This window comes from Amphiura filiformis, chromosome 10 (genome assembly GCF_039555335.1).
Source record: "Amphiura filiformis chromosome 10, Afil_fr2py, whole genome shotgun sequence".
NCBI classification, from domain to species: Eukaryota; Metazoa; Echinodermata; class Ophiuroidea; order Amphilepidida; family Amphiuridae; genus Amphiura; species Amphiura filiformis.
Window position 1 is genome coordinate 30,078,598 of NC_092637.1, and position 72,089 is coordinate 30,150,686.

The 72,089-nt window shown below is 35.7% G+C and overlaps 2 protein-coding genes across 3 annotated transcripts in view; one reads left to right on the forward strand and one right to left on the reverse strand.

The window, feature by feature from the left end:
• Nucleotides 1–21,125, reverse strand: part of LOC140162728 (BBSome complex member BBS5-like) — a 23,909-nt gene extending 2,784 nt beyond the window's left edge. The window contains exons 1-9 of one of the 2 annotated variants that reach the window (XM_072186013.1): nt 20,988–21,125; nt 11,480–11,608; nt 10,733–10,815; nt 8,649–8,714; nt 6,946–6,995; nt 4,850–4,977; nt 3,534–3,669; nt 2,822–2,917; nt 1,174–1,236 (exon numbers count right to left, since the gene is read on the reverse strand). In XM_072186013.1, the coding sequence (XP_072042114.1) occupies nt 1,174–1,236; nt 2,822–2,917; nt 3,534–3,669; nt 4,850–4,977; nt 6,946–6,995; nt 8,649–8,714; nt 10,733–10,815; nt 11,480–11,559 (702 nt within the window). In that variant the 5' untranslated portion in view covers nt 11,560–11,608; nt 20,988–21,125. Of the gene's footprint in view, nt 1–1,173; nt 1,237–2,821; nt 2,918–3,533; nt 3,670–4,849; nt 4,978–6,945; nt 6,996–8,648; nt 8,715–10,732; nt 10,816–11,479; nt 11,609–20,885; nt 20,903–20,987 lie in introns of those variants that run through there. The other variant, XM_072186014.1, reaches the window with a different exon arrangement.
• A 2,935-nt stretch (nt 21,126–24,060) lies between these two features.
• Nucleotides 24,061–55,009, forward strand: LOC140162726 (PAT complex subunit CCDC47-like). Its single transcript, XM_072186012.1, has 14 exons — nt 24,061–24,176; nt 33,573–33,834; nt 35,871–35,993; nt 37,883–38,010; nt 39,179–39,225; nt 40,352–40,479; nt 42,374–42,439; nt 45,016–45,117; nt 46,595–46,702; nt 48,215–48,300; nt 49,305–49,363; nt 51,140–51,249; nt 54,032–54,199; nt 54,864–55,009. Exons 2-14 carry the CDS (start codon nt 33,586–33,588, stop codon nt 54,936–54,938), a joined length of 1,449 nt encoding a protein of 482 aa, XP_072042113.1. The 5' UTR covers nt 24,061–24,176; nt 33,573–33,585; the 3' UTR covers nt 54,939–55,009.
• The last annotated feature ends 17,080 nt before the right edge of the window (nt 55,010–72,089 follow it).

A 72,089-nucleotide genomic window follows, 5' to 3' on the forward strand; every position in this document is an offset into this window, starting at 1 on the left:
GCGGCTGTGTACTCTAGACATTGTTTCTTTCGCAAAATTGACTTTTTTTGATATGTTTGTACTTTGTTATGTTTTTTATAAATACAAGGAATGAAAATCCAGATTTGTAAACTCCAACTGCAATATTTTAAGGATTTTATTTCACTGTTCCACTCGTGTTTGAAATTGAAAAGGAAAGAAAATCTTTGTTGTACCAGCAGGATACACGCGCGCAACAACGCATCACGTTGCGTATCTCGCAATTTGTTAACGCACAAATACGCTACCCATACGCTAACGCTTATCTGCATGCGCTGGCGCATCTTATGGAAACACCACGGAAGCACTGATTTCACAAAACCTAGTGGTCAAATGGCTCCGTTTTAGCTGATAAAATGTGGGTTTTTTAAGTTCTTTCCCCGATTTAAATATCAAGTTATGAATGGATTTCGCTCAAACTTCTCAAGGGGCTGTGGATTTACCCGATGTTCACGTAATATAAGGTACAAAAACAAAAACTGTCGCATTCTCCTGTGAGATTCGATGAAAGTGCAAAATGTGACCACTTTAAACTTCAACGGCCATTATTTCAATGTTCATTTTCTCTGTAAAATGACGATTTAGGTACACGATAACTCAATAAATACAGCATCTATAGGTAAGCAAATATGATCATTGTAAAAAGCACGATCCACTCAAGAAACGGTTTTCTCATTTTTTGATATTTTGGTCTCTTTCCGACTTTAGGCATCATTTTGTGCAAATAGGCGTTTGTGAATTTTAAAAGTTCAATTTGATGCCTTATTTGGTCAATATCTCAAAAAAATAAGGCCAATATCAAAAAATAAAAAAAACGTTTTTGGAATGGAGCCTCAAGATTGAGCTAAAAACAAAATAAAATATTTGGAAAGAGCGTTTTTTTGTTATGATGTACCTAACAAATATTGCCAAAAACTCTCTTTTTTGTGATTTTCTTCAAAATTGTTGTTTTTACCCCAAATCTGTATTTATATTAAGATTTATTGATGTCTTGCCTTCATAAAAATGTATACTTTTATATGTCTTGTGCGAATAATTACAAAGTTATTGCACTTTTACTACATGCATGTCTGAGAGTACACAGCTGCCTTAAAGTGTATCAATTGAAATACTGTGCAAACGTTGCTATCTGATTCCTTAATGTACTGTATTTACCTGAGCTGATGTCTCCAGCACAAGAGCAAGTCCAAATTTAGAATCTCTAATTTTCACTGATTTCTGTAGGAAAAATAAACGTATCGTACAGAATAAATGTTAATTTCTACCCGACGTACAGCTACAGCACAAAAAAATTAACAAATAAGGCTAAAAAGAAGTTTATTTCCAGTAAGTGGCCAAAAAAACTTTTTTGAGCCAGGTTCTATGGTCATATATGTGACACGATCAAGGGAAATGAGTCGGATGTCGCTAATATTGATTTCAAGATATTGGCAAAGAAAGTGTTAATATTATTTTGTTTTATATTGCAAAGAAAAGTTGTATCAACATGGGGTTTTCAGTTTCTGAAAGCTCTAATGTCCTCTTTAGAAACCACTGTAAAACTCATTTTCGACTAGGGTCGACATGTGACTCATTCCCCTTGATCATGTCACATATTTATTATCAAATCAGTGCACATCAGGTTACATATAAAAATTTAAAGTTTGAGCAAAATTATACCTTGATTTTCATAGGATATTTAGTGATTTCATATTGTTTGTAAACAAATGAATGAGAAAAAAATCTTAGAGTAAAATTTCACGAAGTAAATCAAATTTGGAATAAAATGCACTTACAGATGTAATTTTACAGATCATACACCACTTGTTTGGTCACTGCCATTTTGGATTTGAACCCAGAAATGACTCGGAAGTGAGTCCTACTTCATGCTTTTAAAATGTTAGCTCAATCGATAAGGTGTTTGACTATGGTGCAAGAGGTTGCAGGTTCAAACCCTGGCATTGGTTTAGTACGCTCTCGTGACAAATTGATTTAGCTTGCAATTCCCCTGGACAAGGAACTTTGTGCTAATTGACTCATTGTAGTAACCCGTACAAAACTCAGGGAGCTGATCATGACTGCGAAGGTTAATTGTGGAATGTCTAGGGTGTGCGCTTCTTAGTTGTTGTTTAATGTTTATGGAATGATATGGGGCTGTAGTGGTCAGCAAAAACATTTTAAGTGTGCCACAGCTTGTGGATCAATGTCTAGTCTAGGCGTTGCACCTTTGCATAGCGCACTATAAATCACTGTGCTTCCTCGCTCCCCCGCTCCCCTTTTGTAAAATTCAACGCCCCAGTGTTAATTAGGAAAAATAAGGCATGCATATGCCACGAGGGTTTTTTTTTACGAATGGGGTTAAATACTAGATGTGATGTTGGGACGTTCAAATGCCAAACCTTCATTAGGTTTCACTGCCTGAACAGAATTGTTCACGTCCCATTTCCTTTGAACCAAATCGATAGTCATAACTCTTGTACATTTAACCACAAACTGCCTCAGGCAAAACTCACATCCTGGGAACTAAACACCACACAAGGTCATTTTATGTAACTCATTGACCCATCCATGTCACATACTACTACTAGCTATAATGACAGCCTGGTGATCTGGTCACCTTATTGACAGATACCAACCCCAGGAGGGAATTCAAATTGTGTTCAATTCTCTTCAGGCAGTGAAACCTAATTATATCAATGTGCTTGTGTTTTTCCCCATCTAAAACAAAATCATATCGAGTCATTAATTCCAACTCGTCTGATTGACTGATTAATTGCTTGATTGATTGTTTGATTAAATATTGATTTACTGCTTGACTACTCACCATTTGCAAGTAAGGAACGCTGACATTAAAAGTCTCATTGAGGTTGGCGTGCCATACTAGGCGAACATTTGTTATGAAAAAGGTACCCAGATTACCCTGAAAATAAACAAAATATACAATATACATTTAACAACCTTGTGTCCTTTGCAAATTACAAATAAGCTATGCGATGCAGGACATCAAACGTGGTGACATTGCAGGTGAAGTGAATTTTTAGTTCAGTATTTCTGCTTTGAAAGCATTTTGAAAACTTTTAAAATGACACCTCATTTGCTAAAATTGATGAAGGCATTCATATTTTGTAAGAGAAAAGCATTCCAAATTCTTATTATTTTCCTTATTTTTTCTGTTTAATTTAATCTATTATCATGAAAAGCATTTTGCCGCAAAGCCCCCCCCCCCCTTGTCTCATATCTCATATATTAGGCCACCTTACTTAAAACCTGCATCTCAAAGCTTGTGAGAAATTGAAAACCTGCATTTTGTGCAAAAAGTATCCAATGCAAATGTTTGAATATAGAGTAGACAAATATCATCACTGCTACAAAATAATTCTTCTTGGTGTTAAAAATCCCCAATTGCAGTCATTTGGGCCCGTAGAACAGGTTTTAAACTTGTCGCCCAACAGGATTGCTGCGCCTCACCCAAAATGGTCATATTTTCCCCCACCTCGTAAAGAATATGACACCAGCTTTATTTTACATTCACATACCTGGTCACTTGATAAATTCCACACTCCATTGACTTGGTCATACACCTGTTCCAATGGTAATAATTTCAATGCTTTGTTTTGTATAATGGCTCCCCTCAGCTTTAGATCACGATATAACTTGGTAGTTTCGTAAGCTCTGTAATACAAGAATCATAATTATTATGAAATCAATGATAACATACCCACGATTTGCGCACAGCGACACCCTCGAGCTCACTTTTTCTTGAATTTTTACTTTTTACACATTTGTAATACCCAATGATATATGTATACCATGTGAAAGACTAAGCCTGATGAAATGCTTTAATTACAGTAAAATTAAAGAGTGTTTATAATAAAACCGGGATCCCAGTTTTATTTACCAACACATTGATACGTCATCTGACGAAGAAGGCGCTGGAATGAAATAGCAATTTTCTGTTTTACCTCATTTATTCACCCCAAAATTAAAAGAGGATATATCTGATAGTGAAAACCAACAATATTTGAGAAAAATTTTTAAATCAATTAATGCAAATCGCACATTATTGCTTTAACACTGAAGTTTTAATGCTCTGCATGCTAGCCATAGGCTTCAACATAAAAAGTCCCAAGTTTTGAGATATTTTCTCAAAATATCAAGGGCTATCTTTAAAACCGCTGAACCAATACTAGGCTTATTTGTACTCATTTTAATGCATTTTCCATGCCGAGTCCAAATATGGACATGAATATTTACCAATTCCGAAATTATTTTAAAACTTATCGTCTGCAGTTGACACATGGAGAGGGCTAAAAGTGCCCGGCAGAGCTAAAAGTAGAAACATGCTAATTGGCAATCTGGACATTTCTCGCCTTGACCGGACTTTTCTCATCTAAAATAGGTCTTCAGTGAATGGCTCTTGTCAGAGTCAGCAAAACGTTTTACATTTTACATTTAACAGATAGGTGAGGTCTGCTTGTTCTTTGTTGACATGGGGCAATCTTCAGTGAACAGCTCTTTTCAGAGCCACTACTATTCACTTCTCTCTGTTGACATGGGCCGATCTTTAGTTAACAGCTCTTTTGAAAGCCAACAAAAACTTTTGCATTAACAGATAAGTGAGGTCTGCTTGTTCACTGTTCACAATAGGGGCAGCCTTCAGTGAACAGCTCTTTTCAGAGCCATCAGCAGGCAAGGTGCAGCCTACATGTCTCAAACTTAAGTACATGGCCTGAAGAAGTCAGAGCTACTCCTGACGAAAGCTTGGCAGTTCTAAACTACAGTATCCCACAATCTATAAAATAGGAACTTTCTGGATATAGTGGATTTCTAGTTATAGTAGTATGAAGCTTACCTATGCACAGATATAACTGTAGTAAACAGCCTTGGTGAACCCGGTACCAGACATGTGAAGATGAATTCAAACCTGGTGTTATTGCACTTAGTCAGGATATATAATGCATCGGTCTGGCCGCGCAGTTTCTGAAGGAACAAAAGTACATTTTAAGTGATATATTGACCTCATGATCATCAGAATAAGCTTCTTCAGGGACTGCCTTTTGAGGAGAGCGAGAGCAATTATTGCTCTCTACTGCTCTCCTAATGCATCAGTCTGGCCGTGCAGTTTCTGAGGGAACAAAAGTATATTCTAAGTGATATATTGACCTCATGATCATCAGAATAAGCTTCTTCAGGGACTGCCTTTTGAGGAGAGCGAGAGCAATTGCTCTCTACTGTTCTCCTTAAATCCAATATAGCAGAGTGATTTTTAGCTCTCCTTAGTTGACCATTCTCTTTTTGTACATGCTCTGAACAGATCTCCTTGAAGGCTCCAGACAGAAGCTATCTAATACTCCCCTGTAAATTCCAAAAGACAGTTCCTGCTTCTTTCTTATTTTGAGCATGCATGTGACAGAGTGCATTATGTGCATAGTGTGCAGTGTGATTTTAACCCACCCTTTTTATTTTTAACCCACGCTTTTTATGAAAGCACCCTTTATACTGAAAAGCCACAACCCACCCTTTTCATTTTCAGCTTATAATTTAAGTACATGCTACCATGCTACGGTCAACCCATGACGGTACTTTTACCCCATCGCCCGGCCAATCGCCCACGTGTGATCATGATACTTTGGTAAGCTTACATTATTTGCGCCTGCCGCCAGCGATGTGTATGTCCATCATAGATTCATAATTTTATACTGAATACGGCACGCTCCAAATTGTCTCCATATTCTGTCCAATTCAGCTCGTTCTGAAATCTTTAGAATCAGCGCGGATCGGCCATGATTGTTTTGTTTTCCCAGGTGCTTTGCGGCGATGTGCCGCACCGCTGATGTAGAATCACCACGAATTCCCTATTAAATCGAATATTCGGGAACAGGTCTCATAGTCGAAGACATGATAATTAATTTAAATCTAGAAACACTGACACACTGTTCCGGCGATAAAAGCAAAAAATCCATTGATGGTGTGACAACATGTGACGTTTTATGCTATTTATAGAGGGCGGTAATTTATTTTATAACTATTTTATTTTTTTATCCAGCTAGCGATCGACACGCTTTTTATTTTTCAAGCACGCATTTTACAATAACACGCATAAAAGTGATACAATACTCGACCCCACGCATTTTCTAAGATTCGGGAAATTCATAACCCACGCTTTCTAAAGCGTGGGTTGCACACTATGATGTGTATATTTTATATGAGAGATAAACCCACAATCTCTTCCACTGAAGTTTGTTATGCTGCAAGGATCCAGTCAGGGGGGTAGCCAGCTTTCAGGAGGGTGGGCTGTACATGTAAAGGCATTCCAAAAAGGCTAAATAATGGGACAATGTGTATTGTATTTCACACAATTTTGGCCTATGATCTGGGTGAAAAGGGCTTTATTGGGACAATGTGCACATGTAGCATACAAAATTTGTGCATTTTACATTTTTGTATTTTATTTTTTGGCCCATGAAAGGGGTGAATTTTGGTGGAAAACGGGCTCCTTGCCAGGGGTAGCGCTAGGTTTTCAAATAAGGGGTCAAATATTTGAAATTTTATGGAACTATGGATCCAAAACAATAGAAATAAAGGGTTAAAATGACCCTTTAGCAATTTCTAACTTCTGGTAATTTTGTGCCAAAATCTAAAAGAATGTGCCTATGACCCCATGGCGCAGGTTAGTGATACCCCTGCTCCTTGCCCCTTTTCTTTTACTTTGCCTTCCTGATTTTCTCTTTCATTCTTTTGTCAGTGGGCACTTTTCTCTTTTCATTTTTTGTCAGGGTGGGAGCGGGGGGCTCTCTGTTCCCCCTGCTGGCTACGCTACTGGATCCAGTTACATGTAGATTATCACTAAAGAATTTCTCCACTATTATATCATGTAGCACACAAATTCTTTACAAGAATTGTAAAGAATTTAGACTTGAATAATCCACAAAATTGTTGATAACTTACCGATTGTGCTGAACGCACCACAATATTGACTACGCAGTTGTACCCCACAGCTGAAAAAAAAGAGTAAAACACACATTATTAGGCTAAAAAAATACAAAGTTTGTGTCTCTAGTCTGTAGGGTGAGTGCATTTAGTTTTTGGAGCACTTTTACCGCATTTTGATTTTTTTTTTCTGTGAGAAATCCACAAAATGCAATCTTTTTTGAAAACAAAAAATACATGTAAAACTTTTTCACAAGATTTTTTCTCTTACATTTTCTTTTTCAAGCAATATAAAATGAATCCTATGAAAATCAATCCATTATTTTCCTAAAAATTATAAATTTCATAATCTAACCTACACTAATTATTGTGATTTGAGGCATATGGTTTGCAGTAGGCTGGCATTTTCGGTAATTTTGTGCCCGGGTACCCGGCGCATTTTTCGGACGGGTAACCGAGTACCTGAAATTGCAACAACAACAAAAAAAGTTATTTATTTTTTCGGTTTTGTGTCCCTGAACCTAGAGCTAAATGCTAGGATCATTTATTGTTTACCTAAAAAAAAAAAAAAAAAAAAATTTGCACGATGTTTTGTGTTTCTAATATGAAAATTGATACTTTGTTTGTTTTCATGTCATACTCTATTAATGATATCAAAATGCATTGAATTGGAATGCATTTTGATATCATTAATATTAATAATATTTCCTGCCCTGGTAATGTAATCTCGGGCGGGTACCCGCGAGCCCGCCCGAAAATGCCAGCCTTAGTTTGCAGCATATCAAGGATGGACTTTGCAGCAAAGTGTTTTTCAAGACAGATTAAACTAGAAAAAATAAGGAAAATAATAAGAAAATTGGGATGCTTCTTCACTTGTCAAAAATAAATGCCTTGATCAATTTTAGCAAATGTGGTGTCATTTAAAGCTAACAAAATGCTTTCAAAGCAGAAATAATGAACTCACAATTGACTTCACCTGTAAATTCTCCCTTGATGTGCTGTATTACATATCGTCACTGGGAGGGAAAAACCTCAATATATGCTTTTTGCCCCTGAACATGGATGAAGCAAACCATTCAATATAAAGTCTACGCCTACAAGGCTTTATCCATGTTCAAGGGCTAAAAGTAAGTATGAGGTGTTTTCTGCATGTACTTTTGGCCCTTGAACATGGATGAAGCAAGCTCTTCAATACAGGGGTAGCGCTAGGTTGCTTTTTGGGGTCCCGGACCCACCAAAATAGAGTTCGGACCCCCTGATTTTAAATTTTCTGCAAGTTCAGGGGTCCCTGCAGACCCCCAGTTTTTCAATCTAGCGCTATTGCAGACATACTATTTCTGCATTTGTGCAACTCGGACTCGCCAAACTCTACTCCAGACCCCCTACTTTTTAATTTTCTGCAAGTTCTGGGGTCCCTTCGGACACTGGAGTGTTTAGTTCTAGCGCTACCCCTGCTTCAATATAAAGTCTACACCTACAAGGCTTTATCCATGTTCCAAAAGTACATACAAGTTTTTTTCCCGCCCAGTGACGATATCGTCATCTGACATACTGTCAAATCTCAAAAGGCTGCCTTGTGTGATTTTATATCCTTGTTGTATTCCATATTGTTATTTTATATTTTACAGCATGCTTCTTCCTCATGAATGGACATGAGGTTTTAATAATAATATCATGATAATACCTCAAAATTAATATAAAATTTTGCATTGTTTACTTACACAAGTTAACTCTTGGCATAGCGTGGGAATGCCAAATTATTCTGAGATTGGTCACAATTAAACGTCCTGAAAAGACAACCAAATGAAGTAAAATGTCATTTTAACCACAAAAGTGATCTTTGTTTTAAAAGCAAAACCAAACACATTACAATGTACATAAGGCCTCGAAATAAGCCAGAATTTCTGAGGGCCATTTGGGTCCTTGATCTTAAATGTTTGAGGGCCCTCACAAATTTTTGTGGGCCCGAATTTGGGCCATTGGTTTTAACCTATGAACCCCACAAAAAGTGAGAAAAAATTGCCACAAAGTTTTATGGGCCATTTGGGCCCACCAGATGTGTCTTTTGCGGGTCCTCACTGATTTTCGGGGGCCTAGGGCCCTTGGGCCCTCCTTATTTCGAGCACTGAATTATTTAATTTTTTTGTCTGTACATTGGAGCATTGGTAAAAGGTTAAAGGTGCAGTGGACCTCAACCAAGGTCTGAAATTGGAAACAGAATTAAGCTTTATTCATACACTGCTAGATAGTGAGAACCAATCAGAGCAAACATTAGTAAAATATGAGGTGTGCATACGAGCAGTGATTTCGGATGCGTTCACTTTTCTTGCAGGTTGATGCATTTATATTTGCTTGCATTTTCCAACATTTTAGTGACAATTTTGTTATAAAAATAGTAAAAATCACAGGATATGAAATAGGTTAATAAATGTGTACATATCACTTGTTGCTCAAGAAATTGTTAAAAAAACACACTTGTACGGAGATGCTGATGCGTCTAATCAGAGAAGATGTAATAAAGAGGAGGTTGATCAAGCTATCCTCAAACAAAATATGTGTGAGACCGTTACACTCAAAGTTAATGATGAATCACCCTATTTAGCTGCTTAACAATAGAATACCACAATAGGGTTTGAACCCATGATGGGTGTGATACACAAGTTGCAGCTAACTGCTTTTAGGGATAGGTCAGTGTGTGCATGTCATCATGCTATACACAGCATGCATGCAGACCCTGTCATCTAGTCAGATTTCAGATAAAATATGACTGAAGTTCTATGGCAAATTATAATTTTTGCTACTTGTTGCCACTTTCAGACTCTATTATTTAAGATAAAGAATGTTATCAATTATCAGAATATCTTTATTAGGTTGGCAGGAAATGACAGGAAAATATATAAAATAATAAAATAGAAATGATCAACAATCATCACCTCTCTAAAAAATCCTAAAAATTCTTCTTTAGAAATTTATATATTTACAAAAACGGTGGATTTGGGGGAAATTTTACAGCACTCGATTTCTTTCTTGTATTACCCACATGTGGTATCCCATCCAAGCAGCAGGTCCTTAACACACACGTTTCATACTTTTTAACAAATTCTTTATAGAAACATGGGAAATATTTTCAATTCTGAAGTGAAAATTGGTCAACCATGGGCGGTCACACACATAACATCATAGGATATTTCAAGTGGATGTCTAACTACTTGAGAATAAAGGACTATGAATAGATGCGACAGGATTACCTACGGGATTATCTCAAGGATATAATTCCGTTGACCCTCCTCTTTATTACATCTTCTCTGGTCTAATGCATTCGCCCCTGCTGGGCTCATGCATTAGACACATCAACATCTCAGTATGTGTGCATTATTTTGTACAATTTCTCTCCCAGTCCCAACCAGTGATATGCATAATTTAACCTACAATTGGTCTCTTCCTAACTGCATAATACCGAGTCGGTGACCCCATAAAATAATAACTGTACAAAAATAAAGGTTACTCCAGACAAATGTGAGGAAGATCCAGAACAATTGAATTGTGTATATACATTCATTACCCCCAAATAAAGTGTTTGATTGCCGTAACCCGACCGACCCTAGACTTAGGTCCGACTGTAGTAGACTTTTTTTTTATAATAAAAAGAATTAAAAAAAAAAGAAAAAAAAAAAAAAAAAGTTGAAAGGCATTTATCAAATGCAACTAACAGCTTAAAATAAAAGTAAAAAATCGAAAATCCCTACCTACCTAGACCCTGATTTTTTCTTCATGTTACACCAATAAAAATTTTTTTAGGCCTTACCTCTGTCCCCATTGTTTCCTTTAGTGTCTTCAACTGAATCTAACAAATCAATCACAGTTTCACCTGGACGCATGTTCATTTGTCTGTATGTAAGAAAAGAGCGCAGTGATTTATTATTGCCAATGCAATGATACACCACAGTCTACACTTGTTTTGAGAGAATAACAGCACTATACGGCAATCCCTTGCCAAGATTGACACGAGCACCCTGTTAATGAACTACATATATATACGAGGAACTTTGTGTCCCCTTCAAGCGCACCAATCAGCAAATCAGATTATCCATCTGTTGCTATAGAACAAAGCGCTCCAGAGTCCGCAGGGACCCCCGATGACTTGCAGAAAACCTGAAAGTAGGGGTTCAAAGTAGATGCAGCATAAATAGTATTTCTGCTGTAGCGCTAGATTGAAAAGCTGGGGATCTGCAGGAACCCCTGAACTCGCAGAAAATTTCAAAATAGGGGGTCCGAACTGTATTTTGGCCGGGACCCCAAATTGGCCCAAAATGCAGCCTAGCGCGACCCCTGTATAATGTGATGCAATCAAGTAAAATGAGTCGGATGTCGGGAATATTGATGTTGAGATATAAAATTAAAAGTAAAAATATGATAGGGTTTTCAGCATTGAAATACATTTTGTAAAGCTGGGAGAATTACAGCTCATGTAGAGAGATTAAAAAACTGAATTTTGATTTTGATCGACATCATACTCATTTTGCTTGATCGCATCACATATACGAGTACTTACGTGGGACTGACATCAAAACGGACATCTCTGTCCTCCCATAATGCATCATACACCACAGCTGACATACCGATGGCCTGCATACGTCTGCTATCCCACTTCTGACTGTATTAGCAACTTCTTTATGTCAATCTAGAAAGAGTACAATAGTATGTCGTACGGCACATGAAAATCTGTATACCGGGGGGTACCAAATAATGTTATTTGATCATTTCAATCTTGATTTAAAATCATTAAGGGGTATTACACCCTCGATAAATTTGTGTCTATTTTTGCATTTTTCTCAAAAACTAATAACACAGTGGTAACAAAAGTTATGTATATTATAGGGCAAGGAATCAATTACTACACTGGAATTTCAGTGACCCAAGACAAGCGGTTTGCTATTTATGATCAGAAATAAGGTACCGCTAGGATGTACCTCGTTTTCTATCATATATACCGAACCGCTTGTCTTGAGTCACTGAAATTTCAGTGTAGTAATTTGATTCCTTGCCCCAATAATATACACAACTTTTGTTACTAGTGTGTAATCATTTTTGAGAAAAATGCAAAAATAGTCACAATTTACCACATGGGTGTAGTGCCCCCTTAAAATAACATGTGTACATAATTGCGCCGTAGTATGAATGGACCTTTACTGCATGCTGCATCTACTGGAAAGTTAAAATTTACAATATGATTTAGACTTTAGATACCGGTACTAAGATGCAATATGAAGAATTAGCATGATTAGAAATAGAATGTAATGATAGGCAAACCTTAGTTAATAACACATTTGCTAGTCAGCCAAATTGACCTACATGTAGACCGGGACCCAATTTCCTCCCAAACACATTGCACAATACACATTTACATTTAAAAGAAAAGATTGGATCAAGTGAAGTATAGACAACATATGTAGCAGGGGTGTCTATTCTTCCAGAAAATTGAAATTATTCCCTCACCCTACCGCGCTTTGTAACATCCGTCCCCAGATTCTTCCCCAACTGAGATCCCAAAAAATGGACCCAAAAGGGAAAATTTTAGGCTGGTTGCTATCTACATACTGTACTTTTCCTTATTTCTTGTTCCCTCCCTTCCCTGACTAAATATAGGTGTGTTGTCAGACCCAAAAACTTCTTTATACAACTGTTAGGCTAAGTTGTGAGTTGTTCTATTCTGTCTTCCCTAAAAACATCAAATTCTTTCCTAGATGGTACAGTCTGGACACTGAACCATTGCATCTAAGAATGGTTCAAAGGGAAGACAGGCTGGCAAACACCTCTAGGCTCTTCATAATTTTCAGAGCTAGCTGTGATTTATTATTTACAGGGATGTGAGAGTTCAGCTTTTTTGTTTTGATTTTCAGCTTTTTTTGTACCAAGTGTACACTTGCTCTGTACAAAAGTCTAGGATCTTCCCAAATTGCAGCTCTTTGCTAGGTGTTTTTAGCTTTTTGCTAACTGTTTTCAGCATTTAGCATTTTCAGATCTTTTATATTATGTGGTGACTCACATGCCCCTGATTTATAAAGCATTAGAATTAAAATTCTTCTGTAGCAGAGTTCGGAGATTGCCACTGAACTATTGCATCTAGGCATAGGGAAGGATAATCAAGGTTTTGGATCTGAAGCTGAGGTTTAAAAGGGAAATTTAAGTTAACTTGGACAATAGAGCTGTTAACAAATTGATGGTTCTGTCTTCCCTTAGAATCCCAAATGCTTCCCTAGATAGGGAGATGTCCAAACTAAAAAGAAAATGGATTTTGTATGAAATATGCAAAGCAGAGCTCCCTTAATCTTTGTGTGCATTATAGTAGGGTTGGGCGAATCTGAACTTTTTTTACAAAACTAATTTAAAACAAGTTGTTTCTATGGCCAAATTTAGCGTAGAATACAAATCCGTCAAAATTTTTGACCTCTGATAACGTTTGACCCCTGTACTATTCAAAAATTCAAAATGGCTGCCAAAATAGCATCTTTTTGCGTGTTTGTGGCATATTTTAATAGATACATAGCTTCAATATGTCTTTTTAAATGTTTTTTGGGTTGAGGAACACATATTTGACACTTTTGAGATGATTATCTGTACCCTGTACAAATTTGGTTGCCAAAAACATTCAAAATGGCCGCCAAAATGACGTCATTTTGCTTGTAATAGCATTTTTTCATTGACACATGGCTTCAAATAAGTCTTTTTGATGTTTTTGGATTGGGAGCCCAACTCTGACACTTATAAGATGATTTGGAGTACCCTGTATGAGTTATCAGTTGCCAGAAATTAAAAATGGCCGCCAAAATGACGTCATTTTGCTTGTAATAGAACATTTTGACAGATACATGGTTACAAGTATGTCTTTATTTATGTTTTGATGTAGAGGAATACAAAATAGACACTTTTAACATAATTAGCAGTACAATATACAAATAATGTGTCGTCAGCATTGAATATCATCCAGTTTTGTTGAGCAAAACTGCTGAAATCTAAGGTGTTATTGCATTTGTAATTTCTAGTAACTGTGAGCAACCTGCATTTTGTATTACACTAGGATATTTTTCAACAAAGCATCAATATCTGCTGACAAGGTTGATTCTAGTTTCACAGCATTTTGAATGGACTGTCTCAGTTCTTCGCACGAAAAATTCACCACTTGCTACAATGCGAACGTCCAATTTAGCAAATGCTACTGCATATTCTAGATTTTTCAAAGGAACGAATTCCATCTTAGCTTCATCAATTTCTACAGCTTTGAAAGAATGCTATTTCAGATAACTGTCTCTCCAACATATCAATCACCTCATTATAAAGTACTGCTCCATAAAGTCTGCTTGACTGGCCATCATCTGCAACCACGGAATCATCTCTGATTTGTTTCAGTTCAGGTAACTTTTGTTCAAAAATGAATGTACCCCTATTCTGTCCACTTTTGCCAACATGGCATCTATTTCCAGGAGATCCATCAGTGGGAAAATGAAAGCACCATCCAGTTGAGAATAGATCTCGGAACAACGCAGGAATCAATCGTTCTGTATGTACGTGGACACTGCCAAAAGTAACTTATTTTAAGTTGATATCAACGAAAGCATAAAAGACGTCTATGATATAAACTGCAGACGACACAAGGACTCCTTTGCAATTTCAGCAATTCTACTTTGCAGTGAACCCTTTGAAGCCAGTATGGTCGATACCTCTTGTCTCCATCCATGAAGTGTATTCATTGTAGAGGAATATGCAGTGAGCTGCATGGCTTGGAGATAGTAGCTTCGAAATCGCAATAAGGGTCAATGTATAGACAATAGATGTAACTTCTGAACTCCCAATTTTCTGTTCAATATTTCTATAAACTTCATCAGATGCATGATCTGTGCATTGTAGCAAGTGGTGCATCCACGTCAGTCATGTCAGTTCAAACACATTCTCGTAAAAACATAGTCACAACGAATCGGCTGGTGGTGATGGACCAGTCGTTCACTTAACAATGCTGATGAATGCTGAAAATAGAAATGGGCAAGAAGTTCTGACAGTGTTTAAGATGTTAAGGAGACAGGGTCCAATTACTTGCAGACGGTTAAATTATCAGAGCGACTACCCCTATAGTAGAACTGAAAAGGAAGAAACTTTCTAGAACCATGAAACTTCTAGATGAATGTAAAGGCCATCAAAGGCCCTGTGACACAGGATTCTATCAATATCATTGCACACTTATCTGAAAAAAGTACTACTTAGCAAATTTGGCTACCTCAGGGGTTAAAGTTGCCCCAGATATTCACCAAATGCGACAAATGAAAGTCAACAATAGATTCAAGATGGTGAAATTTCTGTGCAAAGAACTGAGATAATCCATTCAAAATGCTATGAAACCAGAATCAAACTTGTCAGCATATGGTCATTTTCACGGTAAAGGGTGTAACTTTTGATTTTTAGGGTCAAAATTTCAAACCACTTAAATATGTTTCTGTTTACTGAAATCATGCATATAGAAGCAACTTCATTTCAAGTAAAATAATGTTTCAAGGCTTAAACCTTTTGATTTCTAATAAAAAATTTGACATTTGCATAACATTTTGGTTAAAATCTAAGAAAAAATGTATTTTACATAACCTCAGAAAATTTTGACATGAAAGCTGGAATACATGTGAAATTCCATTCCAAAGTAAGTCAACAGATATAAGTTAAATTTTATACCATGTTTTGCTATGTTTGTAATTGCAGTTTTGAAAATTTTTAACATCAAGTGTCATTTACAATGGAAATTTCCAAACCTTAAACATATTTTTTAAGTTTTAATTGGGTTCCTAAAATAATTTGAATGTCTAACTTCATGTACAAATACTACTTGATGAAAGGAACCTCCCAGCCAAGTTTCACAGAAATTGGAGTTATTTTTAGAATTGGCAATTCAAGCGATTTGTGTTTCGGAGGCTTCAGTTAACAACACAGGTGATCATAAAAGTAAAATATTTAGCTAACTACTACAAGTTGACATAAAAAATAGGTAAAAATATCACAATTACCAATTTTCATGCTTTGCTTCTAAGTATTGAATTTCAGTTGTGACAAAAATTAAATTATCACAGCAAGTCATTTTTTTTGTTTCGGAGGCTTCATGTTAACAATTGTTAAACATTGCAGAAGTAGTTTTTTTGAAAACAACAGTGTTGGGATCATCTAAGCTGTTATTTTCTTGTGTGTATTGAATCAATGATTCTATGCGGCAGATATTGTAGATTTATCACACATTAATTTTTTCACCCATTTGTTAAGTATGGTGTTTTTTGCATGTGAAGCCTCCGAAACAGGCTTTTTAAGGTATCAGTATATTTTTCAAACATTAACCATAATGTCAATTTTTTTTAAATTTATGACATTCTGCACATATCAAGTAATAATTACAATGCAGATATCAGTATGAAACACACCAATTTAGATATGCATAGATGATAATTAAGTTTACTGTTGTTTCGGAGGCTTCATTTGTTTCGGAGGCTTCAATTGTTAACGGAAAGTTTGTATTGGGTCCCATTTTCAAACGGTGATATATATCTCCACGATTTAAAAACATGTGACTTGAGGATCTAGTTTGCTACATTTTAATAAATAGATTGGATGAGCTCTTTTATTTATATTTGCACAAGCTTGCTGAACAGTTTGTTTCGAGGCTTCAAAAAAGTTAACGGAAAACGGCTATTTGAAGTCAAGATTTTATAAAAATTTTAAAAGCTTGCAAATCGGCTAATTTTTGTTACCCATTTCAAGTTAAGATAACAACTGTTATGAATCAAGAAGAAGTGAAGAAATAACCAAGAATTATGAACCAAAGCTACACCCACAAAGTTTGTTAACAATTGTTAACGGAAAATGAAGCCTCGAAACGATAAATATCAAGTCCGGTTCTCAAAAATACAGGGCCGTTCACAATTAAATCTAATGTGGCAGTGTTTACTGAACATATGACTGTACTTTCAGGATAAGAAAATTATCCATGAACTAACTGAAGAAAACACAGGGTTTTACAAAATGTTACTGTTTTTTATAGTTTTTCAAAATGGCAATATTAAGTACATTTAAGCCTGCTAAAACTGAACGCAGTAACTCCCAAAGCTGATTATGCTACCCAAGGTAGCTGCTAACTAGATGACTTATGTGGCCAAAAATTATGGAATTCTGTGGCTTTATTAGAACACTACGGATTAAAATGTTAAAAATCCAAAGTTACACCCTTTACCGTGAAAATGACCATATATATTGATGCTTTGTTGAAAAATATCCTAGTGTAAAAAAAAAAAAAAAATGCAGGTCGCTCACAGTTCCTAAAAATTACAAATGCAATGACATACTAATTGTAAATACATGTAAACTATAATCCTGTTTATGTTTTTACTCCTTTAGAGAAGTAAATTTCAGCAGTTTTCTTCAACAAAAGTGGATGATATTCAATGCTAGCGACTCACAATCCGTATATGTTACTGCTAATTAAGATTTATTGAGTTAGTCGCTAATTTGTGTTCCCCAACATCAAAACATAGATAAAGACATTATTTGTAGCCATGTTTCTGTAAAAATATGCTATTTACAAATAAATGACGTCGTTTTGGCAGCCATTTTGAATTTCTGGCAACTGATAACTCGTACAGGTTACTCCAAATCTTGTTATAAGTGTCAAAGTTGTGATCCCAAATCCAAAAACATAAAAAAGACATTTGAAGCCATGTATCTATTAAAATATGCTATTACAAGCAAAATGACGTCATTTTGGCGGCCATTTTGAATTTTTTGGCGACTGAACTTGTACAAGGAGCTACAAGGTACAGATAATCATCTCAAAAGTGTCAAATTTGTGTTCCTCATCCCCCAAAACATACAAAAAGACATACTGAAGCTCTTTATCTATTAAAATATGCCACAAACAAGCAAAAAGATGCTATTTTGGCAGCCATTTTGAATTTTTGAACAGTACAGGGGTCAAACGTCATCGGAGGTCAAAAATTTTGGCAGATTCGTGTTTTACGGCAAATTTGGCCATAGAAACAACTTGTTTCAAAAAAATTATGGTGATTCGCCCAACCCTAATTATAGTATGACCATTAGTCACTATTGCCCAGGCAGGGAAGAATTACTTCCCTGTTTTATGCTAAAGTGCATGGTTTCCCTCAAAATAATTATTTTTGGGATGGGAATGGGTAAAAGCGAAGGGACCACTATACATGTATGCTAATGCTATGTACCCATTATAATTCTTCCCTAAATGACACTTGATGAATTCACCTACCCTGTAGAACTGGCATTGCCAGCCAGTGACCATCTATTTCATTCCAAAAATAACCATAAAACATAATAACACATGTTCCAGTTATACATTTTCCCCCAAATTAGTTAATTTTATCTTTAATCTTCCTTGAATCCTGTTGACTTTCTTCTGTTTTTCCCCTCTCTTTTTTTTCTTCTTCAAAATGCAAAATTCTTCCCCAAAGGGGAAATATTATTCCCTCCCCTTTAGGGGCGATTAACGGAAGAATAAACGCCCCTGATATGTAGATCTACATATGTTGTCTATACTTCACTTGATCCAAATAAATAATGATTTTTTTGGTGATGAGACATAGCAGTTCCACATAGAAAATCTGCACTATCATGATTCATGAGCTAGATGCTGTTTTGTTTTTTAATTGAAATTGATGCATTAATAAATATTATTGGCCATGTTGGCTGAATATTTTTGATGAAAGTCATCAATTTATGCCAGGTGAATTCAAATTTGCCATCAAACTGCATCATTTTATATATCAAATTAACCCTATTCTATTACCCCCAATCAATTTCGTGCCATATGGCACGAAATGGCTTAATATGCATGTAAAAAAATTATTTACACAAATAAGGTCTTATCTTTGGAATAGTTTTGATAATTTATCACTTCTCTATCAACAAAAAACCTTTTTTCCTAATATAACTACCATTTACACATCGTAAAATGGTTCAAAATGTTTGAAACTGGCATATTTTGACAATTTTTAGGCCAAATTTTGCCCTAAAAATAGCCCAAAAATGTCCATAAACTTTTAAAATATAGTCCAAATTAATTCGGATTTCTTTTTATTATATGTAGAAACACGGCAGTGTATTTAAAACTGCATAAAAAATGCCACATTGATGTACTCATACACTTCAAAAATGTAAATCAAACTAATTTTTTCTTCATATATCTGGCTATGAGCTCATTAATTATTCATGAGCTAATTTGCATAAAATTTACATAATTAATTATTAAACTTGTTTTTCTAAAAGCATAGTAGGCCTATGCCACTTATCGGTTTTTACCCAATCGATAACACTGCAACGCAGTGGTTAAAGGAGTATTTTGTGATCCTAGTATCCTCTATTTATGTCATGTTTCATTAGATATCCACGAAAAAGGCCTATTCCCAAAATTTCAGTTGATTCCGATTTTGCGTTCGCTTGTTATGCATGATTAGGTAGTGAAAGTCGATTCGAGTTTATCGTCCCTCGCCCGCGCCACTTTTTGGTAACCAAAAACACCCGCGTCAAATTTTCAAAAATGCCAAAATAATTCATTATTTTCAAAGTATCAGTGTTTCACCAGTTTTAGCAATTGGAAACATATGAATACCTGAGTGGAAGAAGGGCCCAACTCCATCAAAACTGTTTTTGAGATATTAAGAAAAAAACTTAATATTTGGAAAAGTTTTTTAGACAGAAATTTTTCATCTTCAGGGGACCTTTAATACATAAACATACAATAGTACATATACATTTGAAATAATATATGATGTTTCCATGGCAACGGTACAGGTCTTAATACTGAGCTGGAGTTGGGCCCTTCTTCCACTAATATACTGCAAGTGCCAGTTATGTGTTATAAATAGCTACAGAAATTAGGTAATCACCATTAATTGCACAAGTATAACTCAAGTAACATGATACTTATATAGCAAGTAAATTTATTGTAGTGAAAAGCCGATCTCATGGATGAACAAAATTCCTCTTTAACCCTATATTTGTGGAAGAAGGGCCCAACTCCATGGAGTTGGGCCTTTCTTCCATGAAACCCATGATTAAGTGTACGCATGGAAGACCATTTAGAGAGTAGATTTTGGCTCATCTGTCGCACACAAGCAAGAACAGTCTGCTGGCAATAAAATGCTGGGTCTAACTCATTTTTGTAAAAAATTGGAGTTGGGCCCTTCTTCCACTCAGGTATTCATATATTTTTGTTTGTAAAACATATAAATTCATAACTTGAAAGCAAAACGAGGCCCTTTTCTAACTTTTCTAGTCCCTAACCATATAAAAACATGTTTATAAACAACATGTATGAGTGTGGCTTTAAATCAACACGCATTTTAGGTCAATAATGAAATCTGATGAAATAATGAAAAATGAAAAATGAAAAAGTCACGTACCTCACCAACCGGGGAAAAAAAAGGGACGATAAACTCGGAATTAACTTTCATTGGCCTTATGTGTATTACACTGCTCCATAGACAATGCGTTGTAATTTCGTTCTGGTGCACGGGGTGTTTCTAGATCTTAGTCTCATGACGAGAGCAGCTTTTTTTAATGGAACTGCTATCAAAATCCCTCTGAAATTCCATGTGTGAGTGTCTCATCACCAAAAAAAAATCATTTTGGTTTAAAAGTGAAGTATAGACAACATATTTATGAAGCTTTCCTTGAGCAAGTGGTTCTTTTAAATTTCAATGTAAATTTGTATTGCCGGTTTAGGCCATTTTGGCTGACTAGCAAATGTGAAAACTGAGGTTTCCCTGTCATACCTACATCAATCTTTGACAAGATGTAACTTTGCTACGGAAAGTGCTACGACAAAACGATTGTCAGTTTTGGCTTTCTTTACTCAAGGGCTTTAATTTGATATATAAAATGCAGTATGATGGCACATTTGAATTCACCTTTCAAATCAGTCAGCCAGTGAGTGACAGGGCTGTCAATGCACGCCTGTCCTGCAAAATGTCACGATGCGCCAGTACCCATAAAAATCTACTGTAACTTACAAGCAAAAAACTAGATATAGCCAACGTTTAAATAAAGCTGGATAATGCTTTTAATTTTAATCGAGGTAACAACATGATGAAGAATCCGGCTGAAAAGTTAAGCTTTAAATTCTCTGTTTACAGTAGCAACAATCACGAAATGACTAGAGTGGTATTTACGGTGTTTCTAAACAATTTTATTCGTACAAAAATAAAAAATTTAAAATGTGAGACAAAAATGGCTAAAATTATCTACAAATCTTTGGTAAGACATGTTAGTTTTAGCTACGTTGTGAACAAATATAATTGGCCTTACAATATAAACAATTCATTGCTAAAACTTAATGATTCTGAGTGTTTTTGTTTTATAGCAAAACCAATTACAGGGGGTGAGGATTTTTTCACACCACTCTCTTGTTTATAGAGGGCGCAAATCCACTTTACAAACAGTCCCTGCAAACAGATCTCAAGTAAAATGTTGCAAATTGCGTTTGGAGCCTTTTTTGTTTAAAGCAATAATAGTGTAAAAATTATGCAGCAAATGACTTCAATTAGCCTCATTTTACAAAATTTTCCACCCCTGTGCGTATAGGCCTACACTAATAGGCCTAAACAAGGGGGTCAACAAATGGGCCTTCATTTTCACACATTTCCTAAATTTTTCTAACTAAAATTTTACACAAAAATAGTGTCTGAAAATGATATCGTTCACCAAATGGCTTTTATTGGGCCTTTTTAAGCTTTTTGCTAACATAGGAACAAAAGCCTATAAGAGGGACAGGGGGAAGCCAGGATTTAAGGGGAACGAAAGAGAGGAAAAGAAGTAAAGAAAATTAATTGCACTTGATTCATGCACAAGGGGAAGAAGAAGTGTATGTGTACACTCCGGGGGCACTTCAATTTGAAATGGATATAGGTGTAGGGCTGGCACTTTCGCACTAAGGGACATTCGGTGAGAGCAAAATGTAAAAAATATGGGGTCACTGGTGAGAGCATGATTTTTGGCATTTGGTGAGAGCAAAATGTAAAAAATATGGGGTCATTGGGTGGGAACATGACCTTTTTTCAAATGGAATCTTTGGATGAGAGCCGAAACTCACGCAACAGAAACCTCGAAAATCGAATTTCTAGTTCTAAATGGCTTCAAACTTCTTTGTTTTATCAAAACAAGTGACAAAATCAGTGATAAATGAAAGTTGCTGTTAAAATTGAACAAGTGAGGGTCTTTGGGTGACGGATCAAATGAAAAAATGAGGGGTCTTCGGGTGACAGAACATGTGTTCGTAAAAAAATATGGGGTCTTTGGGTGACAGCTAGCGATGCTGAAAAGGGGGTCTTAACAGCCCTGTACGCGTCACCTCCAAAGTTGGAGTGCCCCCCGGGTGTACACTCTAATTTCACTATTCATTTTTTTTTTTTATAGAATCCATATTCATTTATTTTTGATCCCGTAACTATTCGTTTTGATAATGTTCATTTTGATTAGTATGTATATTATTAGTAGGCCTATCACTCTTTTCAGAATGAATAGTTTCCATTTTATTTTAACAAGTAAACTATTTAAATTGAAAAGATCTCAAACTCATTATTTGACAAGATTATCCATTTCAATTTGACATGTTTGAAAGCCTTTGAAAAGGTTCTCCTCCTCGGAGAAGACAAACTACTAAAAAATTTCTTTTTTTTTTTTGTATCTTTTTTGATAAGAATCTATAATTCAATTTTGAAAAGAACCATTTCATTAAAAAAAATGACATGGCAATCTTATCAAATTTTGTTGAGTTTCTACTTTCTTGGTGATGAGAATATCAGATTCATTTTGAAGAGAAATCTGTTAATTTTGAAGAGAAATCTGTTATATCCCCATCCGAATAGTTTCCCTTGTCAAATCGAATTTGACAAGTTTCTATTAAAAATGAGTAGATCGTTTTAAGAGTGTAAAGGGGAAGAAATTGAAGAATAGGAGTGAAGGAAAGGACATTTAGGAAGGGAATGGGACTGGTGAAGTAATTGACTTTAGGGGAAAGGAATGAGAGAGGGGAAAATTGAAGAATATGAAGAAGACGGAAAGAGGGAGGGCAACTAAGGAAGAGAAGGGGTTAACTGGGGATTAGGGGGAAGTAATTTAATGGAAGGGGGAAGGAAGAGAGAAAGGGGAAGAAATTGAAGTATATATGAAGAAGGAGGAAAGAGAAGACTGAAACTTAAGGGTAGGCCTATACACGACGTACTGTTGGTCGAAGCAGCCAAAAAAAGTCGATTTTCATTCTCTTAGACCATTCACAAGATGCTGTGAACTACCAAATCGCAACGGTTTAAAATAATTACTAACCTTAAGGCGTGGGGTGTGAACGTTTGGGCAGTATTTTTTGTGGGACATGAGAGCCTCAGACATATCGAATTGCATTCTGAATACGAAGAATGTCATTCTGATATCAAATACCGGTAATTTAGATTTTTTGAAATTCACGATATGATACATATTTTATGGCAAATGATTAAAAATTGATATTTTTGATATTTAACAGTCCTCCTCGAAGTAAACTTTATAGGCCCTACATGTAAATCTAATGATATGTACTTAAAGTGTATATGTAGCTGGACTGTGAAAAGCCGACGATCAATTGAAAATTTTGACCTTTCGTATTGATGGATTTTTCCCCCAAACATTGCCACTAACACCAACAAACTTAGTCTTTTTGGGAAAAAAACGTAGGCCTACCGTATATCTTCAAATGATGTCAAAAAAATTTTAAAATATCAAATTCTAATAATTTGTCATAAAATTTGTATTACATCGCGAATTTCAAAAAATCAAAAAAATGCCCAAAAGAAAAGAAAAGAAAAGAAAAGAAAAGAAAAGAAAAGAAAAGAAAAGAAAAGAAAAGAAAAGAAAAGAAAAGAAAAGAAAAGAAAAGAAAAGAAAAGGAAAGGAAAGGAAAGGAAAGGAAAGGAAAGGAAAGGAAAGGAAATGAAAGGAAAGCAAAGGAAAGCGGAAAGGAAAGGAAAGGAAAGGAAAGGAAAGGAAAGAAGAAAAGGACACGCTGTTTTGATTTTGCAGCTGTCCCCCTCTGCTATGATTTCGACCATTCGCAGTATCTTTGCCCTTTATAAGAAAATTATTAGTCGTGCACATCCGTTCATTCATCGAAATACGTGTATAATTTAATGTAATTTTATATTTTTCTTTGGTCCTCTAGAAGAATACAGGTAAGGATCTAATGTGTGTATTTTATAGGTTTTCATATAGTACGGATCTAAGAGAAATACATTCGCTTTAAGATGTAAAAAGAAAGCACAGAAATCCCGAATTCAATTAAGCAGGAAGACTGCAAAATTTGGCACCCTCCCACTGCTCCAGCATGCCAGATGGCCGTGTGTCTCAGACGTGGTCTAATTCTGCATAAAACCGGGTAGCCTTATTTCTATAGATCTGCTGCGCATTAAAATTGCATTGTATTTAGAGGTTAATAACTGCGCATCGGTTATTTGGAGGGCATTGTGAAAAATCTAAACATTTTGCCTTTGGAACCGAGGAATATCCCGGGGCGATGCCCGATATATTACCGATGCAAAGTTATTAACCTCATTCATAACCGTCACTTTAATCTCTTCACCTTACAAAATAACACAAAATTTTGCTCAAAAGTTTATAAAAATAGACGATTTTTACATCTTCCCTTTCCAAAAATCGATCCTGAAGGCTAAAACATGACGACCAATAACAAAAGTGCGTATCACAATCTGTGCAAATATGGTATCGCGCAATCCAAATACGGATCACCAAAAGTCCGATGCTATGCACTTTGCATGCTTAGTGGTGCCTGGCGTGCTAACTGGCTCCTTTAATTCTAACTTCGTACAGCGTGAATGGGGTATACGCAGAACATGGTATATACTTTGTAAAGGGTGCCACAACAACACGCTCTGCGTTCAGTGGCATCCTCATCATTTTCACCATATTATACGATGTTTGTAAAAGCTTTTTTATATTGTAATTATTGAATGGATGGAATTTGATGAAATAAAACTGAACTGAACTGAACTGAACTTACAATCCACATACAAACTAGGAAAGCATACTTTCAATGTACAGCTGGTTTTTTTCACAACAAATGACTTACTCACCAATGTCTTCTGTGGCCAAACTTGATTATTTAAAGTCCTACTGCATTATAGTCCACTTAAAATATCAATTTGGTTGAAATTTGTTGCCAAAAACTGTGTTTAAATGTGTTTATTCCACCACATAAATTCTTGTGATCAAAATTCCCACCATTAGAATGTGCTATCTCCAGCATGTAGCCCTTTACACATAGCATGTAACCTCATCTCTGCTTATAGAAGCTGTTACAGGCATGTGTATACAGCATGGTTACAGATAGGAGCACATTCAGGCTTGATTAAAGTCTATCTTGTTATGATATGTTTGGTAAATTGGCCAATTAGGTCAAGACATGTCATCAATTTAACCTTGGCATGAGAAACAGTTGCCACTCATGCTTAAAATCCACCACATTATGGTGGATTAAAGAATAGCTTAATCTATTAGGCACTTGAAACTTGATTCTGAGTTTAGCGTCCACCGCCCGCGTTATGAATTTTGTGCCGCATTTGAGATGTAAAATCTGAAAATAATTCATTATTTTGCAAATTACTACTAAACCAGAAAGAAAATTTGTTTTGCAAAATTTTTAAGCCCATTTTTTTTTTTGTATTTGAACCCTTCAAAAACTATAGAAAGCCCTGAGAACTATTAGATGAATCCATCTAAATATTTTAGCATTAAAAATATACAGGTTTTTGACCCTTGCTCTATCCAATTATTTCAATTATACCTTTGGGACACCAGGGTAGACTAGAAGAGAAATCAACCTAGCCAAAAGGTTTTTACCAGATTGTTGATGTTGTAAATAATTTAACTAGGAAAGACCTAGTTTTGACAAATTGGTGCCAACAATTTATTTCATAATGTTCTGCATGATTGTTATTTTTGTATTTAATGAGTCAATCCCCCCTCCCCCATTTATCCTCAAATGTATACGGAGAGGTTAGTACAAATTGGAGTGAAGAAGACTGGCATGGTATACTTTGGAATACATTTAGTTTGTTTTAAAATTTGAAAAACAAAAAGCAAGATAATTATACTTATATTAGGGGGGTCACATCATTATTTTATCTACAATATAAATGTTTGGCATTAAGTTTTTCAGAAGCATCTTGCAAAATGATGAAGATAGCAATTTAAATGGTTCAAATTGGATAAAGCGTTTTTGAAGTTACGCTAATTTAAAATTTCGAAAAATTGCTGTTTTTCAGCATGATTTGGATAAAAACGCATGTTTTCGACAATATGGCATGTTTGAAGAATAAAAAAATCAAAATTATATGCTTCCTATGTCTGATTTTCACTTTAAGTTGCTGTATAACTGAGTCTTTCAACATAGATATGTCAAGAGGTACATCATTTGCTTCAGTTTTTGAAAAAGATTACTCCAAATATGGACTAAAACACCAAAATCAAGGATCGTCGCACTCTCATTTTAACCCCTTGCAGAATAAAATTGCAGGTTTACGACAATCTCAGATTAAAAATATGAATTGTGAATGGCTGCATTTACACTAAGCCAACTCTTACCCTTGGGTTGAAACACAAAAACAACAACAAAAGCTTCATGTGCATCAAAATATTGTGAGAAATTGCCTCCAAAGTGGGAAAAATCTAGAAAATCAAAGAAATTGCCGCTCAATGTAAAAAAGTGCTACAGAATGAAACAGCAAGTTACGGACACCCTCGGAATAAAAATATCAACTTTGTACATCCATATTCAAGGTAAAACAACTCTAGGACTTCAAGTTGGACCACTGCAGTAGATAAAAACAACAAGTTGGTCATAATATGTTGATAACTACACTCCAGAAATGGAAAAATATGAAAACTTCACAAGTAAGGTCAACAATTTCTATATGGGAAAATACACAGGAAAATGGCCAAAAAACAAATGTTTCAATATATTGCCATTTTTGAACCCAACATCCTAGAAATTTCTTGTTTACGCCAAAAGAAAGATATTTTTGTGGAGATTCGGGAAATAGGAGTCTCAATTTGATTGCACATGTGGCACACAGTAGGGTAACTCATCATCTACAGTCATCATATCAAAATTTCACCCTTGGACGGCGTTTCCTATGGGAAAATACACACGTTTCGGGCAAAAAAAAACATCAAATTTTCAAATTTATCGTAGAAAAAAACAAGTTGTGCCAAAATAAAGATACATTTCTCATGGTTCAGAAAAAGTAACTTTAAAATTCACTACATCGTTGGCACCGGGTCTAAAAACTCACTTTCTAAAGGCAATTTCTTAATTTCTTCTGCGGATCCAGACACTGGTCTTTGCTGATAAATAATCGGGTGCTTTCACAGAGCCGCCGTGTAAAATTCAAAGGTCAATAGACCTAAAAAATATTTTTTTGTAACTACACATATACTAAATAAATATTTCAAAATTTTTAGGTCTGTATGAAGAAAACAATTTGATATTTTTTATGCTCAAAACATGCCATTGTTCATTTATGGGTCGTATGCAGACACCTAATGAGCAAATGTGTGACCCCCCTACTTATATGTGTGTTTGTGACATATTTGCAACTGGCGATACCCAGTTAGAATGAACAAAAGCGCATATAAGCATTGGTAAAGGGCCACTGATAATGAAACCTTGAAAAAAAATGAATAATGAATAATGAAATAGTTGCCTCATTATGAGCTGAAAAAAATGGGACGCTAAACTCAACATCAAGTTTCAATAGCCTTATGTACAGCTGTGTGTGGTCAAAAGAGTATACTTCATGACTTCTAATATTATTTGCCCCAACACATGTGTCTGGCACTTAACACTTTGTCTTTGGGTGGAATATTTGGAAACAGGTATTTTTTTTTTTAGTCCACAAAATGTAAACATGGAGACATGTACAATTACAGAATTTGACTTACTGGAAATGGGTTTTTGCTGAACAAAAGTAAGTAAACATTAGGGATAATATTTTTCAAAAATGGATTACAGGGTTTCAGTGTATTTTGAAAATGATGGGTTTGTGTGAATTTTTATAACTGGTGCAGTTATCATGTTTTGAAATATACACTCTTTGACAGCTCTCTCCGTGCCTTTTTGAATGCCTGGTTATACCATGTACCCATACACTATGGGTACATGAGACCAGGTATATGAATGGGGGTAGTTCGTTCGTGATAGGGTTACCCCTACTTGATGTACTTTTTTGATACACGGAATGACACGTTACAAAATTTTCCATCAAAATTTGAGGAAAATACAAAAATAATACTTGAATTGCTAAAAGAGCCTCTTTATACTAAAATCTTTGTGTATTCTTAAAAGCATTTTATACATTTGTAAAGTGCAAGCAACAACCATCCTAAAAATGTTTACTTTGATAAGGTTACACCTAAATGGGGTACTTTCTGTGGTGTGATGTCACAGTACACCGAAACATGCTGACATAAAAGACGTAAATTTTGTTCAGTTTAAAAAAATTAAAAGAACTTAATCTCTTGTGTTGACTTCAAACATGTAAAAACTACAGTTATCATGGGTATTAACCACAAGTTTAACTCACGTCAGATTCTTTCTTGCAATACTTTTGGGCTCTGTTGCATACTATTCAGAGAGGTTGCATGTTTGGGCTCTGTGTTGTTTTTATCCAGAGAGGTTGCATCATCAACCAAGCCCTACCAAATTCACCTGAATTTTTATTACTCTTGACACTCTTTAATAGCTCACATGCACTTGAGCAATTATAAAAGATATAAATCATTTATATTAATATAAATGTGTGCATATTATTTTGAATGTCCAATTTTAAAATTCCAATATTATGAATGAGGCTAAGCAAATATTAAATTTTGGTCTGTAGCATTTGGTCACATTTTTTAAGTTGGGACCCTAAAAAGGGTGGATTTGTCACATTTTTTCGTTTATTTGCCATTCAAATGCTCATATTTCTCAAACAAGACATCACAATTGAGTATATTTAGTCTCATTTGGAAGATAATTTATTGCTTTAATAATATCTGTAAGATAAAATTATAAAGAAAGTTTAGATTAATTACTATAACTCATTAATTATAATTGGTCAGGGGTGGAGGAGGGTGAGGATGCGCGAGGGTGAGGATGCGCACTGTGTATTTCCAATGGGATAGGCAATATAAATGAATAACTGTGTGTATTAACTTATTATTTTATTTGGATAGTAGCATTATTGTAATAACCCAACCTAAATAAATGTTAATTTAATTCCCAATTAATTAATATCACTAATTAATTAGAGCCTCACTATATTACAAATACCACCCCAATGCCGATTATTACCCATTTTGAATTATAATTGGGGGAAATAGCTCTGCAGTGGTTTAATGCAGCCAGGCTATTATTAATTAATGTTCTTTGGGTTTTTTTTTAAATTGAAAGCTTTTATATTAATTATTAGTGTTATCCACTATACAGTATATCCACACCTTACATTGTTTTAGGAGCCATTTGCCATGCAACTACATGTATCTAGAGTTAAAGACTTACAAATTATCACCCTATATGATTGTCAAATTGTTACAAAATGTATGTTGATTTTCACAGATCAGCAGTAAAACTATTAACAAGATGTCAGTGCAATTATTGCCAGGCATAACATGTTGTGATCAATAAATAATATTGTGAATGTGGGTAATTACATAATCATCGAAATTTTTATTTTTTTTCATTTTTTGAACACCCTGTATAATCAAATCTGGCATTTTGAAATGAATTGTTCCTTTCTGACATGAAGATATGTTCATGAATTTCTTTTAAGTATTTCATTTCAACAAATAGAACATACATTTTTGTCACATATGCCTGTACTAAACAGAATTTATAGTTTTTTAATGTAAAAATCGGACAAATTTTGATCACCCTGTAATTCCGTTATACAACTAATTAACCTCTATAAATTATATATGTCTGGATGGGCATTACTTTTGGCTTCTCAAATATGGACTTCAATTTTTATTTTAATACACTATGTATAAACTAGAAAGCATACAACAAATTGCATTACATTGTAACATTTCTTTTGTTACACCCTGTATATTTCCTAGGTCACCCTGTATACTGGAAAAATCATTAGATATTTGCAATCCTCAATATCTCAGGTTTCCGACAATGTATACTTTTGCACACTTTGGATAATTATTTTTCGAGTTATTAGGCATAGAGTCCTAATACATGTTATTTTTGTCAAATGTGTGTATGTGACACAATAGGGTCCCAACTTAAAAAATGTGACCATTTATTTATTTATTTAATATTAATTAATTAATTAGATAATTATAGTAAGAAATTATAGTGAAACCATCACTAGATACAGTGCTCAACTATAAAATATAGGAGCGAAATATATTATTATTAGTGAAATTACCACATCGCAATACAAATTTGTTTCAGTATGGATGGTTTGACCCATCCACACTCGTCAGTTGCAATGTGTAAAATGACAAAGAATATGTCTTGAGTTTTGATGCGTGCAAGAAGAGGAATTAACGCAACTGCAGTATCTTAAAGTTGTGCAACACAACACGCATCTTAAGTGCGTATCCATGTCTGGGCCTACTTATTGCTAAACATGCTAAAAGAGCGACTCGGAATGTTACAAAAGTACAGATCGCATTCAGCTTACTTCATATGAGATGATCTTGGGGAAAAATACGGCATAATTTGTCTTGGTGCTTGCGGAATGCCATGCAGTAAAATATTAAAATGTTGCGGCAATTCATGATTGACAACTAGCAATCGGTGTGTCCTTCGTATCCTCCGCTGTCAATTTCTTATGCACTCACTAATCCTCACAAAGCTTTGTGTTGATTACGTAATGTGTGTGGAGGCAAATTGCAATAAGTACAATGAAATAATGAGTAGGGCGGGCTCCGGCGGGTTTCTTCTTCATCTTACTTAACATTAAAAAAAAAAAAAAAAACCCGGAAGCTTGTTGTTTTGGCGCTCTAGCTGAAATACAGCAAGATAATGTAAGATAGTAAATGTAAACCTGTATTTTAGCTAGAGTATCTCGAGCTAATGTACCCTGAGTAATAAACACTTGTGCTGAACGTCAAATTGGTCACTTATCGCTCCACAATCAAACTTGCACCATTGGCACTGTACAAATAATTAAGAGAACACACCAGGTACCACCACCGTCCATGATGATCAATTGCATAGTTGGGAAACCACCAACCAACAGTACACACAGAGCTGCTCACAGCAACCCCATGCACTGAACTGACCAATCAGGTGCATGGATTTTCAAGAAAATTTGTTCTGGACTATGAAAAATGCTCATGCATATTACTTGTGTCCATCAATATTTGACTGTCTCCACTTGTACAATTCCTACACAAGTAGCTTGAATAAACCTTAAACTTCCGTAGAAAAACTTTGAAAACCTCAGAAAAACTTGTAATTTTTTACAAAATGCCCTTGAAATTTGAGTAATGTTGGTTCCACGTACATCAGTTACATTTGGCTAATTTGCTGATTTTGCCATTGAAGTGTACAGAGATTTTTGGAAATGTAGGGCCTACACCTCTTTTAAAACGGCTGTAGCTCAAAAGTGAGGTCCGGTACCCCCTGTTTTTTTTCTTGATTTATTATCTACACATATTAATGTACAAAATATGTCAATTAAAAAAAAATTTGGTCAATAAGTTTAGTTACGATCTAAAATTTATGCAGGTTGGAGTTTTGAGGGTCAAAATCCAAATTTTCTTCGTGTTCCTATTGGATTACACAGTTAAGGCAGGACTGTAACAGTATTGGCAGGACCTTGGATCACAAGAAGCTTAATGAAGCCCGCCCTCGCATGTTAGAATGTGTTCATACATACGCGCTATATAACGGCGCGCGTGATTGGTCGAGAGCCGGGCATAAACACCGTTTATGCCCGGTGGCCCGGATGTGCGATCTTGGGGTAAAGAAAACGAAGGAAATTCATCGTTTTTTTATGATGTTCCTTGTTATCTTTTGTCGCCATTTTGATGAAATAAGAATCACAAAATGTTCTGGTATGTATGAACGGGGTTCATTCATATATTTTCATGACTAAACGGTTGTTTATGCCCTCGGGCCGCAAGCCTAAATCATGCCTATCATAGGGTATGATCATCAAATTTTCAAGTAGGATATTTCTCATGGAAATTGTTTTGTTAAAGGTGATTATATGATAATGTAAGATAAGATAATGTATGATAGGGGCTATTTGATTATAATTATTATGATTTATATTTTTTTATAATTAAAAATTCCTGGACCAATATAATTAAAAATTCCTGCACCAATGAATGGTATAATTCGCGAGGGAAGTGTTACGTGTAATCCGATTATCACAACTGGTGTCTGGATCACGCTTTTGAGTTCTGCACCATGATCGAAGTGATCGCAACACAAAGTCTATGGCATGTACTACCAATTCCAAAAGGTGCGTGATCCAGTTACTAAGGAGTTATGACAGCATTCAAGCTTTGACTTACATTTGGCGGACACGCGTGTGAAAAAAATATTTAGGGGTGAAAACAGTAAAAATTCTTGATTGCTTGAATGTTTCTAGGGGTAAAATGTCACATATTTTCAGATTTTGGCACTTAAAACCCCTTATTTTTCACTGATTTTGAGAAAAATTCATTTTTGGTCCAATTTTTGCGAAAATGGCCATTTTGGGGTGACAAAAATTTTGACTTGCTAATTTCCTGTGAGTGTATGAACATGAAAACTACTGAGTAGTGCCTATTTTTTTATGCTAATTATGTGACAAAGGTACATTTGTGACATTCAAATCATTAAATGGGATAAATCTGTTTCTTTATTTTTGTAACAGGGTTTGAAAGTTGGGGGTCAGGGTGACAATTGATTTGGGAAAAAATGAAATTTTCGCCTAATTTTGAGCTTGAAAAAGCCATAACTCCTCAATGGTACAAAAAAAGTATTTCACTAGCTAAATAGTGGTATAAAACTTGACATAGTTGAATGTACTGACAAAAATTAAAGTAGTAATATGTTACCCCTACCCCTAACATTTCGGCGAGTGTGAAAAAAATAAAGGCCTTCGCAAAAAAAATAAGTCCTTCAAAACTGTGAGGTTTAAGGCTAAACAAATATAAACTTGCTATAGCCAAGACCTCCCTCTAGAGCAAGTTTATGTTTGTTTAGCCCTGAGAGTCCCAGTTTTGAAGGACTTATTTTTTTTGCGCCAATTTTCGCTCAAATTTGAGGACTTCGGGCAGAAATATGCCTGTACAGTGCTATGGGGAAAATTTTCAAGTTGAGAATTATGCATTTTTTATGTCAGATTCAGTTTCTACACAAAATTTCCCCCAGAAAATGTCCCTTTAAGTAGGATATCTTTCACTTTAAGTTCCCACCATTCTGTCCGCCAAACGTAAGTCAAAGCTTGAACGCTGTCTTATGTAACCACTTCGCTGGCAAATTGTAAAGGCTATTGGACCCACTTTCAGTTCATGATATTTTGTGCATAATATGCTTGTTGTATTTTTTGTTATAGTATTAAGAACACAATGCGATCACTTCTTGCCATTCTCCTGGGCATCGCGTTCACCGTTGGAGTGATATCAGCAGCACAGCACAATGCAGACATTGAAGGCAACGAGTTTGCTGAGTTTGAAGATCTCGGAGATGAAGATGACGACGAGATGATTGTGGAACTGGAGATGGAAGAGGATGAGTTCATGATGGACAATGATGACGAACCAAACATGGTCAATAACGATGAGTTTGAGGATGATGAAGATGATGTCACCATTGAGGTTTGTACAGATTTGAGATTCTTAAGGGGGTACTACACCCCTGCCCAATTTTGTGCCTATTTTTGCATTTTGCTCAAAAATTATAGGACTAGAACTACTGCACTGGAAATTTTTATTTCAACACAGACAACAGTTGTGGAGTTACAGTCAAAAATGAGGGAAAACCAATATTTGATCAATAAATTCATAACCACTTGCCTTGAGTTGCTGAATTTCCAGTGCAGTAGTTATAGTCCTTGCCCCTATAATATATCTTAATGTGCTATAATTTTTGAGAAAAATGCAAAAATAGGCACAAAATATGCCAGGGATGTAGTACCCCCTTAAGACTTCATTCTTCCTATTATCTGTTCCAATGCTGGTGACACAATCATGCATATATTATTTTCCTGGGCAGGATTAGGCTTACATACATCGAATATATGGAGCCGGTATATAAACCATCTAAGGCTTGTCCAATTGTCAGAAGCCGTAACTCACACATACGATGGGTGTAGATTAGGCTTATGTTCACCTGGCCAATTTTGTGCCTATTTTTGCATTTTTCTCAAAAATTATAGTGCATTGGTGACAAGAAAGATATGTATATTAGGGGCAAGGACTACAACTACTGCACTGGAAATTTTATTTCAGCACAGACAACAGTTGTGGAGTTACAGTCAAAAATGAGGGAAAACCAATATTTGATCAATAAATCAGTAACCACTTGCCTTGAGTTGCTGAATTTCCAGTGCAGTAGTTGTAGTCCTTGCCCCTATAATATACATGTACATATCTTACTTGTCACCAACACTTTATAATTTTGAGAAAAATGCAAAAATAGGCACAAAATTGGCCAGGGGTGTAGTACCACCTTAAAGTAATGCTAATACCTAAATTTCAGTGCATTCAAAGGTCCAGAGAAATTAATGAGGTGTCACTGGAGCTATAATCAAAAAGTATTTCTTGGCCAAACTGGAACATGCACGTTGCGTCCATGTAGTGTACTAAGCGTGTACGCAGTGTAAGGCGCATGTACGAGGGGGTATCAAAAAGTTTTAGAAATCGCCCAGAAGTGAAAGAGCTATATCAATGAAATTTTGTCAGTGCAATCACTGGTCCTTATGTACACTATGGTGCAAAAATGGTCTCTTAAGTATGTGTACTTTTTTTTACAGGAGCTAGATGTCACTACCTGCCTATGTAACTGCATAACCAGCGAAATGGAGAAAATTGAGGCATGCAGAATGATTAAGTTCCATTTTAAGGGTTACAGTGCCCAGAAAATCTGTGATGAAATAAAAATTCCTTTTCCAAAAAGCGACAGTGACATATCACAATTACCACCGAAGATAACTTTCATTTCATCATCAATTTTCTAGGCACTGCAACCCTTCAAAAGCAGGATCTTAATATTGCTGCTTGCCTCAATTTTCTCAATCTTGCAGTTTATGCGCAGTAACTGGGGCAGCAGGTTATTGGCATCTAGTGCCACCTGTAAAAAAAGTAAACATACTTATGAGACCATTTTTGGACCATAGTGTACATAAGGACCAGTGATTACACTGACAAAATTTCATTGATATAGCTCTTTCACTTCTGGGCGATTTCTAAAACTTTTTGATACCCCCTCGTATACTTTCTTCTGTACCGCGCTATATTCGCGTGTGTTTATCGTGGAGCCACTAGCGTTCACAGTGTTCCAGTTTGGCCAAGAATTACTTAATTTGATTATAGAATATAGATAAAAGTCATGGTGTATCCCATTTAAAATCCACACACCCGCTATGGAAGACATGACCTTGATCTCCCACACAGGGAGTATCAAATTTGCACTCCCTATGTGGAAGATTAAGGTTGTGTCTTCCATGGGTTGTGTATGGAAGACACGACCTTGATCTCCCACACAGGGAGTGTAAATATCAAATTTGCACTCCCTATGTGGAAGATTAAGGTTGTGTCTTCCATTGGGGTGTATGGATTTCAACCTCAATGGGAGGTGCTGTTTGTGCTTGTTTGTTAATTTTCTTTTGTTTTAATTATGTTTACTATTGCAGGATGAAGATGATGAATTTGATGAACACTTCTCAGATGATGAAGAGTTTGAGAACTTTGAGAAGGAGGAGAAACGAACCAAAGGCAAAGGCTCGTCTGATGCTCCAGATCTAGAAATTACTAAGGTAAAAAGGGGAGGAGACAGCAATGTACTCTTTTTGTATTAATCTTTGGAATTTCAAATGATTTCAAAAGTTTGATTTCAAAACGATGATTTCTGCTTAACTCCATGAGAAGTACCTGCCGATTAACCAAAAAGAAGTTTTCATTATCAATTGGACCAATCTGCAACATTGTTAGAATAATTTCACCATGCAAAAAAAATTGGGGTGAATTATTTGCAAAGCTCCATTTTGATTGGTGATTAAAGTGAAGATATCATGTAGTTGACTAATCAGAGGCAATGTTAGATTGGCAGGTAGTGCTCAGGGGGTTAAGGAGCACTTGCCTTTATGATCCACACCCCGTCATCCTCCAACTTACTCCAAGAAAGCAGGCCTTGAAATAAGAAAAAAAATCCAAGGATCCTCTGGACCCTTGCCTTTGAAATTTCAAGGGTCCTCACCAATTTTCAAGGGTCCGACCCTGGACCCTTGCCTTTGAAATTTCAAGGGTCCTCACTAATTTTCAAGAAAATTGAAAACCTGGGTTGAAAACTTGATGGGGAAACTAAAATGAAAGTGTACCCAGGGAGCTGGACGTATTATGCGAACCAGATTTTCCAGTGGAACAACTAAACTAGGATTTTCTGCTCTTTGCTTGGTTTAATTTTTACGGGTCGTGCGAACCCGTACCGTATGAAATTTGCGGGTCCGCGCCTACTTTCACGGGTATTTGACGCAAGGACGCGCCTTATTTCAAACGCTGCAAGAAAGTCGAGATTTTTAAACCAAAATCCTAGGAGTATCAAATCGATTTAATTTTCTTTACTTGTGTAGTGTTGAGTAATATACCGTAAACATTCGCCTAATGGCGCACCTGGGTTCCTTTTGCCTTGGGGTAAATTTTATGTACAAATAGAGAGTTCCCTTCTCTAAAAATCCCAACAAGAATTAAGGGTACGTGTCCTTATTTGCTTTTGGGATTTTTATGGGAGGGCACTTTTAGTTTGTGTCTAAAATTCTAGTTATGTCAAGGGAGCCCATAGCCTGGGTTCGAATTCGGCTGTATCACATAGCAGTTTGCTCCTTATTTTGAAGCAACAGCTACCCAATTTTGCATTTGTATAGCACTTTTTATTAAAAACAAAAAGCGCAGTGATTTATAGTGCGCTACGCACAGGCACAACGCCTAGACGTTGATCCACAAGCCTCAGCACACTTGACAGTTTGTCGCTGACCACTATGGCCCACATCATTCCATAAACCATTAAACAACAATTCAGGGACTTTGCTGCTTAAGAGTGCACACCCTAGACATTCCACAAATAACCATCGCAACCAGGATCAGCTCCCCGAGTTTCGTACGGGTTACAACGAGACAAATTAGCAGTGAGTTCCTTGTCCAGGGGAATTTCAAGCTAACTCAATTTTTCTACGAGGAGCATACTAGGACCGCCAGGGTTCGTACCCGCAACCTCTCGCACCATAGTCGAACGCCTTAACGATTGAGCTAACTTGACTGCCTATAGTGCTGTAGTATATGGAAGTATCCTGATTATGATGAATTAGCCAAAAACTGCTACACAAAATTTTAAAACAAATTTGAACCCTGCCCATAGCGCCATTAGGCGAACGTTTATGGTATGTGTACATGCGAATGTATGTCCTAAAGGGTAAAAACAGGAGGAAATGACCAAAGTCCAAATTAACAAAGGGACCAAGACAAAGGGGCGAAGATCACTTTTTGCATTACAGTGATTTGTTTTTGAGGGGAAAAAAGGTCCACATTTTGTAAAATCTGAACCCCCTGCAAAAATTCTTTGTCTGAATTTAAGATCGCAGGTTAAAATGACAAGTACTTAAATGAACTTTCATTCCAACTTACTTTGCTTTTCTTTGTGCCCTGCATACAGGTTCCAATGCATTTACGTAATAACTGGGACAGTTACTATTTGGAATTATTAATGATAGCCGGAATTGCTGCGTATCTACTCAACTACATGAATGGGAAGAGCAAAAATCAGAAACTAGCTAGTGCTTGGTGAGTAATACCAACTTACAGGTGCACCCTGGTCTGCATTTGGTGGGAAATTTATATATATATATTATATTTATGGGAATTATGGAAAGAAGAAGAACAAGGTACACCATGCAACTTGATGTGGGGGAACAAGTAAACTACAGACTAGACAGTACGCAGAGGGGGGGGGCAAAAAACAACAAATGTAGACATAGAAGTAGGTAAAGTTCAAGTGGCAAACTTGAAATGACCAATTCCAATGCCCATAGAAGTGTTAAACCTGCAAAAAACAACAGGGATCGATGGGAATACAAAAGTGTGGACACTACATGTAGAACAAGTGATCAAAATCACTGTGCACATAAGCAGACACAATAAGCCAAACAACCAATGTAGGCACAAAAACAGGCCAAAAATTGCCCACAGAAGAACAAAAGTACACTGGAATTGATGACAATCAGTTTAATCACTGTGCACATAGCAGACAAACAAAACCAAGTAGACAAAAAAAACCCCAATGTTTCAAGTAGGTAAACAGACTGCTTTTCTTCAGTGACAGACGGACATTTTTTAAATATATTGTAATGGCTCCATTTGCCAGGAGGGGATTGATGACATGGTACCTGCAAGCACATATATGTGACCATCCACATCGAAATGCTCGTAAAGTCGGCCCCTGATCAATTTTGTTTTCTTCCGTGTGAGTTATGGCTTGTTAAACTTTGCTCCTTCAGTAAAAAGGTACATTATTTTGGTGCTTCAATATATCTCTTTTTCTATATTGCTGGTATTAAATATCAAATGGTCATCATAATTGGCGGTCACTTCAAATCATCCCCAAGTCAACGAGGTTCAGGAATGTCCTCTCATTGTTAATTGTTGGTTAACCCACCACTTGAACAGGATTTAGCCAAAGCAAACAAAGACTATAGCTATTTACTATAAGTATAAGCTTATTATCCCCTTCAACAATAGGATTAAAGATTGGTATTTGACTGGACTGAATTGAGAAACTTGTAGGACAATTATTAGGTATATTTTAAATACAAGCTTTATGCACAACTCTAAATACTATTTGCCGACTTTACGAGCGGTTTGAGATGGATGGTCACATATTTTATAAAGGTTGTGGTCTGTAAAGGAATTAAATTGTATGAAGTTTTGTTTATTTGTTTGTTTTATATTACAGGTTTAATTCACACAAAGATTTGTTGGAGAGTAATTTTGCTCTTGTAGGTAAGTATTGTGTAATTTGTTTTATTTATTTATTGCTATGAGGTTAACTGGTCCAAATTAATAAAGAAACTGTAGAGTAATGGGCACAGAATAAGGCAGCTCTGCACATTGTTGTTGCCCACTTTCGTGATGACCGCAAGCCCTTCGTCGTTAGCTTGTCACTGCGCCAAGTCGCTTGGCCACTAGCAATTACTAGAAAGCCATGCTTTCCTGGCCGATAGGTAGCATTCCATCACCGTGAGCAGCTTACACATCCTCAAATATCTGGTATGAACAGGTTCTTCAAAACTTGGGACTACCGTTGCGGCTGATATGTCAGCTTTTGTCAACTGCAATTAGATGATAATTATCCCGTCTGCATTCAGCATTATCATGAGCCAATAACATTAATAAAATATCATATGCTTGGCGAACTTGAGAATAATATCAAGATCAAGATGATACGATTGATGGTAAGCTTGTTAACACCACTCAAGATATCATGAGTGCAATCTGCAATTTCAAAGGAAGTTTATTGACCCATTTAGAACGATTCATCTTGGGAGCCGTCAGTCAGAGACCATTAAGTTCCCGGCAACCCTGTATGGTCACCATGAAAGTGGGCGGCGATAATGTGCAGAGCCTCCTAACATATGGTCTCGACCATTGTTGCCATTGTTTTCCCATTGCCAATACATTTGGTTTTACAGCAGTTGTAAAGTTGGGGGGGTGGGGCAGGGATTTTGGATACATTTTTGCCCTGATAGTAATAGCTAAGATGTTTGACCTATGACCATAAGGTTGTAGGTTCGATCCCCATCAGGGCCAACATGTTCATGGGCAAGACACTTTATTTCGCTTGTCCCTCTACACCCATGAGAAGCTATCAGAGGGCAGTCAAACTGGTACCATTATTATGATTTTGATTTAAACTTTGATCCAAACACAAGGAATTAATTCCTACCTCAGAATTTTCAGATGGTACTCCATCTTTCATCAGCGAGTGAGTGACTGTATCAGGTCGTGATTTTCTTGACCTTTGACCTGATAACAGACCATTATTGTTGACATCCAAAATCTTCCAAAGCTTTAATGGGGATATTAATTGCATGCAATATCTCATTATTTATTTGTTTATCTCTTCCAGGCGATGATGGCCAGAGTAGCACAGATACGTCAGCAGCACCGGTAACGTTAGTGAAAGAAAGCGAGAACAGATATATGCTGTGGTGCTCAGGCCGTGTGTGCTGTGAAGGCATGCTGGTAGAATTAAAGGTAGGAATATTGATGAACCGCTCCACCATGATAGATCTGAATCTACCGATCAATGGTCACTTTGTTTGCTTATCAGCTGATACCCTAACTCGTCTTGCACTCCCTGAGAAATTAATTAGAGTGCCCTCTATAATTGGTGATATCAACTTTGACTTGGCAAATGGTAAAACAAGTAAAAACTAGGTTATACTACCTACCTTCTCCTTTCATTCAGCCTTGTGTCAAAATTGTGTCAAAATATGTTATTCATTATAAAAATATTTTATTATTGTACTTTTGAGTAGTATTATCTGATTTATTGATTCCGTTCAATTAAATTTCATTTATTCTTATTTCGGGCCACATGATATAATCTTTGTACATATTAATTTTGTAGCGTAAGTTAAATTTCCATCTTGTTCAGATTGGGTGCTACAAGTTTCACGCTCTGCGTCTTTGCGGCATCCACATCTCTTCACTTTTCATGGCCATATTGTATTTCTATAAGTAATATCATTAAGTTTTCCGTATCTTAAATTTCCATTTGTATAATTTTGTTGTGAATTGAGATGAAAACAAATAAAACTTGAACTTGAACTTGAACTACCTTTGATAAACACCATAAAATAATTAACTTTTCCAGTAAAATCTTACGTGGTAGCTACCCAGCAAACACAAAACGTTTTCGACATCATTCGCAAAAAGCTAGAAAAAGTTGCCAGAAAACGTTTAAATGTCGGGTTATATAAAGGGTATATAAATGGTATAATACGTTTTCATACCATTCAAAAACATTTTATGAAAACTTACTGTAAATATTCTAACTTAATGTTATTTAAGTGTTGACAAAATATTTGGCAAAAAATGTTTGTAAAAATTATTTTTCAATAACATTTTAAAAACATTTTACAAATATTTTTGCAGTGTGTTTTCATGACCTTTATATAACCCGACATTTTAATGTTATTAAAACGTTTTTACCAAAACCAAAACCACAAAATATAACCTGTATAAAACGTTTTTAAAACATTTTGTGTTTGCTGGGTAATTGCTGTTGTGAATATGGAAGCCAGTGACACAAAATCAGTATTTAGGCTACCAAATTCAGCCTAAATACTGATTTTGTGTGAAAATAATTGGTTCATTAGAAGGGCAAATGATTTTTCCCGATTCTGATTTCAGATTAGATTAGGCCAAAATCGGAAGTCGGAAGTGACCGATCTGATCGGCTTTTCCCTAGATAAGATTGAGGCTGATGTCAAATTAAGATGTTGGAATTTCAAGAAACATGATGAAAAGTTCATTACTAACCAGTGTCTCCAGAGTGACAACCTATTAGGCCAAAAAAAAAAGTTGTTTGTTTGTCCTCCACCGCCCGCTTCTCAGATTTAATAAGGCCTGACCAATATTTTTTTTTTCAATTTAAAAAAAAAATGAAAATAAGTAAAATTTTTTTTCTTTTCGATTTGGAGTATCTCTGGACCTAGCTAGAGCTAAATGCTAAGATCTTTCATGATTGAAAATATAAAAAAGCCCCCAAAAACATTCTGTGTCTTCAATATGCTAAGTTATAACTTCATGTCATAGTCTATTATTTTTAGTGACTTCAAAATACATTGGATTTGAAATCATTAAAAAAGACATGACATGAACACAAATTATAACTTTAACTGCATATTAAAGAAACAAAATGTTGGTTTTTTTAAATCACCATGAATGATTGTAGCATTTAGCTCTAGCAAGGTCCAGGAATATGCCAAATCCGAAAAAAATAAATAAAATAAACCCCGCACGCCCTCTTTCAAAGCTGTGGAGGACAAACAAACAATTATTTTTTTTGGCATTAGTAGGGTTTGCATATTTTCTGTGCTGTATTTTTTATCATTATTTATCACCGTTATTTTCCCCTCCACAGTTATTAAAGCGACAAGACCTTATTAGTGTGATGGCAAGGACAATGAAACCAGCAACGGATGAAATAGTAAGTGGAAATAAATAAAGCCTGAACGTAGTGATTTATAGTTTGTGGGAAGGTTGCTTGGGGTTGGTTGAACCTCCCAAATGAGCTGGTTTGCTAACTCAACACCCAAATGAAAATTTAAACTCCCCTTAACGCGGCTGTGTACTCTAGACATCGTTTCTTTCGCGAAATTGAGTTTTTTTTATATGTTTGTACTTTGTTATGTTTTTATAAATACAAGGAATGAAAATCCAGATTTATAAACTCCAACTGCAATATTTTAAGGATTTTATTTCACTATTCCACTCGTGTTTGAAATTTAAAAGGAAAGAAAATCTTTGTTGTACCAGCAAGGTACACTTGGCAAGAACAACGCATCGCGTTGCGTGTCAGCATAATTTGGTAACGCACAGATACGCTACGCATACGCGACGCTTATCTGCATGTGTGGCGCATCTTATGGAAACACCACGGAAGCACTGATTTCACAAAAACCAGCGGTCAAATGGCTCCGTTTTAGCTGATAAAATGTGATTTTTTTCAAGTTCTTTCCCCCGATTTAAACATCAAGATATGAATAGATTTCGCCCAAGCTTCTCAAGGGGCTGTGGATTTACCCGATGTTCACGTAATGTAAGGTAGAAAAAACGAAAACTGCCGCATTCTCCTGTAAGCTTCGATCAAAGTGCAAAATATCCACACTCGGAAGACTTCAACGGCCTTTATTTCAATGTTCATTTTCTCGGTAAAATGACGATTTAGGTACACGATAACTCAATAAATACAGCATCTATAGGTAAGCAATTATGCTCATCATAAAAAGCATGATTGACTTAAGAAACGGTTTTCTCATTTTTTTATATTTTGGTCTATTTCCAATTTTAGGCATCATTTTGTGCAAATAGGCGGTTGTGAATTTTAAAAAGTTCATTTTGATGCCTTATATGGTCAATATCTCCAAAAATAAGGCCAATATCAAAAAACTAAAAAAAACGGTTTTGGAATAGTGCCTCGATTAAGAAAAAAGCAAAACGAAAATTTTTGGAAAGAGTGTTTTTTTGTTATGATGTACCTAACAAAAATTGCCAAAAATTCACTTTTTGTGATTTTCTTCATAATTGTTACTTTTACACCAAAACTCTACTTATATTGAGATTCATTGATGTCTTGCCTTTATAAAAATGTATACTTTTACATGTCTTGCGTGAATAATTACAAAGTTATGGCACTTTTACTACATGCGTATCTGAGAGTACACAGCTACCTTAAGGGATCTTAAATGAGCGTTTTGAGCGTTTCAACATTATTTTTTGTGGGACATGAGAACACATCAGACATATCGAATTGCATTCTGAATACGAAGAATGTCTTTCTGATAACAAATAATTTTCATTCTTTGAAATTCACGATATAATACAAATTTTATGACAAATTATTAAAATTTGATATTTTTCACATTTTGATATATAACAGTCCTCGAAGTAAATTTTATAAATCTAATGATGTCTTTTTAAAGTGTATGTAGCTGGGAGGAAAAGCCGATGATCAATGGAAAATTTTGACCTTTCATATTGAAGATATGGATTTTTTCCCCAAAAAGGCCTAATTTTTTGTTGGTGTTTTGGGGAAAAAATCCATATCTTCAATACGAAAGGTCAAAATGTTCAATTGATCGTCGGCTTTTCATCCCACCTACATACACTTTAAGTTTAAATCATCAGATTTATAAAGTTTACTTCGAGTACTGTTAAATATCAAAAATATAAATTTTCAATCATTTGCCATAAAATGTGTATTACATTGCAAATTTCAAAAAATCAAAATTATTTGATATCAGAAGGATATTCTTCGTATTCATCAATTCGGTATGTCTGATGTGCTCTAATGTCCCACAATAAATACTGTCCAAACGTCATACCCCAGCCCTTAAACCACCCCCCCCCCCAAAAAAAAATGAAGAATATTTCAAGGCTTTAACCTTCCCTCAATAGTGTAAAATTGAAACCTGGCCTGGTAAGCATAAACTTTTACCTTAATTTTGGGCTAAAATAGTGTACAGTTGTGTACAAAACAGAAATTTGCACTTTAAGCACAATTATCACAGTAACACAGGACCAAGTCCACCGGAAATATTTGTGACATGATCAAGGGGAATGAGTCACTTGTCGGCAGTTTTCAATTAGAAGTTTTTTGCATCATTTTCTGGCAGTTTACAAATGCTACATTTTGATGTAAACCGCATCAAAATCAGACATCTGGTTACCGAGTTATGAGCAATTTATCAGTGGCTGAAAACAATATAAAACAAAAGAATTTGAACACGGTTTTTGCCAATATCTCAAAAACAATATTAGCGACATCCGACTCATTCCCCTTGATCATGTCACATTTTTGTTTTTGCCAGCGACCTTAATATGTCACTGAACATGTGAACTTTATCAGATTTTCATTCCATAAAACATTTGAACAGCTACTCTGAGACTTTCAGGTAAACTTAAGAAGCACACACCCAAGACATACTGCTTTGGTTGGGCTATACCCGTTGAAATTCATAGACCCCCAATGTAAAAATTGATTGTGAACTTTGTTTGTTTCAGAAAATTACTGTAACAATGAACAAGGAGGATATGGACAGTATTGTGTTGTTTGTTGGTACTAAAAAGGCTGCAAGTCGTATGGGCAAGGAAATGCAAGACTTGGTAAGTGAAAATATCGTCGGTCGCATCACATAGTGTCGAATAGATGGCAGGGGTCGTTGCACCTATTTGTCGTGATTTATCCCTTCGAAAAAGTGCCTGTATATAGCACAAGAATTTTTGGTTAAAATCAAACTGTTCCAAATTCCTCTCTAAAATGTTGTCATATCCGATCAAAGGTGGCCCATTTAAGAAGCTTTAACATATCTTAAGATCACACTAATATTATTGTTCAGACAACTGTACAATATATTTTGTGACTGAGAACTATAATTATAGGTTAATAACTGCGCATTAGTTATTTGGAGGGCATTGTGAAAAATCTAAACATTTTGCCTTTGGCAATGCGCCCCGAGGGATATTCTGAGGTCCAAAGCAAAATGTTTAGATTTTTCACAATGCCCGACATATAACTGATGCAAAGTTATTAACCAAATTCATAACCGTCACTTTTAACTCATCACTCAACCAAATCTCAAGATTTTATTCTCCAAAATTTGTTGAAATAAAGAATTTTTATCAAAACTTCTATTTCATCCTTCAAAAAATCAAACAGACTAAAATGGACTTACCAATTGAATACATGAATACAAAAGCCACCCATATTACCATGGGAAGTGATTTTGAGAGAAAAACCTGTGTATCATTTTAATTCCTTCAGTTAGATTTACCTGGTCAATATGGTAAGTTTTACGTGCAAATGAGTGGATTAACCTGTATTAAGTATGACGATTAGCATTTCAGGGACTTTGTGGGGTTCATTTTAAATTTTGGACTTGGGTGGTTTTTTGAATCATATACAAAGGCAACAATGTTAGAATGAGATTACCACTAGTAAGATAATACAAAATAAAGCACACAGGTATGTACATGTATAATGTTGATAAGCATTCTGCCATGTAATATAAACCACACACTTTCCTTTATTAAACCCATTTTTTTTCTTCAAAAGTCACTCTCCAGCAATGAATGTGTTACAAGTGGGCTTTTATACATACTGGATTTCCATCAATGTGTTACAAGACTCAAATCATGGAATCGGGTGATTCTTTCATACATGCTATTTTTCACATGCCCAATAGACACGGAGGATGAATTTGAGTTGTTCTTTCATACATATGACAGGCCTATATATAGCAACAATTTCCCATGCTTAACTCAATTTGGCCATAGTATGGACTTGGGTGGCTTTTGTATTCATATATTCAATTACAGCACTGCGCAATCACGCCATGTGCAAGTATGGTAGTTGCGTGCGCGTGTAGAGTTCTGGCGCAACAGATGCGCACTACGCGGAAATCATTGTACCGCGTAAGCATACGTGGAGGTCATTGATGGATATCAATAACCTCCGCGCCGGTGTGCGTATATCATCTAACGAGCAATTTAATTGGGACGCAAATATGGCGTAATACCGGAGGTTATGAATTGTCAACGCGGCAAGGCTGAACTTATTTTGTATGTTCTGGTTTTTTTTCAGAGCCTTTACTGTACAGATCGCCGTAGTGGCGATAAATATAATCTGTCTTCGTCTTTTTCTGTGCTTTCTGAAATGGGAGAAGTTATTAATGGTATCCTTGATAACAAGGTAAGCTTAAGCCATACTGTATGCACCTGTAATAGTCAAATTAATTCAATCAATAAGGGGTAAAACTACAGTGCACTAGTGTGTTTGCAATACGAGTTTAGCCCTGCAGTCATGTGAGTTTGTGGTCGTGATAATGATCAAGCTAGCTTGGAAAAAAATTGGACAAAGATTTCTATTTCATGTACCCTACCTTCACAGTCCATCATTCCACTATCAGCGATTTTCTATTGGAGTAAAAAGCCGGCTTTTATCCGGTTTGTGGATTAAAATTACCAGTAGAAAATGCTGTCCTCCGGTATTTGGACCGCGAATGCGGCTAAATTTTCTCCGCTATTTCGCCGGCATTTATCCTTCTAAAACTAGGATTTTTTCCGGAGAGGAGAGCCGGCTTTCGTCAATAGAAAACCACAGCCTCCATATTCCGGTTCGCCACAGTGGAGTACTGAAGGCTTAATTGCGATGTGGCAAATATGCTAATGATGTCAGTGGCATCGGGTATTTACCCGGTATTTAGAGCAATAGAAAATCACAGTAAGCAGGAATATTCCGGTTTAATCTCTAACCGGAATGATTCTTTATTATACCATATGTTCAATAGAAAAACACTGATTGTGCACTGTGAATTGACCAAATGCGTCACGGCACATTATTATGCATACAATGTGTCTGTGATGCACCCTGTCACTTACATTGTGGATCTGCGTACAAGCTCTACCTTGATATATTTGGCAAGAAGGTGATATTTTCTCTTCAGATCACACTATTTTTGAGATAATAGAATAGAATTAAAGGGTGTCGCATTATCCGATATACGCACGAATAACGTGTCCTCAGCAGTAAAAATGTTTAAGTATTGCTTCTGCCTCATCCATTAAACGTTGAAGCAAAAAAATACTTGCAAATTTTCTCCATAAAATAAAGGGCTCTGGTATGAGCGTTTGGACAGGATTTTTTTGTGGGACATGAGAGCACATCGGACATATCGAATTGCTTTCTGAATACGAGGAATGTCCATCTGATATCAAATAATTTTTGAAATTTACGATGTAATACATAATATTGATGGCAGATGGTTAAGAATTTATACTTTTGATATTTAACAGTCCTCGTAGTAAACTTTAATGACCTTTTGTATTGCAGATATGGATTTTTTTCGCAAAACACCAAAAAAAAAATTAGATCTTTTTGGGAAAAAATGAATATCCAGCTACGTACACATTAAGTACATATCATTAGATTTATAAAGTTTACTTCAAGAACTGTTATATATCAAAAATTCAAAAAATATCAAATTTCAATAATTTATCATAAAATTTGTATTATATCGCAATTTAAAAAATCTAAATTATTTGATATCAGAAGGACATTCCTCGTATTCAGAATGCAATTCGATATGTCTGATGTGCTCTCAGGTCCCACAAGAAATACTGTCCAAACACTCATACCAGAGCCCTTAAGAAAATTGAATTTGTTCACTAAATTAACTGATTAATCTTTGTCTTTGATTTGCAGGTCATTGCCTGTTTGTCTGATAGAGAAAACATGTTTGATTATTTACATATCTCGGACCAATTTTCTGGTCCAAAACCCAGTACTGAGTAAGTATACTTTTAGACACGCAGAGATTTACTGTACAGAATACACATAGAAAGCTAAAAAGTCAGTGATATGCAAATGATCTAGGCTCTTGGGTGTAGATTTGAAAATGGTTTAGAGAAGGGTGATTTTTGTAAAATTGTGGTTTAAATAACAAGTTAAGTAATACAACTTTTTTCCTTCATAAGTTCTTTTGCATTCTTATTCGTATTCTTATTCTTTTGCATTCTTAATTCATAGTCATAAATACAATGTGTGTGAATAATTTCTACCCACCTCTCGTTCACTGTAAACTTGCTGCTAACTCAATTAAGGTGCATGGAGTCAACATTTGGAACTCTATTCCAATTTCTATCCAAAATGCCACATCCACAAGCTCCTTTAAACACAATTTTAAGACAGCAGTGGGCTTGTGTTCGAATACACTGCTTGCAGTGCTTGCTTTGATATTTATGTATGCAATTATATATGGTCCACAACTTATAAGTTCCCCCTAATACTTTTTAGAATAAGTCAAAAAATATTTTACGAAATGTAAAAATGTAATAAGATAAGTATAGCCCTATTTGTTTTATACATGTGTATCAATTTATAGCGTCACACATCATTGCGTTCAGTCACAATGGTTAATTGTGTAAGAAAAGAGGCCATTTTAAAAGTTGCACCTGAGTCCATAGCAGTCAGGTTTTCTTTAACAAACACATGAATAGACCTGGCCTACTATATTGTTTGAGAGCTGACTCCTATGGACTCAGATGCAACTTTTAACACTGTTTAAAATGGGCAATGATGTATGACGCTTTAATTTGGTCCATATGTGTAAAACAAATACAGCTACTTATACCTTTTTACACATTTGCATTTTGTCAAATATTTTTAGATTTATTTTAAAAAGTATTTAGGGGGTACTTATAAGTTGTGGACCCTATATTATTTCTGGCATTTGTTATTATATCATGTTTTATTGAATAATTGATTCTTGAATTGAATTGAATTCTTATTACAGAGAGGAACAGCCTACCAAGATGCCAGAGACAAAGAAGGTGCTCATCTTCAACTTTAAGTGTAAGTCAAGACTATTCAAGTTGAAATGCATACCCCCCCCCCTATTCGCTGTTGAAGTGACGTAATAAATCAGATTAACTACCATAGCAATGGATGAATACAATTTTGATTATATCGCCCTGCACTTCAAGCAGGTTGCACTCATCACCTGTGTATGTCTGCAATCATAGATTGAATACAATGCCGCTCTTTTTGAAGATACTTATCTTACAGGTGCGAGTGATCAGAATGATATGGTTCAATGCATAGGTACTGTGTGAACGTTATAGTGCAAGGCGATAATCAGAAATTGTATTCAACCATTGCTATGGTAATTATCAGATTATTACGTCACTTCAACAGCAAATAGAAGACATGATCCTAATATTGTACACAGGGAGTGTGAATTTCAAGTGATCCTAATATTGTACACAGGGAGTGTGAATTTCAAGTTGAGTCACCCATTCAGTGTCGTCTGCTCCAAAATGGGCTATTCCAGTTGAAATCCATACACCCCCTATGGAAGACAAGACATGATCCTAATATTATACACAGGGAGTGTGAATTTCAAATGGCATTACCTGAAATGGTGACTCCATTTGAAATCTATACCCCTGTGTGGGAGATAAACACCATGTCTTGCATAGTGGGTGTAAGGATTTCAACTGGAATAGTGCAATAGAAGGAGTATTAGAGTTGTCTGATAAAAGTACCCCCTAAAATACAGAGAAGATTTTTGATGAATGGATATACATGCATTACAAGAACATGGGAAGAAAAAGCTGAGTCGGTTGAAGCTGTAAATTGTTGAATCCTGAGATCATGAAAGTCGCATGTATCATCTACAATTTTGAAGCAACTGGACCCCCAAAATGAAGTATTATTGTCTAATTTGCTTCAATCATTAATATGTACAATATACTGATTTCAAGGGGCATTTTAACAGGCAAAAACAGTAGTCCGATATTGTGAAGAAGACTAGAAACAAAGATGGCAGATCTTTGTTTTTGATTAATCATAAGTGACTGATAGAGGGCGGTATTTTTATAATAATTATTTTGGGCTGCGGGAGGTAGATAAGGTAAATTGTGGCAAACCTAAAATCGCTTGAAATAAGGATACTTGCAAAATTCTGCGAGAATCTAAATGGATTCGCCCATGCTATCACAGATTTCTAGGCCTCCGGCAGATGATTGTTTCCCCTTTTGGCAGTCCAGGTAGCCTAATTATTAGTACATTGTTACTGTAAGACGGTTTACTTTGGTACGTAACAGTACAAGTTTGAGTCCTGGCACTGTCAGTTTCTGTTAGCGTGAAAAATTTAGCCAGCTTCAAATCCCACTGACTAGGAAGTTACTGTTAATTATCCGGGTCTATTACCTGTACAAAACTAAGGGAGGTGATCCTGGTTGCGATGGTTTATGTAGGTATATTAGAGCTTGTGCTGATCTCGAATTGTGCATCATGTGTTTTTGTGATTTCATACGAATAGTCAAATAAAATATCCACTTACTTGCAGACGTTTTGGAAACTCTCGGTTTTCTTTTTCGATGCTACTGTTGTAATGACGATCTGTGTACAGCCGATGTTGACTGCTGCTTAGCAACCGAGTTGGAATGATTTTGGCTACCGTGATCAGTGACTCTCTGAAGTGTTTGGCCTTGTGGGTCTGGCCAGGGCACTATAAAGATTATCACCCTGGGCTTTGAGTCACAGCATAGGGTGATCAATAAATGCAACAATTTATTTATTTATTTTTGTTGTTGTTAAACTTATATCCTTGTTTTCTTACTGTAGTTCCCAGTGGATCCCGTGGTACCGTAAAGGACATGGAGAATATGCTGCCTCTTATGAAAATGGTTGTATACTGTATGGACAAAGTGAAACGCTTCAGACTCTCAAGAGAGGTATGTGTAGACGGACTTATGATGTCATATCCATAAATAAATAAATGTACAGGGTGTCCCTGAAAGAACTGTATCGTTGAAAACTTAATTGTTTGGGTTAACACCACAACTAAACATAACTAAATAATTGTGGCATTGTGGTCCTGATATTATTGTAAACAGTGAAACAAGTGATGGTATATTAGACTTTTGAGTAGAAATAGTGATTTTATGTTAATATTATAGACTTATAGTTCACTAACATGTTATAGAAAGCAGATATAAAGCCACAAGAGCAGTATCAGTAAGTAACTAGTTGTAAGCTGGCCCAATTTCATCAAAGTGAAAATTGCTGGACCTACCCATAATCAGGGACCGTGTATAAAGGGACTGGAAACGGGATTATTGATAGCTATTGTCAAGCTATTGTTATCAGATTATCTTTCACGACCTTCGATTGTATGCGAGTTGTGCGGCGCGATGTTTGAATTTTATTATTTACTCGTGTTGCTCTACAAAATATCAAAAACACATCAAAGTATTCCAATATCTCTTTAAGTTATGACACATTGTGTAAAATGTCTATCCTTTGTTGAAAATAATTTCTGTGTAGCATCGAGAATCATTTACATTGGAGTTTGGAGACAAAATGTGATAATTTTGTGGAAATACAGAATGCTAGAACAAACAAAATTATATTTTTTCTGGAATGTGTACAACGTACGCTTGGTATTCCTACTGATTTCGATACTGAAATAATTCTTAAGATGATGTTCTTTGAAGATTTATGTTAGCATTTCTAGAGTCTGTCATTATACTAGCTAACATGTAGGCTCATTTCGCAATGTACAAGACAAGCCAAGCGCAGTGTTGTAACTGTGCTTGGATTCGTACTATGGTCTATTGATCAATGTATGTTTCATGCTTGCTCAACTGAGGATAATTTGTAAACCAGCAACTCGCATGGTACAATGGATGGAAGGCGTTTCCAGTCCCTTCATACAAGGTCCCTGCCATAATGCAATTTGCATGGGAAAACATCGATATCATGGTAAAACCACAAATCAATGTTTTTTTTTCACGATTTCTTTTAAAATACATCGATTGGAACATTAAATTTCTGGATGCTATGACAAAAAATCTATTTATATGATACCAAAATCTCATCCAACGATGAGGTAAAGTCGCTTGGATGAGGATGTCAAACGGGTCAAGGACCTTTAATGAGGGTCGATCATAATAGATACTTGGTAGCAAGGAATGATTGCCTTTGTTATCACAACAAAATCTGAAGATTGACTTAATATTTTGCAAGAAAGCCAAAATGATGTATAATACTTTCGTTCTACTGATGATGAAATCAGTGAGGATACTTAAATATTTTAACTGATTGGTTTTCTGAATAAAAAATATAAATCTGTAACGGCTCAGATAGCGACATTTTCACGATTTTTTTGTGGGACCTGAGAGCATATCAGACATATCGAATTGCATTTTTAAAGCGAGGAATGTCCTGATGATATCAAATAATTTAGATTAGAAATTTTTATGGCAAAATATTAAAAATTGATATTTTTTTAATTTAACAGTCCTCAAAGTAAATTGTAGAAATCTAATTATTTACTTTAAGTGTATGTAGCTGGGATGAAAAGCCAACGATCAATTGAAAATTTTGACCTTTCATATTGAAATTGATTTTTTCCCAAAAAGACTTAAAATATTTTCAGCTTTTTGGGAGAAAAATCCATGTCTTCAATATGAAAGGTCAAAATTTTCAATTGATCGTCAGCTTTTCATCCCAGCTTCATAATCTGAGCCCTTAAAGCAATCTTGTAACATTTTCACTATCATATGTGACACGATCTGGTCCATGGGGGCCAAAGGCGGCAAATTTGAACCTGAGATAAAGGTCAAAATATGGAGTAAAAAACAATGAAATACGAGGGGGTATCCAAAAGTTTTTGACATCATCCAGAAGCAAAGGAGCTATATCGATGAAATTTTGTCAGTGTGATCACTGGTCCTTATGTACATTATGGTCCAAAAATGGTCTCATAAGTATGTTTACTTTCTTTACAGGTGGCGCTAGATGGGCAGTAGGCGCATAATCTTTTCATGAGAAGATCCTCCACTTTCTTAAATTTTTTCAGTGTGGCCGCATCATCCGAAAGTGATGGACGTCCACTTCTTGGCTCATCTGTGAGGGACATGTGGCCAGTTTGGAATTTTTTTTTTCAAAAAGAAAGCAACAGTGCCATATGATGGGCAATCATCACCGTAGATAGCTTTCATTTCATCATAAATTTTCTGAGCATTGTAGGCCTAACCCTTCAAATGCAGGAACTTAATCACGCTGCGTGCCTCAATTTTCTCCATTTTACAGGTTATGCGCCTACTGCCCATCTGGCGCCACCTGTAAAAAAAGTAAAACATACTTATGGGACCATTTTTGGACCATAATGTACATAAGGACCAGTAATTACACTGACAAAATTTCATCGATATAGCTCCTTCGCTTCTGGGTGATGTCAAAAACTTTTGGATACCCCCTCGTACATAAGAAAATAGGCATCAAAAAACTTTAGAACCAAGTATGCTAGACCTTTTTCAGTGTTTTCAGTAAATGATAGCCTATTGTATGTACAATGTAATAATTATAGTAACTCAATTTTCAAAAATTGCCTCATTTGGCCTCCACGGACCAGATCGTGTCACATATGCAAACAAATTAAAACAGAAATCTATAATGAGCATGAAGTTATTCCCATATTTGATGTATTTTCTTCTGTGTCATTCATTATAGGGTAAATTGAAGGCAGACCGTGCCCGTGCTAAAGTATCCGAGTCTTACATGAAACTAGCTCACTCTCAGCGCCAGGAGGCTGCTCAACAGCGCCGTGAGGAGAAGCGCCGTGCAGACAAGGAGCGTCTGATGAACGAGGAAGATCCAGATAAGGCTCGCAAGCTGGAGGTAAGAACAATGAGTTTGTTTCTTAAAACTGGCATCAGTCAGTCAGTCTTGTCAGGGACGATCGGTAAATTGCATGGACAAAACCTGTTATGTATGACTCACACTTCCATCCATTCCATTGCCTAATTATGGTAGAATTTCACTAGATTCTTGCTTGATGTACGGGTGTAATTTTGATGCATTTACCACGAAAATGATATTTTCCATGGGCGTCGCCATTAGTATAGCTGTAAATCCCCAAATTTCCGCACTTTCTTTTAATTTCAGCCCGTTTTTTGGCCTTTTTAGCACAATTTCACACACTTTTTAAGGCTTTTTTTCAAACACTTTTTTCCATGCATGATCATTCTCATGATTTTGTTGCTAATTAATCTGCATCTTTTTAATGATTTTTTACAATATATTTTTACAATGTATACAATTTTGTGCAATATTGTTATCTTTGTTAATGTTGTTTATTCAAATAAATTCAATCTATCAATCAGTCAATCAATTGATCAATCGACATATCGAGCTTTTCTGGCCATGTGCCAGATATTTGGGCTGAAGAGGTCCAAGAGAATTCTGGATGAAAGCTTCTTCTTGGTAAGCAATCAAAGTTTGTGAGAAATTAGAAAAAGTTAATCATCATGCTTTTGTTTCTTCTTTCCCCCTTTTTGTACAGGAAAAGCAGCATCGCAAGGACATGCGTAAACGAATGAATCCAGGTGCCAAGCAGGTCAAAGTTCGTGTAGCTTAAAGATAAAGCTTCATATAACTGTAATGTCATCCAATTATAGTCCCATGTCTGATAATAATCTCACTGGGGGGAGGGGGGTTGGTGCCAGGGGGGGCAAGTAAGCAATTCTTAATATGTTCTATTGTAGTTGAAATCCATACACCCCCTTTGGGAGACATGACCGTAATGTTCCACACAGGGAGTGTGAATTTCATATTAGGTTACCTGAATGGGTGAATCTATTTGGAATCTTAACCCCATGTGTGGGAGACCAAGGACATGTCTTCCATAGGATGTGTATTTCAACTAAAGAAGCCCAGTATTGGATTATAATCCCTGGTCAGGTTTGGAAACCTCAATTGCATTAAATGTCATTAACCCTTACACCAGAAAAAACCACAGAATACCACAATGAAAAATTCTGCGCATGCATGCATCCCAGGGTCTGCGATGTCGCAATCACCTTAAGTGTCAAATGCTCACGGAATTGCGGGCGGGCCGTGTAGCTCCCGGTCCTTGATCGTGTGGTTGGCATCGGGGGTCAAAGGTTGAATCCCGGGGTGCCAAGTCAAAATTCTTCTTCTTCTTGACTTTTTCGGATCTTCTGTGACTTCCGATAGCAAAAAACCTGGGTCAGGGTTAGCTGAATGGTTGTATGACATGATCGTTGATGCCTGGAAAGTAAGGTTATTTGTTTAATATGCACATTATAATGTTTAAGGAACTGTTTGCAGAGAACCGGTAGAATTGTTATGGTTACAATTTTGGGGAGATGGATATTGAGGGATCAGAGCGGAAAGCACCAAAGTACAAAAGCGACATGTAATAATACAGGCGTTTTTGTACTTTCTGGCTCTCACACATTTCATGCATAGTGTTGTACTTAGGGCTTTACATTTTTGCTGATAAGTTTCTGTGGCTTTAACTTGTTTATGGTATACAATCATAAAAGGTGCCCAGTGTTGTAAGGATTAATTTGGTACCAGAATCTCATTTTGGCCAAAAATGCACTGAGGGCCTTTTGTCTCTGACTCCTCGATATAAAATAAACATCAGCAAGCTTTACTGTGTACTTCATGCTAGAATTTGCTATGGTTACTTGAGGATGGGCTTCTGATCTTCTAGTACATCCTCCGATCATAATCCCACCCACCCCTCCTTATGATACATTCTCCCAACTTAAAACTACTGGGAAAATAATTGGATGATTACGGTATTCTGTCTTACCACTTGTAACAAAACAGCACAACTGAAAGTGTGACTACTGTATTCTCGCTAATTAAAGCCCCCCTCTAATAAATACCCCCGCCATTTTATTTTCAACCAAAGTGTTCTATAAAATGCCAAAATACCATACAGTTCCTGTATTTTTTGAACATCAATTGCCGACTTCACCATATCCATGTGGTGGTGGTCATTATTATGGACAGTGCTTACAGTATTTGTAGAAATTTTGCATTTTTGTGGAGCTCTGCAGTACTGCTGGATTGGTACTTAGTGATATTTGAAATGGGAATTATCATTGTAAGCTAATTAACGCCCACTTTTGGAAAATGCAACGCCCCAGGGGCATTAATTAGATAGAATACAGTATTTTGAAATAGTACGGTATTCGAAAAAATGTTCAACTTGTAGTAACCTTTATACGATACATGCACAGCAATTTTAAAGTGATTTACGATTCATCATCATCATCATCATCATCATCATCATCATCAGTCGGCTGGGGAGCAGGCGACTACAAGCTTTCTCCAACTATTGCAATCTTGGGCAAGCGAAACAATTTTGTTTGGCTGCAGCATCCCTTCAGTATCTCCCAGGAGGTGTTGGTAGATACCAACAGCATGAAGTCATCGAATGTGAAATAGTTTAATTCTGATAAAATATCAGTTTTGCCATTTTGTGGTGGTATGACAGTAATGTACAGCGTGGCTTAATTTTACTGCACCAGTAGCAATTAAAAATGATTATCGATAGGTTTTGTGTAATACATTTAAACTAAAATATGCCAGTTTCATCTCATATTTGCCAACTTCGGATTAAATACAAATACTACATGTTTAAATAGGATCATTAGATAGGTCAAGCCCACAGAATTGGAGGAGAACCAGGACTTGACCGCCACCTTGATACAGGCATGGAGCAAACAATGTGCTCAAGGCAATTGTTGTCATGCAAGCGTGACATGGATGATGGGCGCATTTCTATGCACTTGATGCGACCTGCATATGATACCAAGAAGCTTCAGATGAGATGTAGAATTAATTTTCGTTCGTCTCCGCACAACGTCGGCAAGGACCCTAATACCCCCAATTTTCTCCCCATAGCTGACGACGCTATTATACGTGGCTGTAGTGTATAGGGAGTCCAGGTTCTCCTTCTGTAATTCTGTAGTCAAGCCAGAAGTTCTGGCCACAGGCCTATCAACACAAACCAGGAGGGTGAGAGGTGATCGCCCTGTAGCCAGTACTAAGAGAAAAAAGTTTGACCTCTAATTTTCCCGATATAAACCATGTAGTATTTGATTTATTACACCTCTTGCATGTTTATGAGCTAATGGTGCCAATTATTCATTCATCATCAAATTCCTTGGAAAGTAGCATGGCAGTGAAAATATTACGTTCAATATAGGGTCTGACTGGCAATTTAATTCTGGTGGCAAACTTTGACGCTGGGATTGAGGTACGAGAGAAATGACAGAAATTATTAACCATGCAGTTTGTTGACCAATCAATGGGCACCATTTGCTCATGAATACCTGGGAGGTGTAATAATATTTATTATGTTGTCAAGACAACTTGACTTACGTCTCATTAGCAACTCTAAATATTGAGTATGTACTATGTATAAATCTTAAATACACACAGTGGCGTAGTGGTTGTGGCGCCCAGGGCAAGGATACAAAATGACGGCACCCCAAACCCAGAATTTATTAATTGTTGACCCCAATTTTTTTTTTTCCCAGAGCGCTCTAGAATCTAAAAAGTGGGGGAAGGTCAAAATTTTTCAAACATTTGTTCAACGCATGTTAAACATATATAGCATGCATTGACACCATAAGACGGCACCCGCACAGCATGTACCCCCAATAGATAAAAACAAACATAATTATATTTTTTATGTTGAGTTCTATTTTTTTCTCATTTTGGTGCCCCGATAATGTGGCTCCCAGGGCATGTGTCCCCTCTGCCCCCCCCCCCCAATCGCTACGCCACTGCTTACTGTAAAGTCAATATTTTCGCGAGAAGATATTTTCGCGATTTTGAAGATTTTGTCAATTGCACGAGAATTAAATTTCGCGGTTTTGATATTGATACAATAGAAACCTAATGCAAAAGTATATTTTCGCGAGTTTTTATTTTCAGCGATTTTATGTCCACTCGCATGAAATTCATGAAAATAAAAACCTCATGAAAATTTCTACTTATACAGTATATACATTCAAAGTGTACAGTTGCAATGACATTAATCAATCCGGTAAGTTTGATATACTTGTTGTTTGATATACTTTGTTTATATGGAATGTTTTAAGGAATATACCAAAGTATTGACGGAAGCCCTGTGAACGAGATGTAGTTCCATCAGGGAGGGAGGGGTTAATATATTATTAACGTTTTTACTGTTTGTGGATTTTGTTAATTTTGAACAATTCTTAAGGGATCCAAAATGAGCGTTTATTGCGTTTCGACAGTATTTTTTGTGGGACATGAGAGCATCTCAGACCTATCGAATTGCATTCTGAATACTGAAGCATGTCTTTCTGATATCAAATAATTTTCATTTTTTAAATCACAATATAATACAAATTTTATGACAAATTATAAAAATTTGATATTTTTCAAATTTTTGATATATAACAGTTCTCGAAGTAAATTATATAAATCTAATGATATATTCTTAAAGTGTATGTAGCAGGAGAGGAAAAGCCGACGGTCAATTGAAAATTTTGACCTTTCATATTGAAGATATGGATTTTTTTCCCAAAAAGACCTAAATTTTTTGGTGTTTTGGGAAAAAAAATCCATATCTTCAATACTAAAGGTCAAAATTTTCAATTGATCGTCGGCTTTTCATCCCACCTACATACACTTTAAGTATAAATCATCAGATTTATAAAGTTTACTTCAAGTACTGTTAAATATCAAAAATATCAATTTTAATGATTTGCCATAAAATGTGTATTAAATTGCGAATGTCAAAAATCAAAATTATTTGATATCAGAATGACATTCTTCGTATTCAGAATGCAATTCGATATGTCTGATGTGCTCTAATGTCCCAAAATAAATACTGTCCAAACGCTCATACCCCAGCCCTTAAGAAAAATGAAGATGTGTAAATCCCATGTTAGTGACGTTGAACTTATTCAATGGAAAATGTCGAGACCCATATTGGGTTTCATTGCAGAGTGTAATGAAATGAGGAGGGGGAGCGGTTTGGCCTTGGAACCCTCCGGGGGGGGGGGGGCTGGTGCAGCGGTATGGGCTCTGCCTCACAATCTGGATGTGAATTGAATTGGAAAAATCCAATGTGAATTTGAGCACCGTCGTTACCATCGTGTTGTGCACTTGGGCAAGGTGCTTTACCTCACTTCCCCCCTCTACCCAGGGGTGAAACGGGGAGCTGTTATGAATATGTCCATTGAGCACTGCCCAAATGTATGAGCATGCCTGGAGCTGGTGACATTATTCCGACAACAGCGGAATACATGTAAAGCGCTTCGATACATGTTATGAATGCCAACATTTATTTATTCAATTACCAAATTAGTTCCATGTTTATAGTGCTTCGTCAAACATTTGGTTTATTCCCATATGATTATTAAGATTACCTTGATAATGATTGTTTTACTTTAAATGGCAAGAGAAAATTCAGTGTTTGTATTTTTTTCCGAGTATCTATTTTGCTCAGTCCACCACCACCGCCACCATGTTCCTTCACTTAATATTTTTAATTGTTCTTTCTAATTGAAGCCCTCCTCCCTAATAAACACCCCACCATTCAAATACATGCAGCTAATTTCTAGAGAAATTACAGATTCGTGTAAAATGCCTATTTTGTCTTTAATACACAGTTTTCAGCTGAACATGTACGGCACTAACAAATGATTTTTACAATCCTCTGGATGAATAAATCACTGAATATGCCTTTAATGTTTTATGTTTTTAGGTTTTTTTAAAATAGTATTGTGAGTATTTTTTCCGCAGCAGAATGAAAAAAGGAAAAAATGTCAATAAAAAACTGGTTTGTTAGCTATTGACCCAATTGAATGCAGTGGTGGACTGAGCAGGTTTTGGAAAAGAAATTGAAATTGGAATCAAGTAGAATATTTTCTAAATCATAAGAACATAAATTGAACTATTATGGCCATCTTCTGACTCTGTGTTGCAGAATTTGGAGCCTCGACAATTAAAAACCACTGGTTTTTGATTGATAAGTACAATGTACACTACAAGATTCCTATTGCAGCCACCTGCACAGGTACACCGTCGCTAAGGTTATTGTACCTGGTACACACAAGAGTACCAATGCTGCTACTGCGCTGGACCCACCAGCAGTGGTACTGCACAGCTGCATTGCAGCTGCATTGGTACTACCCTGTTACTCCCCTGGTACTGCCCAGTGCCAGCCAATTGCAAGTACCTTGGCAATGGTGTACCTGTGCAGGCGACCCCAATAGGAATTTTATAGTAGTAGTATGTCATGTGAAGCGGTTGATATTTCTCACTTAAAAATGATTTAAGATTTTAACTTTGTAAGACGAAAAAAAATTGAAATGTAATGAAATATTGTATATGTGTATGTGAGGGAGTAAGAGACGGTAACCTATATTATTGGTGCTCATGTTATTGTGCCACAAAGTGTGGCATAACCTGATACACTCGGACCAAAGTTGGAAATCTTAGAAATTGAGTTATCAACTTGGCCAGTACCTAAGCTTACTGATGTTGAAATCCTGAAGTCCCTAGTGTACTTGGTTGCAAAGTGTGTATTTTATTAATAGGGTTTAAGGCTGCACGACATAGGCACTTTTAGTAGTCGACTAATCGCCACTCAAATAGTTGCGACTACGACTATTGGCGACTATCAAAGGTCAAAATTTGCTTGAAGTTCAAGCTTACTTTTTTTGTTCAGAATATATACCACTTAAAAACATACACTCTTTGTGAGTAAACAGTCGGACGATTACAGGACACTGCTGGGGACATTATTATTGTACTCACAACTGACGAGTGAAGACCATGATGGCTCAAAAAAATTACAATCAATAAAACACACTTCATTCATTGTCTTTGCCTTTTTTAAGGCGGTAGCACATGTTCTTCAATTTTTCACTTTTAGAACCCTTTAATTCAATTTTGTTGCTAGTTGAACTTTCAGGAATAGTCGCTAATTGGCAATCATTAGTCGTGGTCACGACTGTCGCCAAATAGTAGAGGCTGCAACTATTGGCGACTTAGTTGTGCAGGCCTAGTTTTTGGTTTTGCACCTTACTAGTATTTTTGCTAAAATATCATTATTACCGACTTTGGTCTGATTTGATCAGATTGTGTCAGAAATGCGCCAAGATTTATTTTGTCAAAATTGTTTATGCACATGAAAATCTCATGAAATACAGATTGTTTTTTGTATGGTTAAGGAGGGAAGCATTTTTGTAAGGAGGAACACCCACGTATATTTGAATATAGCAAACGCAGGTGGGCAAACAAGAGGGAGATTGCAGGCTGGAGAATTTTCAAGCTTATGTTGTGAATTCAGGCTATTTTGTTGTCCAAATTTATGCATTTTTATTAGTTTTCTTTCAGTCTGTTTTGGGGCCTTTAAAGACTGAATTCACACTTTTTCAGGCAGATTTTTATTCTGGTGAGTGAACAAAAAAGTTGCATTTCCCCTAGATGGCCTGAAAAAAGATTTCAGAGTAGCTGGTAAATGAAAGAAATAACCAGCCAGCGATTTGAAAAATGTGGATTTCTCAAATAATGGACTGAAATGGGGGCTCCCCCAAAGAAGTGCACAGGCATGTTTTTATTAGCCTATTTAAATGATTCGTGTATTTTTGTGGGGTGGGGAGGATTCCTTTTGATTTATCAAGAATTCCTGATTTTTGCCATTTTTAGCCAAATTTTCAGGATTTTTTTGGCAATGAATTACCCCCTATTCCAGAAAAATACAGAACTAATTTTTGGAATTAAAAAAAATATTATCCTGTTTTGCCAAATGAAACATAGCTAAATCCCAATCCTTTAGATAGTCCTAACTGGCAATAAAAGTCAAATTTTAATATTTGGTCAAGTTTTGGAAATAAGTACCAAAAGCATGCGTTTTTAGGGTGTTTTTCGTATGCTGTGACAATCAAGCCCAAAGACTTGTACCAAGACTGATTTCAGTTTATGCAGTCTAATTTTTTGTAAAGACATGTTTCATTCTGATAACCGATAATTTAATTAGAGAAACTCAAAAAAGTGAAAATTATAGCAAAATTTCGGTATATACTCAAGATTTTGAATGCTTAGACTTGTTCCAAGTCTTTGATTTTTATGACTCGATTGTCAGAAAATATGCCGAAAATGTATGTTTTTGGCTCTTTTTTCAAGAAATTAGTAAAATAGTGATTTTTTTTCTTTTATTGCCAGTTAGGACTAACTAAAGGATTAGGATTGAGCCGTGTTTCATTTGGCAGAACTTGATAAGATTTTTTTAATCCCAAAAAATTAGTGCTGTATTTTTCTGGAATAGGGAGTAGTGGCTACGTTTGGCAACTTCCTGATTTTTTTCAACAAGCAAGTTGCATCTCTGAGGAAAGAAAGATGGAAATTAATACACGTGGAAATAAATCTCAAGTGTATTGGTCAAATTAATTTTAAATGAAATTAGAATGTGTAGTGCTGTTTTGAAATTTAGCCTTAAGTTTAGGTCAGATAAATTTTTTTTTCTCGTCTTGTTTTATTCTTGTACTGTATGTGAGATTAACGGTAGATTTTAGAATGGAATGAATGTGATGTAATAAAATGGGAATGGGTGATAATGTGGTTGATTATGTTGCAATTATTGTATAATAAACAGTATGTCCAATTTAATATAACATAGATGTCCGAGTGGTCATATTTTGTGTGTGATTAATATTGTGATGTGCCCTGATTAATTTGGTTTACAGTTAAAATCTATTTCATGAGACATTTAATTGGGGAAATCCCTCTCATTCATCAAGTTCAGCAAAACAAATTGAATCATTTCTAATTTGGATTGTTTGAAAATCCCCTGCTCTCTATAATGTTCAGTGTATATTTAGAGAATAAAGGTATTGTTTTTAGCCCCTGGAGTGCATCTATATCGTCTCATATAACACGAGCGACATCATTATTTTAAGTAAAACAACGAGGCGAAGCCGAGTTGTTTTACGCCAAAAATAATGATGTCGCCCGTGTTATATGAGACGATAGATGCACGACAGCGGCTAAAAACAATACCTTTATTCTCATTCTTAAACACTTCAATTCAAATAAAAATATCATACAAATTTTAATCAAATTAAATCTACATTTTGCAAGGAATTACCTAGGGCTTAAAAATGATCAGTTGTTGCTGTGCGCCTCGGATTGGTCCAAATAGCGAGTACGAGTATAGCGTTGACGCACACGCGCTGCCCCGTGTAATATCGTGTCATATCACACGGGTAAAGCTGGGTAAGAACCAATAAGATTGCAGGAACGTTCTCAAGTGTTTAAGAATGCACTATATTTAGGGGAATCCCTGATAATATAAAGTGGATATGACATCACTGGGAATACCCATGGGAAGTGTTGTAATGTGACAGAATGGTCTATTAATAGATCGTGGGTATTTTGATGAGGATAAAAGTGGAAAACAAGGGAGTTTGCTCTTTGCAGAATATGAAGAGAGATTGCAGACTCTCTACATATGTATTTTGGTCGTCGTGCTTCGAAAGGAGGTACATTGAACCAGTTTGCATAGCCAATAATGTGCTATTTTAATACAGCAACGAAGACGATTTTGAATGTATGAAAGACTTGCTGTCAGAGTCTGGTTTATAAAATAACACATCTATCTATAAAGCGGAGCAGTGCAGAAAGAAGCATGTTGGAGAAAATTCATGTAACTTAAACGTAATTTATGTTGGAACTCTGAATCCATTAGCCATACCGTAAAACCCCGTCTACAAGCATATATAGTGTTTTTTATAAAAGCTTAATTCGAAGCAAGCGTTAATATACCAATACAATAGATCGGTCTTAAAATAATACTTGTTTGTATATGCTTGGATCCGTAATTTATTTGCTCAAACTCCATAATGGCGACTGGATTAATGTAGCTTTAATCAGAAGCACACTATATGCTTGTAGACGGGGTTTTACGGTATTTTATTAGTTAGGGATTTTTGAACCTAAAAACGGCTGAGATGACAGTTTTTGACATTTTTTTTTCAAATCGGGATTAGGGATTTTGTTCTCAAATTGGAACCCATGTTTATGGTTTCCTTGCAAAAAGTGACCCAATAGAGAGGCACATCCCCGCTTATTCCTTATATACGTGAGTATCCGGGGGTGATGAGTGTCCATTTTAATTTTTGTAGTCAACAGAATTGATTTGAATTCCTAATTTTTGACTTCTAGAATTGTAACATTCCTAATATTTGACAGCAAGAATATTGTCATAACTCTGGAATTTTTTAAAATTCCTAATATTTCATTGAATATTGTCATAATTCTGGAATTATTAAAATTCCTAATATTTGACAATTTCAAGTTTTTTTGACAGACTACGTCAGAAACCTGGAATTGTCAAAATTCCAGAATTTTGACAATTCCAAGATTCTGGTGCAGAGAGAAAGAAAGATTGACACTTTGATGGAGTAGTCGGGTAGATTACTTATTCACAGGTGAATTAGTTTTAAAAAGATTTCTAAATACAATACGATATAAAATTAATTGTACAAAATACCATATAATTTAAATAGCTACAAGAGGGCATGATCATATGGCATGTAACATGATCATAGAAAGACCCGGGGGGAGGGGGGGGGGGTACTCAAGTTTGGTTTTGGTAGGGACGTGCCGCTGAGATTTTGGAAGTAGACCCATAAATATACCAATTTTTCAAGAAATTTGCACCCATTGATATACCAAAAGTCAAAATTTTCGGCCGAATTTACCCAAAATTGTCTTAGTTTTTACAAATTTTCCCAAATGGCTAGATTAAGGAAAAATTGGGCTGTTTTCCGAAAAAATTGAGAAAAAGTTAGAAAAAGGACCCATTCATATACCAAAATAGGCTTTGAAAAGGGTCATTGATATACCAGAAGGCTGAAAATGCTACCCATGTTTGCGGCACGTCCCCGTATGGTCATTTGTACTGAGTACCCCCCGGGTAGAAAGACAGAGAGAGAGAGAGAGAGAGGAGAGAGAGAGGAGTGAGAGAGAGAGAGAGGTGATGACAGAGGTATCGTACAACCGTAATTGTGGGGACATCAAACGGATTTTCACTATTTTTTTTAAGGGCATTCCGGGAGGGCATTTCGTGATCCACAGCCTCATCCCCCCCACTTTTCTCAAAAAAAGTTGAGATTTTTATTTAAATTCCTAATACATGTAGGCCTATTTGACAATTCCAAGTTTTGGACATGCTGCCCTGGAATTGTCAAAATTCCGGAATTTCGACAATTCCAAGATTCTGGTACAGCAGGAGAGAGAAATAAATAAATTCACAGGTAAATTATAGTTATCTTGTATTAAATACAATGCGACATAAAAATTAATTGTACAAAATACCACCATTTAAATAGCTACAAGAGGGCACTATCCATTATGGTATGTAAAATGATCATTGAGCTATATTTCTATAGGCCTATTGTGCTCTATAGCATGATTCATATATGCGTATGGCCATTGTCACGATCATTATTTTGTATTTTATGCACAACATTGTTAAGGAAGTGTGGACTCTTAGTGCTAATTTACGCTCGAAATAATTGTAGTTATAGGCCTACTTACAAACAAACAATAAAAATTAACGAAATTTAAATTTCAGCACTATCTTGCATAATCACTAAATACAAACTACAATTGAAACACCTGCATGATTATAGGTCATCACTATTCTCCAACATCGACATACAGAACATATGTTATCCAAACTCAAACAGTTTAAATAATAAAAGATATAGGCTTATAGCAAGGTTGGGGTAAATTGGCTAAGTATGTTTTAATATACTTCAACTTGGTATATAGGCCTATTTTCTTTAATTTATTCATTGATTGGTGAATGACCGTGCATTTCGTAGTAGCAAAAAACTTTTTATATGGCCACATTCGCGCCTGACAAGTTATATTGATTTTATCTAGCAAAATGTTATCCCCCTCTTACAACCTATCGACAGGTCCAATTTCTGTAATGAGGTGTCACCGGGCTTGGGAACCGATTATAGCAGGCCCTATTGATACAATTTGGTAAAACAACCTAACTCGAAGATAGAAGTTTTACCTAATTAAGGCTCTGCTGAAAAATATTTAGACCTGCTTTGGTGAAAACCCCGAGTTTTGGGAACACAATAATAAGTTGGACACTTGCAAAAAAGAAATGGCATGAAGGCTTTTAAACTTTTTTTCAGTACAGTCCTAATTAGGCATAAAAGTCTATATCGAGTTAGGTCGTTTTACCAAATTAGGGCCGTGGGTAGGCCTACATAATGCCGTACAAGTAAAATATAAGTATATTACATTTGATTAAGCATTTTGCTAATTTTATTCTGCATTATTAATTACAGGCAATTAGAGTTCATTTAATTTTTTCAAGAAATTACTGACCCTAATTTATTTATTTATAGATTAAAATTAGCAAAATGCTAACACAATATACTTCTATTGTGCTTGTAGCCTACTACATATGTACCCAGTCTCAGCTAGATAGTCCTTAGTTACTTAGCAAATTAACTTTGCATAAGTGGGGGTAGGGCCTATGTAATTTGATCTTTGGCCTCGCTTTAAGTTTTCTGCTCCGTTAAATTGGAGTTAGCAGAGCCAAACGCTGCCAACGGGGACGAAGTGGTTAATTAAATACAAATATTGTCTAAACTACGGCCTAATATACGGTTTTCGGCTATATACTACCCAGCAAACACAAAACGTTTTCGACATCATTCGCAAAAAGTTATAAAAGGTTGTCAGAAAACGTTTAAATGTCGGGTTATATAAAGGGTATATTAAGAGTATAAAACGTTTTCATAACCTTAAAAACATTTTTGATAATCTACTGCTCAGCAAACAAAAATGTTTTACAGAAAACGTTTAAATGTCGGGTTATATAAAGGGTATTAAAACGTTTTAATAATATTCCAAAAACATTCTTGAAAACTTGAAACAAAACATTCTAAACAGAATGTTATTTTGGGGTTGAAAAAATAGTTTGCGAAAAACGTTTGCCCAAAATATTTTCAATAACGTTTTAAAAACGTTTTCATGACCTTTATATAACCCGACATTTAAATGTTATTAAAAGGTTTTGAAAAAACATTTTAAGAACATTTCTGTGTTTGATGGGTTCAAACATTTTAACATAATGTTATTTAACTATTGACACAATATTTGGCAAAAATGTTTGTAAAAATAGTTTATGATAACATTTTTGAAAACATTTAAAAATATTGTTGTAGTGTGTTTTCATACAAAACGTTTTAAAACGTTATCATGACCTTTTTATAACCCGACATTTTAATGTTATTAAAACGTTTTTACCTAAACCAAAAGCCAAAATATAACTTATTTAAAACATTTTTAAAACGTTTTTGTGTTTGCTGGGTATGCACTAGAAGGCTATGTTAGCACTTCTATGCTATTAAAAAAAGTGCCAGAAATTGTGTGCCAAATTGCTAGACCCCAAGCCGTTCGACCAGCCAAAATTTATGATCATCAGCCAGAGTCCACCAGCATAATACGGCTCGCCAATACTTTCTCAAAGTTTTACCCTCCCATTTTTGAGGGGCACATAATTATTGAGCCTGTTAAGGGATGGGGTATGAACGTTTGGACAGTATTTATTGTGTGACATGACATTAGAGCACATCAGACATATCGAATCGCATTCTGAATACGAAGAATGTCCTTCTGATATCAGATAATTTTGATTTTTTAAAATTCGCAATGTACTGGTAATACACATTTTATGGCAAATGATTAAAAATTGATTTTTTAAAAATATTTAACAGTACTCGAAGTAAACTTTATAAATCCGATGATTTATACTTAAAGTGTATGTAGGTGGGATGAAAAGCCGACGATCAATTGAAAATTTTGACCTTTCGTATTGAAAATATGGATTTTTTTTTTTTCCAAAAAGACACACAAAAAATTAGGTCTTTTGGGGAAAAAATCCATATCTTCAATATGAAAGGTCAAAATGTTCAATTGATCGTCGGCTTTTCCTTCCAGCTACATTCACTTTATCATAAGATTTATAAAATTTGTGAAAATTATCAAATTTTAATAACTTGTCATAAAATTTGTATGATATCGTGAATTTCAAAAAATGAAAATTATATGATATCAGAAAGACATTCAGAATGCAATTCGATATATCTGATGTGCTCTCATGTCCCACAAAAAATACTGTCGAAACGCTCATTCCAAATCCAAATCCCTTAAAGTAAACATCGAGTATCCACGTTACCTGAATGAATGTTAATATTCATGAATCAGTCATCCATGTACAATTGACATTGACCTTGACTTGCAGTCACCTTGCGTCACAGAGTTAAATGTTTAATGAGTTTAAAGCATATCTATTTATATACACAAAATTTCACGATCCAATCTCAACATTTGTGAATAATAACAATAAAACCAAATACATGATCTTTATACACGTTGAAGGGTATCAGAAAAAATATAAAACAAAAGTATCAATTTGTGTCATTCAATAAATTAACGAGCACGACACCATTACTCTTAGATTCTAACATTTACATATTAGTGAGATGTAAAACACCATAAGTTTTGTATCTTAAAAATTAATAAACATTTTTAACTTTACTAGCAAGTTGTATTCTCCCTGGGAAGAATTCCCTGGGGTTCGTGTAGCTTACACATTGACACAATGCCTTTTGTCGACATTTTGCGATATGCGTTTGGATATGTTATTTCCAAAGTAATCGATGTTTTCAGAAGAAGACAAGCAATACAAATAGAAGCGAACGTTAACTTTAATCTCATAGTAAATCATGTGCATATAGACATGAACCGTCGGCAGGCATTGATGATTGAATGATCTAAGCTATACGAATCATCCGACAACATAATACAAAGATAGAATCCCAAAAAATATCCCTTCGTCCCTTCATGTGGTGACTCACTCACCACTCACCAATCACCCGATCACTGCTGATATTAGTATTGATGGAAGTAAATATCTACTGCTGATATTGGTATTGATGAAGTAGCTATCTACTGCTGATATTGGTATTGATGAAGTAGCCATCTACTGCTGATATTGGTATTGATGAAGTAGCTATCTACTGCTGATATTGGTATTGATGAAGTAGCTATCTACTGCTGATATTGGTATTGATGAAGTAGCTATCTACTGCTGATATTGGTATTGATGAAGTAGCTATCTACTGCTGATATTGGTATTGACGAAGTAGCTATCTACTGCTGATATTGGTATTGATGAAGTAGCTATCTACTGCTGATATTGGTATTGATGAAGTAGCTATCTACTGCTGATATTGGTATTGATGAAGTAGCTATCTACTGCTGATATTGGTATTGATGAAGTAGCTATATACTGCTGATATTGGTATTGATGAAGTAGCTATCTACTGCTGATATTGGTATTGATGAAGTAGCTATCTACTGCTGATATTGAAGAAGTAGCTATCTACTGCTGATATTGGTATTGATGAAGTTGCTATCTACTGCTGATATTGGTATTGATGAAGAAGCTATATTTACTGCTGATATTGGTATTGATAAAGTAGCTATCTGCTGATATTGGTATTGATGAAGTAGCTAGTACTGCAGATATTGGTATTGATGAAGTAGCTACCACTGTTGATATTGGTATTGATGGAAGTAGCTATCTACTGCTGATATTGGCATTGATGAAGTAGCTATCTACTGCTGAAATTGATATTGATGAAGTAGCTGTCTACTGCTGATATTTGTATTGATGAAGTAGCTATCTACTGCTGATATTGGTATCGATGAAGTAGCTATCTACTGCTGATATTGGTATTGATGAAGAAGCTATATACTGCTGATATTGGTATTGATGAAGTAACTATCTGCTGATATTGGTATTGATGAAGTAGCTGTCTACTGCTGATATTGGTATTGATGAAGTAGCTATCTACTGCTGATATTGGTAGTGATGAAGTAGCTATCTGCTTCTGATATTGGTATTGATGAAGTAGCTATCTGCTTCTGATATTGGTATCGATGAAGTAGCTATCTACTGCTGATATCGGTATTGATGAAGTAGCTATCTGCTTCTGATATTGATGAAGTAGCTAACTGCTTCTGATATTGGTATTGATGAAGTAGCTATCTGCTTCTGATATTGGTATTGATGAAGTAGCTATCTACAGCTGATATTGGTATTGATGAAGTAGCTATCTGCTTCTGATATTGGTATTGATGAAGTAGCTATATGCTTCTGATATTGGTATTGATGAAGTAGCTATCTGCTGCTGATAGTGGTATTGATGAAGTAGCTATCTGCTGCTGATATTGATGAAGTAGATATCTACTTTTGATATTGGTATTGATGAAGTAGCTATCTGCTTCTGATATTGGTATTGATGAAGTAGCTATCTGCTTCTGATATTGGTATTGATGAAGTAGCTATCTATTGCTGATATTGATGAAGTAGCTATCTACTGTTGATATTGGGGTCATTCCATATGATATCAAGGAGTCGCCCCACCTGACCCCCTCAGATTTGCTTTATATTTTAGTCATATGTTGTACCTGTAAAAATATTAAAACCTGCAAATTTGAGGTCTGTAGCTCTTACGGATTTTCTGTGGCAGCCATTTAAAGTTGGAGTAGGGGGTCTAAATTTGGACCCAAAAGTTGCCCTTTAAATAAATTTCATCTTTGGGAGTCTGTGCCTTCTTTATAAAAAGAAAGAGAAGTCTGAAACTTTGTATACACACTAACTGCATGCCCAATTTGTCAAAAAAAAAAAATTAAAAATTCTGTAATTGCGCGTTGTGTCACAGGGTCATTAAATATGCAAGAAAAAATGTAATATTTTGTAAACTGGCAAGTTTAGCCCCCCTAAATTCACATTTTTGGTCAGATTAATAATTTTTTCTTGTCACTGATGCTATATATAGGATAAATACAATGCATATCCCAAAAATTGAGGTCACAACTCATTTACATTTCGAACAGCGCCCTCACGAAGATGAAATTTATTGGAAATTCAACATTTTCAGGGGCCCAAAGTCGATGTGGTCCACCTTCAAAATTTATAAAACATCACTTTTATATAACTACTAGTCTTAAATTACAACTTTGCTAAGTCCCAGTAATTGTATAGGTTGACTTCATATAAAATGACAAGCCCAAAGTTGACCATTTTCTTATGATTGCATGTAGTGCAAATGTGCCGAATTCGGAAGGCTTGAAAGTCAAATTGGCACAATATTAAAAATAAATGATTAGATGAGTAGTTATTGGCCCTATTTACTTTTATTTCCATTTCATTTTCAATATATACAGATTTTCTATGGTAGCCATTTACAGTTGGAGTAGGGGGATCTAAATTTGGACCCAAAAGTTGCCCTTTGAATAAATTTCATCTTTGGGAGCCTGTACCTTCCTAATAAAAAGAGAGAGAGGTCTGAAACTTTGTATACACACTAATTGTATGTCCAATTTGTCAACAAGTAAAAAAAAAAAAATGTCTGTAATTGCTTGTTGTGTCACAGGGTCATTAAATGCAAAAAAATGTAATGTTTTGTATACTGGCAAGTTTAGCCCCCCTAAATTCACATTTTTTGTCAGATTAATTGTTTTTTGTTGTCACTGATGCGATATATAGGACAAATACAATGCATATCCAAGACATTGAGGTGACCATTTATTTACATTTCCAACAGGGCCCTCGCGAAGATGAAAATTAATGCAAATTCACCATTTTCAGGGGCCCAAA

Excerpts from the sequence above, each read along its gene's own strand:
- LOC140162726 (XM_072186012.1), top strand. The coding sequence starts at position 33,586 with ATGCGATCACTTCTTGCCATTCTCCTGGGCATCGCGTTCACCGTTGGA. Across the intron at positions 39,226-40,351 it reads GAGTAATTTTGCTCTTGTAG|GCGATGATGGCCAGAGTAGC; the intron begins GTAAGTATTGTG and ends TATCTCTTCCAG. Across the intron at positions 46,703-48,214 it reads ATGGTATCCTTGATAACAAG|GTCATTGCCTGTTTGTCTGA; the intron begins GTAAGCTTAAGC and ends TTTGATTTGCAG.